At 56.0% G+C, this 69,477-nt stretch overlaps 4 protein-coding genes across 4 annotated transcripts; 2 read left to right on the top strand and 2 right to left on the bottom strand.

The window, feature by feature from the left end:
• Positions 1-10,291: 10,291 nt before the first annotated feature.
• Positions 10,292-11,290, bottom strand: LOC142003799 (free fatty acid receptor 2-like). The gene has a single exon (XM_074981078.1). It carries the CDS (start codon positions 11,285-11,287, stop codon positions 10,292-10,294), a length of 996 nt encoding a protein of 331 aa, XP_074837179.1. The 5' UTR covers positions 11,288-11,290.
• Positions 11,291-34,300: 23,010 nt separating this feature from the next.
• Positions 34,301-35,217, top strand: LOC142004044 (free fatty acid receptor 2-like). Its single transcript, XM_074981465.1, is given in 2 exon segments — positions 34,301-34,418; positions 34,421-35,217. Coding segments are annotated over 2 exon segments (915 nt in total).
• An 11,919-nt stretch (positions 35,218-47,136) lies between these two features.
• On the top strand, positions 47,137-48,132 carry LOC142003807 (free fatty acid receptor 2-like). Its single transcript, XM_074981097.1, has one exon. The coding sequence runs from the start codon at positions 47,137-47,139 to the stop codon at positions 48,130-48,132; it is 996 nt and encodes a 331-aa protein (XP_074837198.1).
• Positions 48,133-56,553: 8,421 nt separating this feature from the next.
• Positions 56,554-66,136, bottom strand: LOC142004043 (free fatty acid receptor 2-like). The gene is made up of 2 exons (XM_074981464.1): positions 66,091-66,136; positions 56,554-57,539 (listed from the first exon to the last, which is right to left on the bottom strand). The coding sequence occupies exons 1-2, from the start codon at positions 66,134-66,136 to the stop codon at positions 56,554-56,556; spliced, it is 1,032 nt and encodes a 343-aa protein (XP_074837565.1).
• Positions 66,137-69,477: the final 3,341 nt, after the last annotated feature.

The following is a 69,477-nucleotide window of genomic DNA, read 5'->3' as shown; positions in this document are numbered from 1 at the left end:
AATGTATGAGAGGCTGGATATGAGTCAGCCGTGTGCCCTTGTAGCCAAGAAGGCTAATGGCACATTAGGGTGCATTTGGAGGATTCTCTCCAGCAGATCTAAGGAAGGTGTTATTCCCCTCTATTCACACTGAACAGCCTCTCTCCATCCTCTTCAGAGCTCCCATTCAGGAAGTTGAAGGCTGCTATTAAATCACCCCTCCCTCTTCTCTTCTGCAAACTAAATAAGCCCAAATCCCTCAGCCTCTCCTCGCAGGTCATGTGCTCCAGCCCCCTGGTCATTTTGGACCCACTCCAATGCATCCACGTCTGTTCTATACTGGGGGCCCCAGAACTGGACGCAATACTGCAGATGTGGCCTCACCAGTGTGAATCTGGGCAGGTGGGAGGGAGGGGGCCGGAGGAGGTCTGTGTGAGGGTGCAGGATCAGGGCAGAAGCAGAGGGCAGGGCCCCAGTTCTGGCACCAATCCCCTGCCCAGCCCTGTCCTGCTGCACACAGCTGCTCTGGCTTCAGGGCCCGAGTCTTTAATCTGCTGTTCCATTCAGTGCCTGTGATGGATTCATGCCCTGGCCCAGGAACATAGCCCAGCTGCCCCACACTAGTCATCCTCGATTAAGTCACGTCTGTGTTATTGAAACCAGCCTCCTACACATCTCCCCCAAGGCTCCGTCTGGTGCTTTCACAATTGCTTCACACGTCTGAGCCTGCCCTTTGTTCCGCCTGCCGCCAGAGCCTGTAAAAGTCCCCGTCCATCACCGGTCCCTGTCTAGACCTCGCAGGTCAGGTCTTGCCCTCCTGCAGCCAGCTGCACGTCCGCCTGGCCGCCGCCGGAGGGGAGATTCCCTGGGGTCCAGGCAGCCAGATCCGGCCTGGAGAATGGCCACCTCTTGGGGCCAGGCCAGGCCAATGCTCCCAGCCACTCTTGGGGGATATTGCGGCTGTTTGTCACCAGGCGTTTGAATGCACCGAAGCCTTTGGCGGGTGTTTTCAGAAGGAGGAGAAACCGCCGCCACCCAGGAGTGTTTGTGAAAGGCAATCAGCAAGCTGGCTCCATGCACAGGGCAGTCTCAACAAGATCATTTCTTCTGGCTTCCTTGGAAGCGGGCAGCAAAGCAGCAGGACTCAAGGCTGCTACTCCCCCTCCCTGCCATCGTGTTCTGCTTACAAGAAGCACATGGGATCTTTGGCCAGGAAAAGGCAATGCAGCCCGTTTACTGAGAATAAGTACAATGCTTGCATTCGGCAGCCTTTCGTGTGACATCTGTAATCAGTTTAGTCCCTCACCAACGGCGTCGCAGAAGATGAGATCCATCAATCAATGGCTCAGTCCAAGAGGAGTTTGGAATGAAATGAAAATACAATAGAAAAGCAGTCAGCACCTGCTGCTCCCCACACAGAGTCTTGCCGGCTGATGGTCTAGTTCCCAGTCTGTTCCTCACTTTCAGTGAGTCGGCCAAGCTAATGAAATACGAAGCTGGATTGGGACCTCCTTCCTTTCGGCCCAGGGCTGAAATCCTGGCAGAAGTGGCGGATAAACCCAAAGTCTGCGGCAGAGCAGCCCTATTCTGAGAGCAGTTTTCTTGCTTTGAGAACAGTGGCTTTTGCAGCCGTTTGAGACAGCGCCTCTTCTCTCAAGTTTCTGAATGTTTCCTGAAGTTGTTCTTTTCATCTCTCCTCCCGTCCTGCTGATTCTCATTGATGGGGGAGGAAGCAGGAGTCAGAGTCCTCAATATGCCCCTGCCTCACATTTTAATAAGGATACGCAACCATCCCAGTGCCTGCCCTGGTCGCACCCTGGAACATCTGCAGAAGGTCTTGCATGCCTTCCTCACTCAGACAACAGGGTCTTTCCTTAGCAGAGTGACCATATCAGCAGTAAGACAGAACGTGAAGTTAGTTTTAACAAACACTCCTCCCAATCTTTTAGAATATTTATCTTAAGTCTGAGTTCAACATCAGATTCAGGCAAACTGTTGCAAAAGGATGAGTATAAGAAGTGGAAACTTGGACAGATGACTAAGGAGGAGCATAAATATATGGCTGGAGAATGCCGGGGGTAATCAGGAAAGCGAAAGCACAACTGGAACTGCAGCTAGCAAGGAGCGTGAAGAGCAGCAAGAAGGGTTTCTACTGGCATGTTAAGAATAAGAGGGTGATCAGGGAGGGTGGGGGCCTTTGCTGGATGAGGGAGGTAACCTAGTGACAGAAGATGTAGGTAAAGCTGAACTACTCAATGCTTTTTTTTGCATCAGGCTCCACAGACAAGATCAGTTCCCAAACTATGGCACTAGGCAGTGCAGTGTGGGAAGGAGGGGGGCAGCCCTTGGCGGGGGAAGAACATGTTAAGAGCTACTTAGAAAAGTTAGAGGTACACAAATCCATGGGTCTGGATTTAACGTACCCAAGAGTACTGAGGGAATTGGCAGGTGTCATTGCAGAGCCTTGGGCCATTATCTTTGAAAGCTCATGGTGAGCGGGAGAGATCCTGGATGATTGGAAAAAGGCAAATGTAGTGACCGTCTTTAAAAAAAGGAAAGAAGGACAATCCAGGGAACTATAGACCCGTCAGCCTTACCTCAGTCCCTGGGAAAACCATGGAGGGGTTCCTCAAGGAATCCACTCTGAAGCAGTCTGAAAAGGAGAAAGTGATCAAGAGCGGTCAGCCGGGATTCACCAAGAGCAAGTCGTGCCTGACCAATCTGATTAGCTTCTATAATGAGGTAACTGGCTCTGTGGACATGGGGAAGTCAGTGGGTGTGATATACTTTGACTTCAGCAAAGCTTTTGACACAGTCTCCTACAACATTCTTGACCATAAGTTAAGGAAATATGGATTGGGCACATGGACTGCAAGATGGATAGAAAGCTGGCTAGATGGTCAGGCCCAACAGGTAGCGGTCAGTGGCTCAATGTCTAGTTAGCAGTCAGTTTCGAGGAGAGCGCCCCAGGGATTGGTTCTGGGGCTGGTATTGTTCAACATCTTTATTAATGACCAGGGTGAGGGGATGGATTGCACCCTCAGCAAGTCTGCAGATGACACTTAGCGAGGGAGTCAGGTGGATACATTGGAGGGTGGGGGCAGGGTCCAGAGTGACCTAGACAAATTGGAGCATTGGACCAAAAGAAATCTGATGAGGTTCAGAAAGGACAAGTGCAGAGTCCTGCCCTTGGGACAGAAGAATCCCAAGCCCTGTTACTGGCTGGGGACCGACTGACTAAATAGCAGTGCAGCAGAAAAGGACCTGGGGATTATAGTGGATTAGAGGCTGGATATGAGTCAACAGTGTGCCCTTGTAACCAAGAAGGCTAACGGCGCGTTGGGGCGCATTAGGAGGAGCATTTCTCTCTACTCAGCACTGGTGACTCCACCTTGGCAGTACTGCGTCCGGTTCTAGGCCTCTCAGTATAGAAAGGATGTGGATGCATTGGAGGCGGTTCAATGGAGGGCAACAAAAATTATTAAGAGCCTGGAGCAAAGGACCTATGAGAAGAGGCTGAGGGATTTGGCTGGTGTCCTCAGCCATCCATCAGCCCAGGGCATGGTCACCGTTGGCCTTTCCTGAGACACAAGGGGGACAAGGCGGGGGATCGTCTCCTTTTCTGGCAATAGCTGACAAATCATAGAATCCTAGAATCCCAGGGCTGGAAGGGACCTCAGGAGGTCATTGACTACAGCCCCCTGCCCAAAGCAGGATCAACCCCAACTAAATCATCCCAGACAGGGCTTTGTCAAGCCAGGACTTAAAAACCTTTGGGGATGGAGAATCCACCACCTGTCTCAGTAACACGTTCCTGAGGTCCCTATGATTTGTCAGCTATTGCCAGAAGAGGAGACGATCCCCCGCCTTGTCCCCCTTGTGGCTCAGGAAAGGCCAATGGTGACCATGCCCTGGGATGATGGATGGCTGAAGACGCCAGCCAAGCCTGGCTGTCCCCTTTCTTTCTTTGCCAGCGCCAAGAGTCCTTTGAGCAGCTCCAGCCGAACTGAGAGCGACCCCTTTCCCTTCCACCCCCAACATCTGAGCGCCCCCAATAGAAATGTTTCTTGCCCTCACGTTGGCTCACTTCTCGCCACGTTTCGATCACCTTGGCACCTGGCGGCTGCCTGGGCTTGGAAGGGGCTGATGCGTACCAGTCGATGTCAGTAGCTGGTGCTGTGATGAGGTGGGGGATTTGTGGGGACTTAGCGGGGTTGCGCACCAAGGTGGTGGCATGCCGCATCCCTGGGAGTTACAGGTAGAAAGAGGGAAAAGGCATTTTGTGGCTGCAGAGACCAGCACAGAATCTGGGACTCCAGCTAGTGGCCTGGAGAATGGAGACCCCCAGTGAGTGGTGGCCTGGGAACTTGAGACCCAGCTTGGGTTCTGGCCAGTGGAAGGACAAGGGGCTGTGGAGAGAGGGCCCTGGTGACCTGATCAGTGGGCAGCGGGGAACCAAGGATGCTTGGAGGAGAGGTAGAGAAGAAGAGGGGCCCAGGTGACACCTGGCCAGAGGACAAAGGCAGAGGGAGGAGCTGTTGGAAAGAGGAAGCAAAGGCTCAGTTGGAAGGAGAAGGTCTTCTGGACTTGGCTGAGAGCTCAGGCAGAGCCCACCTGGTTGAGGGAGGCCAGACGTACAGGCTCTGAGAACTCCTTTGTCAGGGGTTCCCACCCTGGGGTCGGCAGAGGGCTTTGCAGGGGGTTTGTGGGGAAAAAAAGAAAAGTTAAAGAAAAGCGACCACAGAAAATAAGTTTTAAAGCAATTGCAAAGTCACAATCGACTGTTACTTTTAAACGAAATCTCTTCCAATCATGTTATCAATGGCAGGCCGAAAATCGTTGCGGTGGGTTCCTTTCTTGTTTACTGACGCATCCATAGCCGCTAGAATTAGCTTTGATGGGGGTCGTGAATGGTTAGGGGGTGACTGGGGCTCCGCACTTGTGAAAAAGTTGGGAGCCCCCGAGAAGGGGGTGTCTTTTCGAAGGGGTCCCCTCAGGGATGTACGGGCCAAACGTGGGCACAATCGTTGACAGTCACGATCACCATCCAGATGCACCACCTGATGGGACAGATGCCGGTCAGCCCCTTGCCAGCCAACGCAAGAGACAGCCCTGGTGCTGTCTGCCTTGACAGGGGACCCGGCCAGGGGTGGTTTCATGCTTATCGAGAGTTAATTTTTGAAATTTCGAAAGCAAAGTCATCAAAATTTACAGTCAGCCCCTCCCCCCACCCCGGTCCCTTGTCATCTCCCACGACTGCGGAGGCTGAAATGGACGAAAACACTGAAACCGAAACCTTGAGATTGGGAAACCTCAGGGAGACCCACTCTGGGCCGTCTGGCTCAGGGGCTGGGCATGGCTGGGCCATTACCTTGTGACCCCACCCAAGGCCAAGGATCTGGGAACACGGGGAACCCCTCGGTGGGTGTTTCCCTCTAACCCCTTCCAATGGCCGCCTTCCACCACTGCGGAATAGGCAGGGGTCCCACCTGTGCCCCCCACCCCCTGCCCTGCCCGTCCCCCTGGGGTCAGGTGTGAGGTGCAGGCACCCTCTGGTGGACAGAGCGAACCCTGCACATGGCTTTTTCCAGCGCCGGAGGAAATTTGGGGCAGGTTTATCAGGCTTAGAGGCCAGCTCTGGGACTACCAGGGAAAAGCAGAAGGTGCCAGAGCTGAGAGATCCCTTCCAAGTAGATCCAGATCCCCTTTCTCCTGCTGGCACTGCCGATCTTGACTCCCAGATCCCACCTCTGGTGTGACAACCGAGGCCAGGAACATGGCCCTACTCGTACCCATCAATACCAATCTGCAGCCCCTTCTAGCCCAACCCTGAGCTCCCCCCAGGCCTGCTGGGGCCCCTCACTCCCAACCTGCACCCCTGCTAGCCCAGCCCTGGGCTACCTTTCTTCCAGCTTTGTTGGTGCCCCTGACTTTCAACCCACAGCACCCTGCTAGTCAAGTCATGGTCTCCAAGGTCTGCCAGTGACACTCACTCCCAAGCTGCTGCCCCTGCTAACTCATCCCTAGGCTCCCCCAGCTCAGCTGCTGCTCAGATGTAAGTGAAAGCCGGGACGCTCAGTCTGGGCCAGTCCAGTGGCTTGCAGATGTAACAACCTTACAAGGAAGCCAGCATCTATCTGCCTTGTTATCAGCCTTGAGCCCACCAGATGGCCCTGGAGATTCAGGGCGACGAGCTGACACGCAGGCTAGAAATCCCCAGCTTCAGCCACAGCCAGATTGTCACTGACAAATTACAGGACAGCTGGTGTGGGCCCAGCCTGCTAGCTCACTGTGTTAGGGCATGGTGCTCATAATACTGAAGTCAGAGGTTCAAGCCCTATGCTGGCTCCTAGTGAAGAACAGGTATGTACCTACTGAGCCAGCCCTTACTTCCCCCCTGAGCCCTGCTAGGGGTATTAGTTTGTAGTTCCTTCATGGAGCCATGTCTGTGATACCAGCCCCTCCTGCAGGTGGAGGTAGAACTTGGTGCATGCCTACTTCAAAGCACTGGGTTGTTAACCTGGCCCCTTCCTGGGGTTTTGTCTGCTTCTCTTTGCACACCCCAGCTGTTGCCTGACCAAACTTCCTGCTGGCAGAGGGGTCCTTTACAATGCCAGGAGAAGGAGGCTGGACTAGGGGTGCTCTGCAGCTGTTTGGTCTATTTCTACTCCACCCTCATGTCATGCATTGGGGCAGAGTTCCTCTGGGCAGTGGCTGCAGGTTCCCCGGATGCCTTTGAGGTGCTGCTGGGGTTCTTGGCTCAGGGTCCTCTACCGGTTCCCTCCTTTTAAACCTCTGAGCTGCACGCCCATCCCTGTGGGTTCATTAGATGACCCTCGTGCTCATTTGAGCTCTGGGTCCAGTAGCTCCTGAGGCCTTAGCGGGGGTGAGCCTGGACCCACCTACTTCCCCAGGACTCAACTAGTGCTGGGGTGAGCCCCCCCCAAAACACAGCGCCCCCTAGTGCCACCCTGGGGCATCAGAACCAGCCCTGCCTGCTAGGGACAGCCCTGTCCTGTCCTGCAGCACAGCGCCCCCTAGTGCCACCCTGGCTCAGCTGTGAGTTCACCCAGCTGAGCGCACTGTGCTCGAGGCAGCTGCTGTGGTGTGTGAAGGGCTTGTTAGTGTGGTGAGAGTTTGTGCAGCTGTGTGTGTGTGTGTGTGTGTGAGAGCACGCACACGCATGCATGCACAGCTCTGTGTGTGTGTGCAGCTGTGTGTGCGCATAGCTCTGTGTGTGTGTGTGTGCAGCTGTGTGTGCGCATCTGTGTGTGTGTGTGTGTATGCACAGCTCTGTGTGTGCAGCTGTGTGTGTGTGTGTGTGCAGCTCTGTGTGTGTGTGCAGTTTTGTGTGTGCGCGTGTGCAAACAGCTCTGTGTGTGTGTGTGTGTGTGTATATGTGCACAGCTGTGTGTGCAGCTCTGTGTGTGAGCCTGTGTGTGTGTGTGTGCATGTGTGTGTGTGCAGCTGTGGGGGCAACCCTCCTTGTCTCTTCTGCCCCCGGCGCCCTGCTGAAGGGTTGCCTGTGTCTGTACAGAGAATCAAGCCCCTCCACCGCCCTGCCCCCCCCCCACTCCCCACACCACTGCTCATCTCAGTAAGGGGGTGGGAGCCCTTTGTGGGGGAGGGGGCTTTACGGTGCCGTTGGGGAAGGAGGGGGCTGTATATTTGCAGCTCGCTGTGCAATGAGGTTTGCTGGGGCTCAGCCTAGTTTGTAGCAGGCGCCAGAGCCAGCACTCCCGCCTGAGACAGGCCACAGTGCCTGAGCTCGGTGGGGCTGGTTATAAGTGTTAACAGAAGCTGTGTGGGTCGGCTCCTGCTCTGGAGAAGCCCTGGGCAGGGCAGGGGGGCATCACCCTGGCAGAGTCCCATAGTATTGGACTCAGCCAGCAGCCCAGGCCCTGCCCAGCCCAGCCCAGCTATCCATTAACCACCACCACCACACCCACACCCCACCCACTCCCCCCGCTGGCCGTGATATCAGCTCCTGGAGACATTTTGTTTACATGCCAGGCTGGGTTCACGCCCTGCACTTAATTAAACGGAACCAGCACCGACAGGCATGTGTCCTACATGGTCCCTTTCCAGGGAAGAAGCCAGGCTCCCGGCACCCCCCAGTCTACCCCAGAGACCTGAGGAAAAATTAAAAAAAAAAAATTGTGATTAGCTCATAAATCAATGGTTTTATTTCACACGCAGCTAAAGCCACTGCCACAGGGGCACCAGGACCACTTCTGATGGCAGGAGGGGCAGGCCCGTGCCTGTTGTACATGTGTCTGTTAAACGCCCATGCCCAGCCATCTGGAGGATAACAGCCCTACTACCGCTGCGAAAGGGACACTGCCTTGAGATCCTGCACGCCCTTCACTGTGGTGCTAGAATTTGGGCGTTAAAATTCCGCTCAGTCACTGCTAGCCCACCGCTGCCACCAATCAGTGCCAGCCTAGGCTGGTGACAGATTTTCCCGGCCCCTGGCCAGTCATTGCGGGGGGAAGCCTCAGCTCTACACGCCCCCAGGAAGGGCAGGGCCTCAGGCGGGGCGGTAGGGCTAGGGGTATCCTCCCCTAGCCAGCCCTCAGGGCTTCCTGGACCACATTGTCCGCAGCTCCAGCAACAGTTTAAAGGGCCCTGGGCTCCACCTGCAGCTGCTGGTGCATTAGTGGTAGAGGCAGCCTAGAGTCCTGGGCCCTTCTAAATCACCAGGAACTGAGGCAACTGCCCCTTCTCTGGCCCCTGGCCCCATCAGCAGCCCTGGCGCCAGCAATTCCACTTGGGATTTGCATTGACGGGGCAGGTCCAGAGTCCGCATCCTTGTGCATGGTGGATACACAGCCTGACAGCACCGTTCCTTTAGCGCAAGCTGCAGGCTCTGGCATTCCAACCCCACCGAGGAGTTAACTACATTTCCATAGAGGCCAACACGCGCCGATCCTGGGGGCTAAGGAGAAGCTCTCATAGACCACAAAGGTTAAACTCGGGGCCACGTGCCACCCACAGAACCTGACCCTACTTTATCTGTCGCTGAAAGGTTCCCTGAAATGCGACCAGCCCAGCCTGTTTGCCCTCCCTGAAGCGACCCCCATTTGGTTCTTTTGGTCACAGCCTGGGCCCAGCCATGGCGAAGGAATGACCATGAGGGGTTGGAGGGCGCCAGGGGGACCATCCACGTGAAATAAGGCCATGTTTGGCCAATCACTCGTGAGCCCGCAGCAGCCGGAGAAGCAGGGTGACCGTATCCCCCCCGGCCAAATACGGGACATGGGGAATGACCCCCGTCCTGGCCAAAAAGGATGGACGGTCACCCTCCCTGGGGAGCTGGGAACAGGGCTGCTGCCCCGCCAGCAAAGCTCCTGGCTTCCCCGAGCTGTGGGTGGCAGCCTGCGCCGCTGCACAGGTCCAGCTCCGAGCTGCTCCAGCTGGGGAAGTCAGGCGGCTCTGGCTCCAACCCCGCTGTGGGCATGGTTCACGCCCCCACTCCAGCTCAAACCCCCTGTGGCTCTGGCTCCAGAGACCCTGCCCCAAACCCCCGCAGGGCTCCTGCTCCAGCTTCAACCTCCACAGCCCCAGCTCAACCCTGCGCAGCTCCCGCTCCAGTCCCATCTCCCGTTGAACCCCCCCACCACCCAAGCCCCAGATCCAACCCCACTGAAGCCCTAGTTCACCCCCCCGTGGCTCTGGTCCCAACCGCTGTGGGCCCACTCAACCCCCCCCCGGGCTCCCACTCCAACCTCCATGGCCCCAGCTCAGCTCCAGGCCCCGCTGGGAGAAGCTGGGAGGCTGCTGAGAGGCCTAGCTCCCAGCTCCCCCAGCTGGGGGAAGCCGGTGAACCACTGTGAAATATGGGGCAATTAGCCCCCTGTGCCAAATAAATCAGGACGCCGCAATGGCGCCCGAAATACGGGGCTGCCCTGCCGAAAACAGGATGGGTGGTCACCCTACAGAGAGGGCCTCTGATGCCATGGCAACCCCGCCGCTGAAACAAGCCGGATCCTCGAGGAGGTCCAGCCGCCAACTCCAGAGCGGAACGTCGGTGAAGTCTAGCGAGTGCAGGTGGCCGGCCAGCACCGAAGGAAGGCCTTTGACACCACGGCGACGCCAACTTTCAGTCGGTCAACGGCCTCTGAAGCCAGCTGAGGCCAACGACTCCGAAGCCCAGGTAGGTTAGAGCCCTGCAACCTCCTGGTGCGTGAGGAAGGCCGATGGCCCTGCCAGGAGGTGTGGGGCCGGACAGAAGATGCCGTCCCTTTCTCAGATTTAGGATCTCTTGCTACTGCAAACCATGGGACAGGCAGGGGTGGTCTCAGCCTGGAAGTCACGTGGTCGATTCCTCAGGCTCATGTGCATTAGCCCCCTCAGCCTCTTTGCCATCTTCCCTGCAGCAAGTCAAGGAGGGGACATGGCACTGGGACATGAGGGAGCTGAGTCTGTGCCTCAGGCCGGTCAGGCAGCTGGCGAAGGCCCGTTGGACGGCGGTGGAGGAGAAGTAGAAGATGGCAGGGTCCAAGGAGGCGTTGAGGGTGGTGAGGAGAAGAGCGTACACCCTCCAGTGGGGGCTCTCGTTCTGGATAAAGCCCACCACGTGGGACAGGTTGTAAGGGGCGAAGCAGATTATGAAGTTGGACAAGGTGGCCACGGCCAGGCCCACGGCCCGCTGCTTCTTCCGGGCCGGGATGTTGGGCAAGGCCACCAGGATGCGGACGAAGTTGATGTAGCAGAAGACGGTGATGGTGAAGGGGATGCAGAAGAGGACCAAGAAGAGCTCCAGCCGAAAAGGCATCAGGATCTGGAGCTGGGGAGTAGAGAAAGTCTCATAGCAGTGGGATTTGTTGGAGGGCGTGGTCCCATTGGGGATGTGGTCAAAGATCTGGATAATGTAGACGATGCTGCAGTGGCAGGAAGACACCACCCAGAAGACCAGGGAGGCAGCGACGGCGTAGGCTGGCCGGCGCCAGAGTTTGTACTTGATAGGAAAAGCCACCCCCAAGTAGCGCTCAACGCTGACGGCCATGAGGAAGAGGGAGCTGATGTAGATGCTACTGTAGTAGATGAAGCTGGTGAGTGGGCAGAGAAAAGGGGGCAAGAGCCACACCATGGCTGAGGCGGCCTCCACCATCTTGAAGGGAAGGAAGATGAGGAGCAAGAGATCGGAGACGGTGAGGTTGAGGAGAAGGATGTCGACCGGGGTGGGTTTCTGACGAACCTTCACCAGGAAGGTGTAGAAGGCCAGGAGGTTGGACGGGAGGCCAGTCAGGAAGGTGAAGATGTAGACACTGAGAACCAGCGGGATGGAAATAGTTGATTCCATCATCTCTTCTTCTACAAATGAGACCAGGCATGTCAGCTGGTGAAAGAACCCAGGAGTCCTGGCTCCAACCTCCCCCTCCCTAGAACCCGGGAGTCCTGGCTCCAACCTCCCCCTCCCTAGAACCCGGGAGTTCTGGCTCCAGCCTTCCCCACCCCTCAATGCCTCCTTGGACCCCACTATCTTGTACTTCTTCTCCCTGCGCCTTTGGTGACTGCCTGGCTGGCCTGAGGCACCCTCATGCCCTAGATCTCACCCTCTCCCAGACATGGGACTACTACCCAGGGAGGTCCAAGCACCCAGGTGTCCTTACCGCTAGCCATGCGAGCCAGCTCAGGGCTCCCGATGCTTGAGCTGACACCAGACGGTTAGCTGGAATTTATATAGCCGGCTCCTGTATTTATTTAACTCAGTTTCCTGTTTAGCCAGTGGCAGGTGTAGCCAGCTGGGGGGGGCCAGAGGCAGAGAGATAGGGCCTGCAGTGCACGAGCTTGCGTGAGCAAACAGAGGGATGGGCACAGCGGGGGGGGGGGGGTACGGAGTGGGCAGCTCACAGGACAGGGAAGTGGCTGGTTTCCAAAGCACCATCACGGAAGGTGGAGGGAAGTGGGGGCTAGTGGGCAGTGTGAGGGGGGAGGGGACTGGGAATCAGCATTCCTGGGCTCTCTCCTTGGTCCTGAGGGGCTCAATTTGTGCTTAAGAAAGGGATGAGGAGGAGCCAAAGCCCAGTAAAACGAGGACACGCAACCCAGGGTTCTTGAACATTCGGCTCCACTCAACCCCCTGGACTCCCCTTGCCGCCCAGTCCCGGGGAGACAACACAGAGATCCTGGCTCCTAGGCGCCCGCCCCAGCCACTAGACAACACTTCCCTCCCAGAGTCAGGGAGAGTCTGCAGGAGTCCTGCCCGTCTCCCGCCCCTGAGCCATGCCAGTGACTCTGAAAAGCAGCCCCCCAAGGGTCTGGGGATCCCCTATCCGCCCCGCGGCACAGACGGGCTGTGCGTACCCTCCCCCCAGCTGCGATGGGTCCCTCCTTCTGCAGGGCGCAGGCAGCTCTACACCTGGCTCCCAGCTCTGGCAATTGATTATTAAATAGATTCATTAAGGAGAAGTTAATAAACATCCCGTAAAGTAAACCACTGCTTGAGCTGAGACTGTCCTTCCACCCACTGTAATCATCAGCCTGCGCTTCCTTACCAATGGCTGTGGGAGGTGCTCAGTACTGCCGGGAACCAGGACTGCTGGGAGGGCAGTGGGGTCATGTGGTGACAGCAGGGAGCTGGGAGCCAGGACCCCTGGGCGGTCTAGCCCTACCTCTGGGAGGGCGGGGGGGGTCAAGCGGTTACAGCTGGGGGAGGCAGCTGGGAGCCCAGACTCCTGGGGTATCTAGGCCCAGCTTTGTTGGGGGGCGGGATTGGAGTAAAGTGCGTTGTGGCTGGGAGCCAGGGCAGTGAGCTGCTAATTATTTTTGATTTTCTTTGGGGGTTCACTTGCACATGGGCTCTGACTGGTTTTTCTGTGGATCAGTGACCCCCCGACTGCAAAACGGTTCCCCATCCCTACCAGCCTCCACTCACTCACCCCAGTTGTAAGCAAACAGCATCAGGCTCAGCTACTGGTTTGAATTCCAGGCCGGCTGGTCCCCAGCACTTTGTGGCAGTCAGGTCTCACTTGGGGCAGGGGGCAGGGGTCCCACTAATTAGTTTCCATCCATGGGCAGAATAAATTTTGTTCTGTGAATGTGCGGATGTGCACTGCTCATAGAAACACACAGGGCCGGAGGGGGCGCTCGGCTAATCAGCCAGGAGGATCCTGAATCTCTCCTGGGTGGCCACCCACGCACTTAGCTTACAGAGAACACTGGCTGGGGGCTCAACTGGGGAAACAGGGGCCTGCACCTCAAAGGGCAAGACTCCCCTGCCCCTTGTAATTTCAACCAGTTCCTCAAATCAGGCCCTGGGCTGGGGTAACGCCCTGCATGGACTGTACCCAACACCTTGGCTGGCTTGTTTTCACTCCCTGAGAGAATCAAACAGAGACAAACCTCTGGGGTTCTATTCTGGCCCTGGGAGGCGACTGGTGTCTAGCGGTTAGAGCTGGGGGGCGCCGTCCAGGACTCCTGAGTCCTAGGAATTGGGATGGGGTACGCTCCAGCCAGCACGTCTCAGCTTGTCGTGCTCTCCTGCCGTTAGACACCATCAGCTCTTCCGCTCTCTGCTATCAGAGGGAAACCCACTTCCCTGCCGGGCCTGTCTTGTTGTTCAGATGTGGTGGCAGGACATGGAACCGCAATGAGCTCAGACCTGCTCATCGGGGGTCTCAGAAGCCTCAGTAATGGAGCTGCTCTACGGAAGACAGTTCAGGCTCTTCCTCTGAGTGGGGGACCCATCCCGTGGGGGATGTGGTGATTGGCACCTCCCCATCCCAGCGCTGGGTGCCCCTGTATATGGATTGCTGCATTCTCTGGTCTCGACAAAAACACCGAGAAGTCCTGTGGCACCTTATAGACTAACAGATTTTTTGGAGCATAAGCTTTCGTGGGCAATGCTCCAAAATATCTGTTAGTCTATAAGGTGCCACAGGATTTCTCGGTGTTTTTGCCAAGGCACACGAACACAGCTACCCCTCTAATACTTGTTCGCCTGTCTCGGGGCTCCCCTCTCCCCACACAGCTGAGCGAGATAAATTCCCCTGCTGTGCTTTGCTCTGCTCCGATTGCTCAGTGCTGGCCAAGCGCATCTCCAACAGAGATCATAAACCTTCACCCCCACTTCACTGGGGGAAGAACAGAGAGTCTGAGCAGGGACCCAGAGATGGTCGTACCGCGGGGAGAACCCAGGAGAACCTGATGTCATCCAGCCCCTACTTTAGCCATTAAATCTCACTCCCCTTTCAAAGCCAGGGGCAGGATACCCACCGGCACCTGAGCCGCTACCTTTTCACCTTGTTCGCTTGTTTCTTTTTTTTAATTTTGCCAAAGCAAAACGTAACATCATACAGAGGCTTGCTCCCCGCAGGTAATCCATCGCCACCCATCAGGGCCGGGAGCAGAAGCCAGAAAACCTGCTCCCCTCCACCTGCTGACTATAACCGCTAGACTTCACTCCCTGGCCAGAGTGGGTTCTGAAATCCAACTTGCCCTGCTCTAACCACTGAACCGCACTCCCCTCCTTACAAGCAGGGCTCGAGAGCCTGTCCTCACCTCCTCTCCACAGCCAGCACGCTGAGAGCCTGTTGAAGGGTTGGAACCCAGGAGTCCAGGCTGCGAGCCCCTCAGGTGATGCACCAGGGCAGAGCAGGTGTCTGATCTCTGGCACCCCAGCAGGGCAGTGAGTTCTCTACAGCCCAGGAGGCTGGTTAAATTGTGTCTGTGGCCGAGATGCAGCAAACTTGTCAGCTCCTTTCCTCTGAAATCTGTGGTGAGAGATGTAATCATTACTTCCTTGTAATGGCTCAAATTCAAGGGAGTACACGCACCCACTCACCTTCCAGTCAGCTGCTACACGCGGCTGGGGACCAGGACTCCCGGGCTCTGTTCCCAGCTCGGAGAGAGGAGCGGGGGCTAGTGGTTACAGCGCTAAAGGGCTGGGCTCCAGAAGAGCGGTGGAGCCTAGTGCAATCCTAGGGTGCTGGGCGAGGTGCTGTGCTGGATTTATGGCTTTCTTTGATGTTCCCCCACTGCAGCATCTTTCTGAAGCGTGATATGAAATACACAAGCAAATCTGAGGCCATATGTCCTCCTTCCGGCTCTGGGGCCCATAAAAGCCCACCACTGAGACACCGACCCTCCTGTTAACCCTTGGTCCAGGAGTCCTGGCTCCCTGCTCTAACCACCAGCCTCACTCCCCTCCCAGAGCTGGGGTGAGACCCCAGGAGTCCCCAGTCCCAGCCCTTCCCCTGCTCTGACCTCTGGAGCAGACGCGTTCAAAGTGTGGCCCCAAAACAAGCCTAGAGTTCATTTTCAGGAGGTTGTGGGGACTGGTGCTAGCTTCACTGGGGGTGGATGGTGGGGGTCTGAATCCCGCCCAAGCCTCAGCTGGACGTAAAGCTTGTCTGCTGTGGCCAACCCCCTTTCGATGCCCCAAATAGTGCCATGGCCTCGGTGCCCTTGGTTGGCCATTGAGCAACCCAGGGCGTTGGGGTGACGTGGAGTTTTTTGCTGTCAGAAGCGGACGTGATGCAATGAAGGCTAAGAACTGCTGAGCTGCAGCGTCATCCCTTCCCACGGAGAAGAAGAGAACCCAGAAGTCCTGGCTCCCTCCCCTTGCAGCTCTAAGCCCCTGGCCCTGAGCAGAGGAGCAGGGACGTTGGGCCAGGCTGGTTCTGCCCTCGGTGAGACAGGAGGAAATGGCTGAGCACAGTGGGCGATATGAGGCCTTTGCAAAACCTTCAGCCTCCAGGCTGCTGGGAAATCCAGCTGGGGGCCCACAAGAGGGCCCAATCCAGCCCAAGGGTGGGTATAGCTCAGAGGGTGGGGGAAGTGGCACAGAACTTTTCCCCTCTAGGAGGTGCTGGTTCTGATCCAACCCGGGGCAGGGGACGAGGCCACCCTAAAGGATGGCAAGCGGCGCATTTAGCTGACTGGGTCCAGAAGGAAGGGCCGGCCATGAGAGCCTCCTCCTCTTCCAGCCTAACTCCCTGCTCTAACCACTAGGCCCCACTCCTCTCCCAGAGCCAGGGCTGGAACCCAGGAGTCCTGGCACCCAACCCCCTCCTCCTCTAACCACTAGGCCCTACTCCTGTCCCACAGCTGGGGCTAGAAGCCAGGAGTCCTGGCCCCCTGGCTGCTGTGTTAGCGCACTCCCTGTGGGAGCCGGGAGCATCAACTACCAGGCTCCTACATCTGACCCAGCCTGTGCCATGGCCCTGGGGAGCAGGCTAGTGGCTGTTACATGGAGATAAGGCAGCCCTGCTGGGGAACATGGCAGGGGCTACACGCAAAGACCCCCATCCAGTCACCGTGGTCCTTACGCAGGGCTGAGTAACAAACCCCTCCCCACCCAAACACACAGGACAGTGCCCTCATCTGCCTGCCATGGGTGCCCCGGCATTTCACGTTGGACGCCCGCCTGGCTGGGGCTATGTTCTGTCCATGGATTTTTTTGTCATTGGAACCAGAGTTGGTTATTTCCCCATGAGCCAGCTGGGAAAAATCTCCTCTGAATGTTGCACAAAGGGTGATAAACTTTCTCGGCAGCAAAGGGCCCCGTTCGGTGAGGCCGAAGGCCAGCTGGGAGTCTGTAGAAGTGAAAGTCAGAAGGCGCCCCCCGTCCCCGGGGCAGTTTCACTAGATACCTTGTATTAAGCTCTGTGACAGGGTGGCTCCCTCCAGGACACTTCCTCCTGGCATGGGGTGGCACGGCCCCATTTCTGCCTCAGTTTCTCTCTTTTCAGGGTTAGTCAATAAATCTCACCCAGGTTTTTCTCCCGGCCATAAATGCCCACCACCACCACCCTGTTGTCTGCCTCTACTGGGGCCCCCTCCTGTCCCAGCATCCCCAGCTCCCCTCCGGCATAAGCGAAGAATGGGCAGCTGGCTCTGGACCAGCCCTGGGGCTGCGTTGTTTTTGCTATCGGCCCTGAGCCAGCCTGATGGGCCTGGAGATTCGGGGCTAGGAGCACGTGGACATTCCTTACACACACACACAGGCCTACAGACACAACCACACCACCAGCTGCCCCACCCCACATGCATTCCCCCAGGGCCAGGAGAGAAGGCTGTGGCGAGGTGGGGCTCTGGTGACTTTTCCAAAGGCTTGCATGCCGAGGGGGGTGAGACTCCTTGCGCTCTCTCTGCAACCGAGTCCTCTTCCCCCAAGCTCCCTGCCTCCCCCATCCTCCATCCCAGACCCAAATCTCCTCCTAGCGAAGTCCAGCCCTTGACCACTTACCAAAATCTTGGCGTGGCCCCCATCAAAAATTACTGCCCACCGCCGAGCTCGACCATCCCTGACAGCTCTTTGGCTAACCTGCTCTTAACAATCTTGAACGCTGGAGATTCCACAGCTTCCCCAGACAAGGGTTTAACCGACATGTCGGCTAGGAAGTTTTTCTTAATGTCCAACCTAGCTGCTATTTATGCCTATTGCTTCTTACCCTATGCTCAGAGGGTACGGTGAGTAATTTTCCTCCCTCCTCCTTGTAAAACTTCTTAGGTACTTGAAAGCTGTTTATCACATCCCCTCTCGACTTCCCTTTTCCAAACTAAACATACCCGATTCACTCAGTCTTCCCTAATAGGTCATGTTCTCTAGAGCAGTGGTTCCCCTGGGGGTCCTGTAGGGTATTGTAGGGGGTCTGGGGGAAAAAAAGGTAAATAAAAATGATGGTAGAAAATAAGTTTCAAATAAATTGAAAAGTTACAAACAATTATTATTTTGATATTAAAGAAGAGGCCGGTAGCAGCTCTGTTTGCAAGCAGAAATTGGGCTGGAAGAAAGTGCTAGGCAGAAATTTCTTGTAATACGCATCCAAAGTGTATCCAAAGCTGAACGAGGGAGGGGCTGGAGGAGGCGTGGTGCTGGGGGTCTCCGCTGGGGGCCTGGGTCAGGCCCTGCGCTGGATGGGGGAGGGGCTGGGACTTTGTCCGACCCCCAAGCTGGCTGGGGGAGGCGCTGGGGAACATGGTAGAACCTTGCCTGGACAGACATATGGACAGACACAACACATATAATATATACATCTCCCAACAGTGTTATTAATTGTTGTCCAAAAATCAGTGTGGTTTCCTTTCTCATGTAAGGAAGTGTACGTAGCAGCTGGAACTGGCTTTGATGGGGGTCTGTGAATGGGCTGGAAGGTGATTGGAGGTCAGCACGAGTGAAAAGCTGGGAACCCCTGTGCTACATCTTCTGTCATAGTTTGTTGCTCTTCTCTGGCCCTTCTCAAATTTCTCCACATCTTTCTTGAAATGTGGTGCCCAGAACTGGTCCAGTTGATGCTTCGTTAGCTCTCAGAAGAGCGGAAGAATGACTCCTCATGTCTTGCTTACGACACTCCTGATACTGCAGCCCGCAAGGATGTTTGCTATTTTTGTCACATCATCACAACGATGACTCATTTTTAGGTTGTAGCTCACTCTGGCCCGAGATCCCTTTCTGCACTGCTCCTTCCTACACAGTCACTTCCTACAGAGACAACAAGAAGTTCTGTGGCACCTTAGAAACTAACAGATAGTTTAGAGCGTAAGCTTTCGTGGGCAAAGACCCACTTTGCCACATCTGAAAAAGCGGGTCTTTGCCCATGAAAGCTCATGCTCCAAAATATCTGTTAGTCTCTAAGGTGCCACAGGACTTCTTGTTGTTTCTGAAGATACAGACTAACTTGGCTACCCCTCTGATTCCTACAGAGCAGTCGCTGTGTTAGTCTGTACCTTCACAACACAAAAAAGCAGTCCTGTAGCACCTTACAGACTAACAAAATAGGGGAGACCCACTTCTTCAGATCTGAAGACAGGGCTGTACTGGAAACGCACTCTCTCCAGATCTGAAGAAGTGGGTCTGCCCCACGAAAGCCCATCACCTAACACATTATTTTGTTAGTCTTTAAGGTGCTACAGGACTGCTTTTTAGTTTTGTGAAGTCACTTCCCCTTTGTACGTGTGCAACTGACTGTCCCCCGCCTCCACCGTTGTGCTTTGCATTTGTCCTTATTGAACTTCATCCTATTTACCTCTGGCAGTCTGCTACACTTGGGTTCGGGGATTTGGCTAGAATGGGTGAACAGAGAGAAGAGGGATATGGTGGGGATGGGAGGGGGCCTTGGTGGGTCAGGGTTGGACTATGTGTGGGGTCACGGGCTAGGGAATTTGCCTCCCAAAGCAGCATTTTTACCCAACACTTGTGTGATGGGGTTCAGGGGTCCCCGTGCGCTGCACCCCGGCCGCAGGCAGGAGTGACTCTCACTCAGCAGGTAGAACAGGAGGTTTATTAGGTGACAGAGGCCCAGTTTCTCACAGAAGAGTCAGTGCAGCAGTCACAGACAGTCATTCCAACCCGTCCTGGGGAGAGCAGCCCGAGGGGGGCCCCTCTGCGGTGTAGCTTCCCCCTCGCCCGGCTGGCTGCCTTCCAGCTCCCTCTCCCCTCCAGCTTCTAACTGCCGCCTCCAATTCAAAACCAGCTCGGCTCCTCCCTCCTCTTTGTTCAGGGCAGAGGTGTTACCTGCCAGCTTAGGTCATAGCCCCAGGGTCACCCTTAGCCGCTGGGAGCTGCTCTGCTTGTCTCACACATCCAGCCTGAGTCTCACACATGCAACCCCCCCACTCCACCACAACTTGTGGCAGAGTGAGCTTGGGACAGGCCTTGAGTGACAATTGCCACATCGTCCCTATTGAGATGTGAATGCACTGGACAGAGTTCAGCAAAAGACAACAAAAATGAGTAGGGGGCTGGAGCACAAGTTATGAGGAGAGGTTGAGGGATTTGGGCTTATTTAGGTTGCAGAAGAGACGAGTGAGGGGGGATTTGATAGCAGCCTTCAGCTTCCTGCAGGGGGCTCTAAGAAGGATGGAGAGAGGCTGTTCTCAGTAGTGACGGACGGCGGAACAAGGAGCAACGGTCTCAAGTTGCGGTGGGGGAGGTCTAGGCTGGATATGAGGAAAAACTATTTCCCCAGAAGGGTGGTGAAGCACTGGAATGTGTTGCCGAGAGAGGTGGTGGAATCTCCATCCCTAGAGGTTTCTAAGTCCCGGCTCGACCAAGCCCTGGCTGGGATGACTTAGTTGGGATTCAGAGAATCATAGAATCACAGGGCTGGAAGGGACCTCAGGAGGTCATCTCGTCCAGCCCCCTGCCCCAAGCAGGATTAAACCCAACTTGATTGACAAGATGATCTCCTGAGGCCCCTGTGAGGATTCTGTGATTCTAAGGAGCATCCAGGAGTTCTGGGACACGGGCACAGAGGTGACACTGGTGTGGCCCGAGGTGGAGGGCCTAGAAGAGAGAGTTCCCAATGCAGATCTGACCCTGAGGGGAGTGTTCAGTCACCCCATCAAAGTGCCTTTAGCAAGAATACGTCTGAAATGTGGGGCTAAGGAGGGGCCCAAGGAGGTTGGGGTGCATGATCAGCTACCCACAGAGGTGCTACTGGGGAGCGAGCTGGAGGACCTTCTGGGTGGCAGTCGGAGCATCCTGGTCCTCTCCGGGAACCAGGGCCAGCGAGGGAGGCAGGAGCTTCCAAAGTGGGGGAATGAAACACTGGGGGTAAGGCTAGACGGGGGTAGGCCACAGACTCTGTTCCAAAGTGGGGAAACTCAGGCACAACCCCCGCCCCGGACTGCACCTTCAAACCCAGCAGCTGAATTCCAGGCGGGAGAATACCTCCGTGGAGAAGCTGAAGGTCTTTGCTTGCCACAGCGGCGGAAGATCCCAGGGGACAGACCACAGGCAGAGATTCCTGTGGAAGAAGGGATTCCTGTACCCAGAATGGGCTGCTCCGGGGGGACCCTGAACCTTAGAAGGAGGCAGTTGGAAGTTCCCCAGAGGTACTGCCGCTGGCTGTTGTACTTGGCCCAAGATGGGGCATCAGGGAGTCCAGTGAACCAGAACTTCTGCTGGCTCAGGTCTTTGACGTGGCCCACCAATACTGCAGATCCTGTGCCCCTGCCAGAAGGCGGGGAAGGCCCAGGCTGTGCATAAAGCATCCCTGAGACCTCTGCCCACCAGACAGGAGCTTTTCCAGAAGGTGGCTAGGGACACAGCAGGGTGTGGGCAGTGGTTGGAGTGCAGGAGGGGGCTCACAACTGGGGCAGGGCATTGGGGTGCAGGAAGGGGCTCGGGGGGTGGTGCTTACCATGGTTCCTGGGAAGTGGCCACCAGGTCCATTCACTTGGAGTTACCATGGACAGTTCTCTGAAAACTTCCCCGCAGCGGCAGTCAAAAAAGAAAACGGGATGTTACAAATCATTAAAAAAGGGATCGAGAATAAAGACAGAGAACATCTTCCCGCCCTTATATAAAACCATGATGGTACGTCCACACCTTGAATACTGCATACAGATGTGGTCCCCTGCTTGCAAAAGAGGTACCCTGGCATTGGAAAAGGTTCAGAAAAGGGCAACTAAAATGATGAGGGGTATGGAACGGGTCCCATGTGAACACAGGTGAAAGAGACTGGGACTTTTTAGAAAAGAGGAGACTAAGGGGGATATGACAGAGGTCTACAAAACTATGAGAGATGTGGAAAAAGTGAACAAGGAAAAATTATTTACTTGTCCCCGTAAGACCAGAACTAGAGGTCACCGCATGAAATTAATGGGCAGCAAGTCTAACACATATAGAAGGAAATTCTTCACACAGCGCACAGGCAACCTGTGGAACTCCTTGCCAGAGGAGGCGGTGAAGTCTGGGACTGTAAAAGAGCTAGATAAATTCACGGAGATAGGGTCCCTGTTAGCCAGGATGGGTAGGAACGGTGTCCCTACCTGTTTGTCAGAGGCTGGAGACAGATGGCAGGAGAGAGATCATTACCGGTTCGGTTCACTCCTTCTGGGGCAGCCGGTATTGGCCGCTGCCAGTGGACAGGACACTGAGCTGGATGGACCTTTGGTCTGACCCAGTGTGGCTGTTCTTATGTTCCATCTATCTAGGGGCGCAGGAGCAGCCAGGGAGGTGCCATGCCCAGCCATTGCACCTGCAGGAGCCACCCCTTCAGCTCCCCTTGGTTGCAGTTCCCAGCCAATGGGAGCTATGGAGCCAGTGCTGAGGGTGGAGCCAGGGCATAGAGTTTCTCTCCATGTACGAAAGGCTGAGAGGTGTGAGCGTTACTTCCTTGTGCCTCGCAGCAGGTGAGGAACAGCATGTCCCCAAGAGGTTGGGGTGTCTCCCCAGACCCACCTCTTGCACCCTGCTGGGGGCCAGGACTCCTGGGTTCTATCTCCGGCCCAGGCAGGGGAGGGTGAGCTAATGGTTAAAGCAGAGGAGCAGGGGGCCCAAGCTAAAATCCCTCTAAGCTGTGCAGCCATGCAGCTGCCTATGGAGCCACACTCAGGGGTTCAAGCCTGTGGCTGTGGAAAGACCCTTCTGCCTGCCAGCCCCCACTCAGATCTGCCCCACAGCTGCTGCAGCCAGGGACAGGCACCCCCTCCATGACCCCACCCAGGCTAGCCCAGACTAGCCACGGCTGGGAGGCAGGTGCCACTTCCCTGACCCGGCCCACTGTACCTGCTCGAGAGTTGCCTCTCATCGGGCCCTGAGCAGCTGGGGTGGGAGAGGGGTGGAGGGTGCTGTCTCTCGCTGGAGCATCCTGTACCCCAAAATCCTTCGTCCTCAGCTTGAGCCCACACCCCCGGGCAGAGCCCTCCCGCTGCATCCCAGCCCTCAGCCCCCTCTTGCACCCCAAGCCCCTTCTCCTGGCCCTGGCCCTACCCCAGAGCCTGTACCTGCAGCAGACCCCTCACCCCCTGCACCCCAACCCTCTGCCTGCGCCCCCTCCTGCATCCCCACCCTCAGTCCCAGCCCTGCCACACACTCTCCATGGGTGGAATGACTTTTGTCCCGTCACACATTCCCCCAGCAGTACTGAGCATAACAGAAGTTGTCTCCCCTAATCTGGCTGGAGAGAGGTCTCTAGTGGTTAGAGCAGCGAAGGGCTGGGCAGGCGAGCACTGGAAGAGCAGTGCAGCCTAGTGGTTCAGTCCCAGGGCCTGGGGAGATGCCGCCGTTTGTTTCCTCTCTCCAGCTGCAGAGCCTCTCCAAAGCACAGCATGAAATAAACATCAAATCCGAGTCCATATTTCCTCCCTCGGGCTCCGGGCCCATAAAATCCCACCCAGGAGCACCCAGCCGGGCACGGCTGCTGCTGCTGAGTCGCTGGGAACCTGCCTGCTGGCTGATGATGGAAGCAAGGGGGCCAGATCCCAGCTGGGGTCGCTCGGCCGTGGCTCCGCTGGAGCCGTAGCCGGGATGCCAGAGGTGATGGGTCCCCAGGTCTGTTCTGGGGTGGCCTTTTAGGGGAGAGGACGCTGACATCGACTGGCCAGGCCTGGGAAAACAATGAGGTGTCCCAGGGTTTGGCCAGGCATCCTGAGGCTGGGTGAGAGGGGGCTCCCCAGCCTGGCCCTCGCTGTGCCGCCCTTGTTCTGGGAGGGACAAAGGAGCCTATTTGCAGGACTCTGGGTCTGGTGTCCCGTCCCTCCCCCCTGCCCTGCTGGCAGCTGCGGCAGTGACAATTTGCATAGTTCTGGTAGCATCAGAGCTGTGCAAGAAAGGTGGTGTCCCAGGCCATTCCCCGTGGCATGTGAAGAGATGGGCTTCGGGCGGGAGCGTTCATCACTGCAGAATAGGCTATGAAGCTGCCTAACGACTGGCTTTGGCTCAGTGGTCCTGGTGCCCAGCCCCTTGCTCTAACCACTAGACAGCACTTCCCTCCCATGGGAACTGGAGAGTCCTGGACCACACTCCCCTCCCATGGCTAGGGATAGAACCCAGGAGTCCTGGGCTCTCACATCTCACCCCATCTGTGCCGTCACCCTGGGGGGGCTGAGGAAGGCGCCCAGCGGCTGATGCATGGAGTCCAGGGCTGGCTCACTGTGGCCCCCCCCCACTTCTTCCCCAGGTCCAAAAAGCTGGCCCCCCTCCACTCCCCTGGATATGGGCCACCAGTCCAACCCCCGCAGGGCAGTGCCCTCATTTGCCTGCCACCAGCCCCCCGACACCGCACACGGCAGCTCCCCCCGGTGCCCTCGTCAGCGTGCCATGCCAGCAGCCCACAGGTGTTCCCTCACCCCAGCAGCAGTATGGAGCAGCGTGCGCTAGTGGGGGGCTCTCCCCAGCAAGCAGGGCTGCCCCTGATATCTCACCTGTCATCATGGGGCGCTGTGCTGCAGGGGCGGGGAGGCGACTGTCCCAGATGGCAGGGCTGGCCCCAGTGCCCTGTGGTTTATCAGCTACAATCTGCCTGCATCTGCAGCCGGGGATTTCTACCCCAGGCTTCGGCTGCTAGCCCCGAATCTCCAGAGCCAGCTGGCAGGTTCAGGGCGATAGCTGGTGCTGGGCCAGAGAGCGTTTTCCATCATTGGCTTATGTCAGAGCATCATCCACAGAGACACGGGGGAGGCAGGAGGCCAGGGCTGAGCTAGCAGGGGCTGCGGGTAGGGAGTGAGGGGCACCAGCAGAGGCAGGCTGGGAGAACAGGGTAAGCTGCAAGCTCTCTGCCAGCCCCTCCTCTGCTGACTCTCTCTGGCCAAAGCCCCAGCAGGCACCAGTCCAGGGCTGACCCCCTGGCCTGGCTGGGTTTCACCGCCTGCCCCCCAAACGCTGCCCTGGGCTGGCACTGCCCTGCCATCCCCAGCTCCTCGCAGGCCAGCAGAGCCCAGCAGCCCTGAGCGGCCGCAGATCCTGTCTCCCTCCACGGCACCCGGCCCTGCACAGGGGGGAAGCAAAGCTCAGAGCCTGGGGAGGACGGGCAGCCCAGCCAGACCCAGCCAGGCCAGCCCAGCTGGCTCCTCCAGGCTCACTCTGCCCCCAGTGCCCCTCAGTCCTGAACCACAGCCCCCTGCTAGCCCAGCCCTGGGCCTCCCCCGGCCCCACCAGCTCTGCGGATGCTCCAGCATAAGCGAAGGACAGGCAGCCGGCTCTGGACCAGCCCTGGGGCTGTATCGCTTTTGCTATCGGCCCTGAGCCTGCCAGGCAGCCGTAGAGATTCAGGGCTAGGAGCTGAAGCCCAGGTTAGAAATCCCCAGCTGCAGACGGAGGCAAACTGTAGGTGAGAAACTCCGGGGGCAGCCAGCGCTGGGCAAGCCCTGTCTGCTGGGGAGACCCCACCGGAGCCCCCCACAGCACAGTGCCCCCTAGGGCTGCCTGGGGCATCAGGGTCAGCTCTGTTCAGGGAGCCCCAACCCTGCCCCAGCAGCACAGTGCCCCCCGAGCGCCGCCCTGAGGAGTGCAGTGCATTCACCCCCCCAAGCACGCACACAGATCCAGAGTCTGCTAACGTGTGAATGGGGTCCTGGCCTTATCTCCATGTAACAGCCACTGGCACCCTCCCCGCCCCTGGGGCCATGGCTCAGACAGGGTCTACAGGCAGAGGGGTGCCCTGGGTTAGAGCACAGGCCTACGGGCCACAGGCTACTTCAGCCGCAAAGCGCCGGATGGCTCCAATAGCTGCTAGGCACATACTCTGCTGGGACACCCGTCCCCTGTTATTCCAGGGATCTGACTCTTCCATACCTGGACTCACTAGCCGTGTCTACACATGCACGCTACTTCAAAGTAGCGGCACTAACTTCGAAATAGCGCCCGTCGCGGCTACACGCGTCAGGCGCTATTTCAAAGTTAACTTCGACGTTAGGCGGTTAGACGTCGAAGTCGCTAACCCCATGAGGGGATAGGAATAGCGCCCTACTTCGACGTTCAACGTCAAAGTAGGGACCGTGTAGTCGTTGCGCGTCCCGCAACATCGAAATTGCCGGGTCCTCCATGGCGGCCAACAGCTGGGGGGTTGAGAGACGCTCTCTCCAGCCCCTCAGCTCAATGGTGGCCACGTAGAACGGCCCCTTAAAGGTCCCCTCCCCCTCCCTTCCTCTGCAGGAAGCTGAGGGAACGTGCAGGCGTCAGCCCAGACACGCGGCCAGCCTGCACCACCCTCAGCCACCCACCCTGCTGCGATGGCTGCCCGGCAGCCCCCCCAGCGCCCCCAGGGGACCCCCCCCAAGGGGAGCCAGGGCAGCCAGCCCAGCCAGAAGGGCAGCCAGGCTGGCAAGCGGCAGCGGGGCCCCTCCTGGACGGAGGCCGAGCTGCGGGACCTGCTGGGGCTCTGGGGCGAGGAGGAGGTGCTCCAGGTAATGGGGAGCAAGAGGCGGAACGCGGATGCGTTCGCTCGGCTGGCCGAGGGCCTGGCTGCCTGGGGTCACCCTGCCCGCACTCCTGACCATGTCAAGAGTAAGGTGAAGGAGCTGCGGCAGGGTTACGCCCGGGCCCGGGATGCGGCCAGCCGATCTGGGGCCGCCCCCGTCACTTGCCCCTTTTACAGGGAGCTCAGGGACATCCTGGGCCCCCGGCACACCTCCTCCCCTCCGGCCACCCTTGACACCTCAGCTGACGAGCCCCAGCAGGCCCTGCAGCCGGAGTCCGCCCCAGAGGCAAGCCCCGCACCCCGGGGGCCCCCCCCGGAGCGCACCCCCGGGACATCGCGGCAGGAGGAGGAAGAGGAGGAGGAGGGGTGCTCCTCCTCTGCGGAATCCAGCCTGCAGATCCTCCTCGTGCCATCCCGGAGCAGCAGCCGGGCCTCCGCCCCCCGGGGATCTCCGGACCGTGGGAGCGGACCGACAGGTAGGTACCCCCGTGTGGTGTACACCCCTGGGCTTGAGGGGCGGGGGTAAGAGATATGTGTCCAGGGCCCCCCACATGCTCACATGGCCATGGCCCCAAGGACAGCAGGGCCATGTCCCTCACAGCACTGCATCCATCAGCCCCTGCCCCCCCCCACCCCGCACGACAGTGCCATGCCCCATCCCCGAGGCAGGGGGGAGCGGAACCTCGAGGGGCCCCCGGGAGGAGGGGGTGGGACACCCCGCAGCAGCAGCAGCAGCAGCAGCAGCAGCAGCAGCAGCATGTGATGGAGTCGGGGGAGTGCAAAAGGGAGACTCAGGCTACATATGAGCAACAAGAGCCGAATAGCTCCCAGGAGCAAAGGAGGATCCTGGGGCTACAGCTGGCAGGTGACACCTCTGCCCTGAACAAAGAGGAGGGAGGAGCCGAGCTGGCTTGGAATTGGGGGGGGAGGGCGGGGGCCACAGGTAGAGGCTAGGGGAAGGGAGAGCTGGAAGGCAGCCGGCCTGAGGAGGGGGAAAGCTGCATCCCAGAGGGGCCCCCCTTGGGGTCTTCTCCCCACGACGGGTTGGAAGGACTGTCTCTTCTGACAGCTGGTGCTGTCACTCCTGGGAGAAACTGGGCATCTGTGGCCTAAGAAACCTCTCCTGCTGTCAGACCCTGCGGGGTGAAGTGAGAGTCGCTCCCACCAGGGGACGGGGTGCAGGGCAGGGGGACCCCTGAACCCCATCCATCACAGCAGCATCTCCCGGGGACGGGGATGGGGAACCTGCAGCACAGGGCTGGGGGGACAAAGGCCACGGCTCGGGGCCCACACTAACGCCTGTCTCCATTCTTCTTCCCCCCCTCCTCTCCTGTGTCCTGCACCTGCACCATCGGAAGGACCGGAAGAGAGCGCCAGCGAGGCATCAGTCGTCCCGGAGACCCCTCCGGGGCCATCGCTCCAGCCCAGCCCCTCGGCCGAGGACCGACCGGCCCCACGGTGGGCTAGACGGCGGACCCCGCACCACCACCACCCGATGGCGACGGACGCCCAGCTGCTGGCCATCCACCGACGGCAGCTGGAGGTCGTGGAGCAGCAGCTGCAGCAGCGGGCGCTGGCCTGGTGCCAGGAGGCATGGGGGGCCTACATGGAGACTTTTAACCGGCTGGTGGACTACCTGGCCCCCCATGCTGCACCAGCCGCTGCAGCGCCCGCCCTGCCTGCTCCACCAGCCCCACCACCAGCTGCTCCGCCCATCGCCGTCCCGTCCGCCGTCGCCCCGCCACCCGCCGCCGAGGGCCGGAGTGCCGAGGGACCCCTGGAGCCACCTGAGACTCGCCGGGCATCCTATCTTCCGGTCCGGCCTGCCCCCAGCCAGCCCCGGACAGGGCTGCGACCGCGGCGGGGCTCCCGGCCGGCCACGCCCAGTGCCGGGCTATAGGGGCGAGGGGCCCGGGATGTGGCCCCCCCCTTGTATATAGTTTACAGTTCTTCTTTGGTGCCCCCCGTTTGCCCCGTCCCCCCCATGTAAATAGTTCTCCCCTTTATCCTCCCTGGTTTTCTTTTTATTATTGAGGACACTTGTTTGTTAGTATTGTTTTATTTTTGTACATATTAGTTTGTTTCTACATGTTGTATATAGTTTGTTCTTGTTTTATATATTTACAGTTAAAAAAAAAAGTTCTCAAAGAAAAACCAGTTTACGTTCAGCCACAAGTGCGTGCTGTCATTTGTCCAGGAAAAGTGGGAGGGGGGTGTGGTGGGGTGCTCCATGGTGTGGGCGTTGGGGCAGGAGTGTGGTGGAGGAAGGGGTGGGCAGTGGGGGCCTGGGCAGAGTTCACCCCGCGGCCTCATCATTGAAGTGGGCCCGCAGGGCCTCCCGGACCCAGGTCCCTTCGGGGTCCACCTGCCGACTGGGGGCAGCAGGTGGCTGGACGTCTGCCCTGCCGGCCTCCGCAGCCCAGCCCTGGAAAAAGGTGTCCCCCTTGCTCTCCACCAAATTGTGCAGGGCGCAGCAGGCACCCACAATCTGGGGGATGTTGTTGGGGCCTGCATCCAGGCGGGTCAGGAGACATCTCCAGCGTCCCTTCAGGCGGCCAAATGAGCGCTCCACCATCTGGTGCGCGTGGTTCAGGCGCTCGTTGAAGTGCTTCTGGCTAGCGGAGAGATGGCCCGTGTACGGGTGCATGAGCCACGGCCGGAGGGGGTAGGCCGCATCTGCGATGATGCAGAAGGGCATGGTGGTGTCCCCCAGAGGGATCTCCCGCTGGGGGATGTAGGTCCCCGCCTCCAGCCGGCGGCACAGGCCTGAGTTCCGGAAAACCCGGGCGTCGTGGGTGCTGCCAGGCCAGCCCACGTAAATGTCCTGGAAACGGCCCCAGCTGTCCACCAAGGCCTGGAGGATGACAGAATGGGAGCCCTCGCGATTCCGGTATCGTCCTCCACTGTGATGCGGGGCGCGGATGGGGATGTGAGTCCCATCCAGAGCCCCGAATCAGTTGGGGAAGCCCAGGGTGGCAAAGGCCGCGATGGTGGCATCTGGGTCCCCCAGCCTCACGAGCCTGTGCAGGAGCAGGGCGTTGATGGCACGCACAACCTGCAGAGAAAGCACATGGGACAGCACCAATGAGGGGTGAGCAGGGTGTGCGTGGCCCTGCCCTGCCCTGCCCTGCCCTGCCCTCCCCTCCCCTCCCCTCCCCTCCCCTGCCCTCCTCTGCCCTGCCCCCCCCCCCGTGGGTTCTCTTACCTCCATGAGGACAGCCCCGACGGTGGCCTTGCCAACACCAAACTGCTGCCCCACGGATCGGTAGCTGTCGGGAGTGGCCAGCTTCCAGACAGCGATGCCGACCCGTTTCTGCACTGTGAGGGCACGCCGCGTGGCGGTGTCCTGGTGCCTGAGTGCGGGGGTGAGCCACTGGCACAGCTCCATAAATGTCTGCCGGCTCATCCTAAAGTTCCTGAGCCAGTGGTCGTCGTCCCACTCCCCAAGCACCAGCCGCTCCCACCAGCCGGTGCTCGTGGGGTAGCTCCACAGGCGGCGACGTGTGAGGCGGGGGGGTGGGTTCGGGGTGCTGCACGGTTGGGGGTTGAATCCTGCTCCCCTGCCTGCAGGCTGCTCCTCCTCCGGTGTGGCAAGGAGGTGCTCAGCTGCCTCCCGCATGGCATGGATCAGGGCAAGCCCTGCTGCTGCAGGGAGGGCTGGGTGGACCTCTGGCTGCTGCTGCTGCTGCTGCTGCTGGGGGTCCATGACTGCGGTGCCCGGGGTCTGTGTGCCTATGGCTCCTCAGACCGCGTGCTGTGCAGGCTGAGTGTGTCTGGGAGGGGCCCTTTAAGGGAGTGGCTAGCTGTTGCCCCGGAAGCGCTAGTCCGCCCGGTGACCCTGTCTGCAGCTGTGCCTGGCATCCCTATTTCGATGTGTGCTACTTGGGCGTGTAGACGTTCCCTCGCAGCGCCTATTTCGATGTTGGGCTGCGCAACGTTGAAGTTGAACATCGACGTTGCCGGCCCTGGAGGACGTGTAGATGCTATTCATCGAAATAGCCTATGTCGCTACATCGAAATTAGCTATTTCGATGTAGCGTGCACGTGTAGACGTAGCCACTGTGTCTCTTTCTCCGGTCACTACGCTTCTGCCTTGGGCTTTTAGCAAGCAGCTCCCTGCCTTTATCTGTTGCAGGCCTGCCTGTCTGGACCTGATCCTGCCTTTTGAGCTGAACTGTTCCTTTCCATGGACACAGGCTTTGCTCCACTACCAGTTTTGCAAGAGAAGTGGTTTTCGTAACTAGCCCCCACAGCTCCTGGCTCCTTTCCTTGTGTACATTTGAATTTTTATTTTTGCAGCCAGCTAATCCTTTCAAACACCTCACTCCAGGCTTCCAGAAGAACCCGACTGCAGCTGCATCTTTTTCATCAGGGTAGATGGTTTATATATCAGTAAATATTTGGCCAATTTATCTTTCAAATCTGAAATTGTGGGGACATCAGCCAATGCCTGATTAGACCAGGGCTATGTCTGAATTTTTGAAGTTGTAAAAAAGGGGTAATATTCCTTACAAAGGCCAATTTTTCAGTTTTTTCTTGGGAAGCCATTTTAAAAAACTGCTTTCTTTCAGACATTTTTTTTGTCCAGTCTCCTAACTAGCAATTCTTATCCTCCTACAGTACAATTATGTGTCTCATACCCTTAGGACCCCTACAAAGTAGGCGGTAGATTGAGAATACTAAACTTCAAATATGAGTCAACAGTGTGATGCTGTTGCAAAAACAGCAAACATGATTCTGGGAGGCATTAACAGGTGTGTTGTGAGCCAGACCCGAGAAGTCATTCTCCCGCTCTACTCTGCGGTGGTTAGGCCTCAGCTGGAGTATTGTGTCCAGTTCTGGGCACCGCCTTTCAAGAAAGATGTGGAGAAATTGGAAAGGGTCCAGAAAAGAGCAACAAGAATGATCAAAGGTCTAGAGAACATGACCTATGAAGAAAAACTGAAAGAATTGGGCTTGTTTAGTTTGGAAAAGAGAAGATTGAGGGGGGACATGATAGCGGTTTTCAGGTATCTAAAAGGGTGTCATAAGGAGGAGGGAGAAAACTTGTTCTTCTTGGCCTCTGAGGATAGAACAAGAGGCAATGGGCTTAAACTGCAGCAAGGGAGGTCTAGGTTGGACATTAGAAAAAAGTTCCTAACTGTCAGGGTGGTCAAACACTGGAATAAATTGCCAAAGAAGGTTGTGGAATCTCCATCTCTGGAGATATTTGATAACAGGTTAGATAAATGTCTATCAGGGATGGTCTAGACAGTACTTGGTCCTGCCATGAAGGCAGGGGGCTGGACTTGATGACCTCTCAGGGTCCCTTCCAGTCCTAGCATTCTATGATTCAGTCGTTCTCTGGGCTCAGCCGGCCTACAGCCGAGGGCACACCACCTTTTCATTTTTCCCACACTAGTAGGGCCCAGTGGAATGTGGCTCTGAGTAATCAGACTGTCACAGAGTGTGTGAAAACTCAGTATGCGTAACAGAAAGAGGTACTCCCTGTGTCAAAAATTATGGCTCACGTTATGGAAATTTAACTGTGAAAGGAATGTGCATTTTCCTATACCCTTGTCCTTCTAAAAAATCCCATGTGCTTCTTATAAGGATAACGCCCCACCTGAACCCCATCTCCCCGCCGGGAGGACGGGCTCACCTGCCCATGCCAGGCCCAGAGGAGTGCCTTTACCTGTCCGTGCTAGAACGGCGGGTGGCCGAGTGCCAGCTTCTTTCTGCCGCACTGATGCTATCAGAACTATACAAATAGGAGATGATGCAGCTAACCCAGGAGGTGGGAGGGAGGGAGAGTTGCCACAGGACCCAGAGTCCCACAAGAGACCGGGGTGTGGAGGCGGGTCCATGTTGGGGGGTTCATTCCTCCCTCCCCAAAGCAAGGCCCTGGGGACGCTGGCAGAGGCTGGGGACTCCGACCTCTCACCCCCCTGCCCTTGCCACGAAGAAACAGCTGTGAATCCAGCACAGCATCTCCTCAGAGCCCTGGGGTCGCCCCACTAGGCTCTACTCCTCTCCTGGCGCTCGCACGCTCAGCCCTTCGCTGCTCTAGCTAGATGACCCCACTGCTCCCTCCTTGCTGGGCACCAGGCACAGGAGTCCGGGCTCCCCACAGGACGCAGCAGTGAGTGCGGAGGTGGGGGAGCAAACCACGCCCGGCTCACGCCTCCCACGAGGTAGGAGGAAATGCTGATTGCATCTCGCAGCCTTTCTGCATGGATTTCCAAGAGGGGCGGATGGGTTTCCTGGGGGGCAGACACAGACCCAGCACAACCACTGCCTGGGCTGCAGACAACTAACTGCCCAGCTGGGGTGCCACAGATCAGCCGCCAGCTCTGCCCTGGCACATCACCTGCAGGGGCTCCCAACCCAGACACCTGGGTCCCAGCCCTTCTGCAGCCTCCCAGTGTATCGGGTGCTGGACAGAGGTGAGGGCGAGTGCTCTAGCTGCCTGGACCATGGCTTGCAGGGATGACAGTGGGGATTAATGGTTAGAGCAAAGGACAGGGAGCGTGCGCGCCTTGGTGCTAGCCCCAGGTGTGGAATGCAGAGGTCAGGACTCCTGGGTTCAGCCCAGGGCTGTGGGATGTTGTAATTACAGCAGGAGGCCTAGAACCAGGACTCTTGGGTTATGTCACCAGCCCTGGAGAAGGAGTGGATTACGCAGAGAGCTCTACTCTTTTCATTTCCCAGTCTTGGGGCTCCTGGGTTCCTCTCCAAACCTGACTGGCAGATGTTTGCCTTCACCAGCCGGGTGCAGGCCGCTGGGAAAAGCTTAAGTGTTTGCTTTTGCAGAATTAAATAATAAGCAATAAAGTGACAGGGCAATGACTGGCTCAGCTGACAGGGGATTCCAGCCCCAGCTGTGGCAGGGCAGTGGGGTCTAGTGGTTAGAGCAGGGAACCACACTTCCTGGGTTCTAGCCCAGGTTTAGGGGAGGCCATCTAATGGTTAGAGCAGGAGTGTTGGGGGAGACTGACACCTGAGTTCTTCCCCCAGCCTGGCCATCTCCAGTTCCCTGCTCTGACTTTCTGTTCTTCTGCTGGTGAAATAGGGGTGAAGGTTTGTGACCCATGGCTGAGAAGCACTGGCTCGTCACTGAGAGCTCAGGGCTCAGCAAAGCTGGCTGGGGCAGCGAGAGATGGACATTTCTTTAGCTCGGGTGCGTGAGCGACTGGTGGGGAGAGGGAGAGTGGCACCCTGAGACAGGAGAGTGCAGTGGTCTGTGTACAGGTGGTACCCAGCCCTGGGACGGAGGAGGTGGCAGTCGCAAAGTGGGGTGTGGTCATTCAATCCCCACAGAATGGGCCCCCCATTTGGAGAGAGACTGGAGGGGACATTTCCCCCGCCCCAGAGGCGACTCCATTGCCGAGGGCTCTGAGAACCCCACTCTCGGGTCTGATGCAGCCCCGGTTCCATATTGTCCCATCACCTCTGAGCTGTGAGACCGGCCAGGAGGGAGAGTGGGTTCCCTTTGGTAGACAGAGTGGAAGGATTAGCAGTTTACCAGGAGAGATGTGCTGGCTGAGACATACACCCAGCCCTGGTCTGAGAACCCAGGAGTCCTGGTTCAGACTGCAGTGCTCATGAGAGCACGCACCCCCTCTGTGACGAGTAACAAGGCTAGGGACCGGTTTGGTGGAGATCCCCGCAGCTGGGAGGTGGGTGTAGAGCTGTCTGCACCCCAGGGGAGGAGGCAGCATCACAGTTCGGGGTGAGGGCCCCCACAGCCTGTCTGGGGTGCGGGTGCCGGATGCCCTGCTCCAGGAAACCTGGCGAGCTGCTCTTCAGAGTCACTGGGGTGACTGGATGAATGGCCGGTGAACGCCCAGGTGGGCAGAGGTCACCATCCTTGTTGGAAGGAGTCTCAGATTTCTGTCATATTCCACTGACAAATGGACAGCAAAATCCTATCCCTTCGCACCCACCGACCACGCACGTATTTGGACGGAACGGCAGGTGTCATAGAAAATACGCCCTTCTGGAGGACGTGATCCTGTCACGTTGCGGAATGTCGGGTTCCTGGGTGTTGTTTTGGAGTACAATGGGCCATAGAGGGACATCTAGTGGGTTAGCACAGGGTAGGACTGGGAGACCAGACACCTGCATTCCATCCTATGTGATGGGAGGGGAGTGGGATCAAGAGATTCGGAGCAGGGAGACTGGGTACCAGGACCCCTGGGTTCCTTCTGTTGCTGACGAGCTCATTCTGCTTTGCAGGAGCCAACAAGATGAGTTCCAACATTTACACCCCCCTCGTTCTCACCGTCTACATCTTCACCTTCCTGACTGGCCTCCCGTCCAACCTCCTGGCCTTCTACACCTTCCTGGTGAAGGTTCGCCAGAAACCCACCCGGTCGACATCCTTCTCCTCAACCTCACCGTCTCCGACCTCTTGCTGCTTCTCTTCCTTCCCTTCAAGATGGTGGAGGCCGCCTCAGGCATGGTGTGGAACTTGCCCTACTTCCTCTGCCTGCTCACCAGCTTCACCTACTACAGTAGCGTCTACATCAGCTCCCTCTTCCTCATGGCCATCAGCGTTGAGCGCTATTTGGGGGTGGCCTTTCCTATCAAGTACAAGCTCTGCCGCCGACCAGCCTATGCCACTGCTGCCTCCCTGGTCTTCTGGGTGGTGGCTTTCTGCCACTGTAGCTTTGTCTACATTGTCCAGTACGAGGTCCTGAGCCCCAATGGGACTGCGCCCTCCAACAACGCGTCCCTCTGCTATGAGCATTTCTCCCCTGCACAGCTCCAGATCCTCCTCCCTGTCCATCTGGAGTTCTTCATTGTCCTCTTCTGCCTCTCCTTCACCATCACCCTTTTCTGCTACGTCAACTTTGTCCGCATCCTGGTGGCCTTGCCCAACATCCCGGCCCAGAGGAAGCAGCGGGCCGTGGGCCTGGCCGTGACCACCTTGTTGAACTTCATAATCTGCTTCTCCCCGTACAACCTGTCCCACGTGGTGGGCTTTGTCCAGAACGACAGCCCCCGCTGGAGGGTGTACGCTCTTCTCCTCACCACCCTCAATGCCTCCATGGACCCCGCCATCTTCTACTTCTCCTCCACCGCCGTCCAACAGGCCTTCACCGACTGCCTGGCCAGCCTGAGGCACAGACTCAGCTCTCTCATGGCGTGGTGCCATGTGTGATGGAGTGGGGGATACCTGTGTGTGTGTGTGTGTGGCTCACAGAGGGTGTGGGGCTCCTGCTGAGGGTAACCCTGATGACCAGGTAACACCTTTGTACTGGAGACAAAAGGAAGAGGTGGAGCCTGAGGGGTTTGAACTGGAACTGGGAGTTGGAAGCAGGGAGTCTGGGCTGAGGGAGAGAGAGACAAAGGAGGGGGCAAGGCCCCGGCTCTGGGGGCCCCTCGGGGCCTCCTCTCCTCAACATGGATGGGACTGGCTGTCTCTGCCTGCTGTACTGACTCCTCTGTACGATGCTGTGTCCTGTCGGCTAATAAACCCGCTGTTCTCCTGCTGAGTGAGAGACTCTCCTGCCTGCGGACAGGGTGCAGAGCTTGGGGGACCCCAGAACCCCGTCACACCATGTCTCCTGCTTGACTTGCTGTAAGGAAGGGGACAGGGAGGGGAAGGCATCCAATGGAGTTGAGGCTGAGGAATTGACAAGTTGACTCCTACGCTGAGACCTCCCCCATTTCCTCCGCAGAGCCCTGCTTGACCCAGGCTCCACAGGAGTAAATGATCCTGTACATGAGCCAGAGACAGCAACTTCTCTGCTTCCCTGCACCTCCCAAGAGGGCCATAACCCTTGTTTAGGGCTTGTCTGTTCTTACCGGAGGGTCGATGCTCCTGAGGTTGGTCTTCCTGGGTTCAATTTAAGAGGGCATGTGAGCAGAGTTACAGGTGCCACCCAGCTTATTAGCAGAGTGGCTACAGCTCTGTGTGTGTGTGTGTGTGTGTGTGTGTGTGTGTGTGTGTGTGTGTGCGCGCGCGCGCTCTGGTAATACACATCCACACACATCTTGTTCCACACAAGCCCGATACTCTGGGAGGAGTAAGGGAAGTCAATGGGGGAGTTTCCGCTGTCGACCTCCCCCTGGCGGGACGCTACTCTCGTAGCTGGAGTTGAGCAGCTTCTATTGATTTCCTCCCCAGGAGCAGACCTCAACCACACACCAGGGCTTTCCACTGGTGCCCGACTTCCACAGGACTTCAGCCTACGCAGGCTTCAGAGTCAAACTCACCCGTGGGTTTGGCCATCCTGAATTAGGGACCGCCGGGGCGTTAAGGGCTGTCGTCTCATGCTGCCGGGCTGGGAGCACCAGGTTTACTGTGGCATCAGGCTCACGCTCCGATGGGGTCTGTGTGCTGGGAACATGGCCCTGCCCCCTCCTGCCTCGTTGTGCCCCAAGGCCCCACTCCTGCTCAGCCTCTTCCTCCATAGCCCTGTCTCGCCATTCTCTCCTCTCCCCACTCCCAGGCTGCTCACTCCTCTGTGTGTCCTCCACCCTGTGTTAACAGCGGGCGGGATCTTGGGGGAAAGAGGCCACCAGGCGGTGTGGCTCCCTAGAGGAGCATGGGTGGGGCTTCAGGAGCAAGGGGTTGAGGGAGGGTAGGGCCTTCAGGCAGTGCAGGGCAGGGTCGACCTGTGGAACTTCCTGCCAGAGGATGTTGTGAAGGTCAGGACTTCAACGGGGTTTAAAAAGGAGCTAGATACATTCATGGAGGTTGGGTCCATCCATGGTTATTGGCCAGGATGGGTAGGAACGGTGTCCCTGGCCTCTTGTTTGTCAGAGGCTGGAAATGGATGACAGGAGAGGGATCTTTCCGTGAGTACATGTTCTGTTCACTTCCCCTGGGGCCTCAGGCATTGGCCACTGTCGGAAGACGGGCCACTGGGCGAAAGGAACTTTCAGTCTGACCCGGTGTGGCCGCTCTCATGGGGTCTCAGGCTGGGTGCCGGGACTCTCAAAAGATTAATCCAGCCCTGGCCACAGAGGTTTGCCGAAGCATCCACCGGATTCGGCTTTGTAGTGGGTGGCCCAGCTACCTCAAGGATCCAGCCTCCCCCAATGGCAGGGTCACCATGGCACCAAGGGCCTTCCTTTGCCACTGCTGGCTCTTGCGTGGTGGGACAAACATGGCCCTATTTCAGCGGGAGGGACACCCTGGTGCTTCCCACCCACTCCTGGTCTTTCCTTCTCCATGGCTGGGATTGGGGCAACCAGGCTTCTTTGGGCCATTGCATGCATGGGGGGAACCAAGCGGGAGGTCACTTAGGGGAGACCAACAGGCTGGGCTGAGCTGGTCCCATTTCAGGGGAACCATTTAGTGGCAGATAGACAAGAGTCAGGTTGCAAGAGGGCACATGGTCCTTGAGTTTGCTCTTTGTGAGCTCTGGAGAGATCCTCCTCCTTAGCTGCTCGTATTAGTGTGGGTTGGCCTCTGTGGACACAGAGCCACCACCTTAGAGGAACTGGATCCCAGGACGCCGCAGTCCAACATACCACCTCTTGAGCTAAAGCAGCAGTGCCTGGTGCTGCTGGTAAGGTTGTTATCCACCATGTGGGCTCTGGATCTTCGGTCTCAACACAGAGCATTCATCACAGGCAGAAAGGCCAGCGCCTCTTGGTGGCAGCGGTGGGATGGCTGTTGCCAAGCAGGGTTTGAAGGCAGGACTTCTAGCACCAGAGAGGAGAAAGGCTCCCATTACTCAACAGCTCGCTCCTCTCCAAGCAGCCTGCTATCCCCGCTGCGTGCTGTGGGTGGGAAATGGGCTTCTGTGCTGTGGACACTCACCCATGGGGATCTCACGCAACACCCTGCTCCTGCTGCCTTCCCGGGTGGATCTGCCCAGCCCTCGAGAGCAGAGGCTTTTGCTACCTATTAAATCACTGATTTATTATCCAAAAGAGATTATTTTCTTCCTATTTTTCCGGGCTGGAGTGGGGTCTAGTGAGCTACCCTTGGGAGTGGGAGGAGCAATCAAAGTTTGGAACGGGGCGGGCTGGGAGCCAGGACTCCTGGGTTCTATCCTGAACCTCCTCTCCCCATCTGCTGCCCTGCCATGTCCCCAGGATGCGACCCCCCAACTCACGTCAGGCCCTCTGCCATCGCTGCTCCCCCTCCATCACCAGGCCGAGGGGGGGCCTGGGGGTGGGGAAGAGCTGAGGCTGGGAGTTAGTATGTGGGTGAGGCAGGCTCCAGAACAGGGCCAGCAATGCAGGGGTTCAGGCTAGGGGATGGGTGTGGGTTGTACGAGGGGGCTCTCTCACCACCCCTGCGAGGAGAAGCCCCAGGGCCACGTTGCAGCTTCGTGGGAGGCACACAGGTGAGCACCGCCTGTAGCCCACCCCCCAAACCCCTTCCACGATCCCGCCGGCTAGTGGCCGACCAGACTTTTAGCAGCTTGGTCAGCGGCTCTGCCAGGGCCTCTTTTCAGCTGGCACACGGCAACCCTCAAGGGGACCCTGGCTGGGAGCCAGGACACACCCAGCTTGCTGCTGGTGACTTTCAGTTAGCTGCAGGGTGTGAATTTGGCCCTGGGCGAGCAAACAGCATCTCCGCGGGGCTGCTATTAACCAGGGGTTAAGGGATAACTGGGCTGTGGGACAACCGGGGATCTCACGTGGGCGGCTGGAGACACCACCTAGTCCCAGGCCATGGGATGCTGCCTCGGACCGACCCCCTGCCTTTGCCCTGGGGGACATCCCCAGAGCTGTAACCCCCCCCTCAGCCCCCTATAAACACTCACTGGCAGGGATGGGACAGCAGGGGGCTGTGGTGTGGGACTGATGGCCGGGGCAGGGAGTACAGGGGGCTGCAGATGTAACTGGGACTGGTTTTGGAGCTAGGTGCTTCCATGTTGGGAGCATTGGAAAGTTTGGGTGATGGGGAAGTTGCTGGTTTGGCCTGGAGGGGGAAGGCTGGGCTGGGCTGGGCCATTCTGGGCTGGGCTGTACTGGGCTGGGTTGGACTTTACTGGGCTGAGCCAGGCTGGGCTGGACTGGGCTGGGCCACACTGGGCCGGGCCGGGCTGGACTGGGCTGAACTGGGCTGGGCCGTGGCAGGCTGGGCTGGGCTGGACTGGGCTGGGCTGGGCTGGGCCGGGCTGGGCCGGGCTGGGCTGGGCTGGGCTGAGCCATGGCAGGCTGGGCTGGGCTGGGCGCCCTGGGCTGGGCTGGGCTGGGCTGGGCTGGGCTGGGCTGAGCCATGGCAGGCTGGGCTGGGCTGGCCCAGGAAAGCTGCTCCACCCTCAGCTATGCCCTGGAGTAGCAGCTGGCGAAATGATTTCCAGCCTGTTCACATCCTGCATCTTTCCACAACAACCCCCTTAGTGCCCCTTCGCCTCCCAGCCCCCTCCCTGCATCCTGCCCCTCAGAACAGACCTGGGGACCCATCCCCTCTGGCATCCTGGCTACAGCTCCAGGGGAGCCACAGCCCAGCCACCCCAGCTGGGACCAGCCCTCTTGCCTCTGTCGCTAGCCCTCAGCAGGTTCCCTCCCCCTCAGCGGGTGGCGGCCGTGCCTGGCTCTGTGCCCTGTGAAGGGTTTTATGGGCCTGGAGCCCGAGGGAGGAAATACGGGACTCGGATTTTCTTGTTTATTTAATATTATGCTTCAGACATCAAAGAAACACCATAAATTCAGCACAGCATCTCCCCTGGACCCTGGGCCTGCACCACTAGGCTTTACTCCTCTTCCGGAGCTCACGCTCCCAGCCCTTCACTGCTCGAAACCACTAGAGACCACTGCTGTCTCGCAGCTGGGCACAGACGCAAGCGTCCTGGCTTCCCGCAGGATGCAGCAGCGAGGGCAGGGGCAGGAGAGCAAACCACACCCAGCTAACACCTTGCCTGAGGCCCGAGGAAGTGCTGAGCACATCTCTTAACCTTGCTGTGTGGATTTCCAAGGGGAGGCTGGTGGAGTTTCCTGACAGGGAAGCCACAGACCCAACACAGCCACTGCCTGGGCTGCAGAGAACCCACTGCTCAGCTAGGCATCAAAGCCCAGCCACCAGCTCCTCCCTAGCACATCATCTGGGGAGGCTCCAGGCCCGGACTCCTGGGTTCCAGCCCTTCTGCAGGTCCCAGCACACTGGCTTCTGGAGAGGAGGTGAGGATGGGCTCTGTCCCTGGCTGGACCGCGGCTCATAGGGAGGAGAGTGGGAGTCAATGGCTAGAGGACAGGACTGGGCTTGTGGATGCCTTGATTCTATCCCCAGCCCTGGAAGGGGAGTGGGGTCTAGTGGTTAGAACACTGGGGATGGGGGATCTGGCAGTCAGGAATCCAGGGCTCTGCCCCTAGGCAGGGGAGAGCAGTGGACTAGCCTAGGGACAAGAGGGGTGCTGGGGGCCAGAACTCCTGGGTTCTGGCCCCAGGTCTGACCAGAGCATGTCTGCCTTTGCCAGTGGTACACAGGCCTCTACGGAAAGATGAATTGCATTTTTGCAAAATTAAAAGGTAAAACTAAAAGGCGACCGCTGGCTCAGCTGACACGGGAGTCTTGTGCCAGCTCTGGCAGGGCAGTGGGGCCCAGCAGTTACAGCTGGGAGTCATGCGTCCTGGGTTCTATCCTGGGTTGAGGGGAGCACAGTCTAATGGTTAGAGCAGGAGGCTTGATGGAAGAATCCTGAGTTCTTCCCCCAGCCTGGCCATCTCCAGTTCCCTGCTCTGACTCTGTTCTTCCGCCGGTGAAAGGGTGATGTAGGAAGGTTTGTGGCCTGTGTTGGAGAAGCTCAGGCCCACCACTGGCTGGGGCGGGAAATACGTCTAGCTCAGCTGCTTGAGCATGTGGTGGGGAGAGGGGAGCCCCGAGACAGGAGAGCGCAGTGGTCTGTATACAGGGGGCACCCAGCAACGGGATGGGGGAGGTCCCAGTCGCGAAGTGGGGTGTGGTCATTGAATCCCCCAAAGAAAGGATCTCCCACTCTGAGAATCCCATCCTTGGGTCTGGTCCAGTGGTGGTCCCACCCCAATGGGAGGGAGAGGCGGTTTCCCTTTGGTAGGCAGAGCAGAAGGAGATGGGAGAAAAGTTCCCTGCATCCCTGGGAAGGGAGGACCCACCTTAGGTTGGGGTGAGGTCACCCCCAGCCTGTCTGGGGCGTGGGCATGGGATGCCCGGGAAAGCTGGCAGGCTGCTTTTCAATCACTGGGGTGGCTCAGCGGCGAGAGGGGAGAGTCAGGACTCCTGGGTTCTCTCCCTGGCTTGGGGAGGGGAACGTGTCTAGTGGTTAGAGCAGGAGGCCAAGCAGCAGCCCCCCTGTGTTCATGCCTTAGCACTAGGGCAGAGTGGGAGTGAATGGAGCCAAAATGTTGAAATACCCTAGTTGTGTTGCCTTATTTTACTGCTCATTCAGTCCTTCTCCCTTATTTTTACCCCGGCGTCACCCCGTCAGGGCGAGATCCCAGGAATCCTGGCATCTGGGTCACCCCCTGCCACTGGCTCTGACCACTACACCCCACTCTCCCCCCGAACCATTATCCTGTTCTCCCAGCAGCCTGTTCGACCCCTTACCCACCTCAGCCGCACCCCATCCCCATGTGCTTCCCCACAAATCTTCTGCATCCCAGTCCCCCCAGGCCCTCTGTCACCGGTGCTCCTGTCACACCACCCCCCGACTGCACCAGCTGCTGGCTAAATAAATAAGCTAATTAAACAGGGGACCCAGCTACAAGAAATCCAGCCAGGTGCCTGCTCTGAGCTCAGGCACTGGGAGCCCCGAGCTTGTTTGCATGGCTACAAGCAAGAAGGGGTGTGAGTCAGGCTCCCTGGATTCTAGCCACAGAACCTGCATAGGGAGCTAAGCGTTAGAGCAGAGGGGCTGGAGCCAGGACTCCTGGGTTCTATGTGTGGCTCTGGGAAGGGAGTGGGGTTTAGTGGTTCGGGGCAGGTTGGCTGGCGCCAGGACGCCTGAGTTCTATCCCCAGGGTGTGATGGGATCCCTGGGGTGCAACAGGGAAGTGGGATACTGCTGAACCCCCCGTCCCACCCTTGTGGGCCCCCACTCACCCTGAGACAAACTGCAAACGTGTGGGGCTCCTGCACTCACACAGCCCTCCACTGACACCAGCTGTGTTATACAAATGCTGCCCACAGCCACTCAGGAACCAAAACCAGAGTAAGGTTCCAGCCACTTCCCCCAGCTCCACAGGCTAGGCCCCTCCAGCTGTACCATACTGCTCCGGTCGGAGGCTTCCCAGTGTACGGGTATTTCCCCCACTGCCAACAGGACACATCCCAGCCTTTCTTAACCGAGCTCACGTTTCCAGCCACTTCACACCAAACACGCTAGTCTGGGCAAAATTATAACAGATTCATTAACTTCAGAAAGGGAGAGCTTCAGCGATGGCCAGAGGTGAGCATGAAAGTCTGAGACAGTCACCAAGGAAAACAAAATACGTGCAGTGTAGATTTTCAGCCTCAGAGACGCTGGGGCTGTATTTAGATCTAGCAGTTTTTCTCTCCCCCACGTTGGATGTTACAGCTCATAACACACAGGTTCTTCCCTTGTCTCCTCTGTTGAGTAGTAACAGAGAGGTCGCCATTGTTAGTCTGTATTCTAACAAAACAAACCAGCAGTCATGGAGCATTTTAAAGACTAACAAAATAATTGATTCGGTGGTGAGCTTTCGTGGGACAGACCCACTTCTTCAGTTCTTTCTCTTTTCTGCGTCCGTGTTATTTGCAGCTGAGGGGAAGAGCTACATAGCAAAATTATTCCAGAATATTTTATTCCAGAGTTATTATTCCAAAATAAAGTATTCCAGAATAATGCGTCTACATTACAGGGAAGCCCTAGAATAAGCAAACCTTATTCCAAAATAGTGTGTCCACACACAATACAGCCTATATCGGATTAAAGCGCTTCCAGGGGATCTCATCCAAAATACTATGCCTACGCAGCAGAATTATTTTGGAATAAACTATTCTGGAATAGTTTATTTCAAAATAGCTCCTATACCTTATCTCCAGAGTCCCTATTCTGAAATAGCTCTTTCAGAACAGGTGCTATTTCTCAGAGAATGAGGGTTATCCATTTTGAAATATGCCATCCACTATTTTGAAATTATTTCGAAATAGCAGTTTTGCTATTTCTGTGTAGCAGTTTTGCTATTTGCTGTGTAGACGCTTGCAAAGTTATTTTGGAATAGCAGCCGTTATTCTGAATTAACTTTGCTGTGTAGACATACCTTAGGTGGGGAAGGAGAAAGGCCAAGTAAGGTCACTGCCCTTTACTTTATATCCTCAGTCCATATGCTTGGAAGATGCTTGCCCAGACATGTTCTGGTGGGCTTTGCTGAGGCAGGGAGACCCCATAAAAGCCCCAGTGTCTGTCAGGCTCCAGGCTGGGATGGGGGAGGCAGGGGGAAGTGTTATTGGACTGTGAATCCCTTGATTACAACTATCGGAGGGGTAGCCATGTTAGTCTGGATCTGTAACAGCAATGAAGGGTCCTGTGGCACCTTATAGACTAACAGAGAAGTTTTGAGCATGAGCTTTCGTGAGCACAGACTCACTTCATCAGATGCTGGTCTTGGAAATCTGCAGGGCCAGATATAAATAAGCCAGAGCAAGGCTGGGGATAACAAGGTTAGCTCAGTCAGCAAGGGTGAGGCTTACTACCAGCAGTTGATCTGGAGGTGTGAACACCAAGGGAGGGGAAGCTGCTTTTGTATTTAGCCAGCCATTCGCAGTCTTTGTTTAAGACAGAGCTGAGGGCATCTCTCCCCCACGTTGATGAATTGTAGCTCAGAAGTTTCTCTTTGGAGTCTGGTCCTGAAATTTCTTTGCCGTAGGATAGCTACTTTTAAGTCTGCTACTGTGTGGCCTGGGAGATTGAAGTGCTCTCCTACGGGTTTTTGTATATTGCCATTTCTGATGTCTGATTTGTGTGAGTTTATTCTTTTACGTAGAGACTGTCCAGTTTGGCCGATGTATATAGCAGAGGGGCATTGCTGGCACATGATGGCATAAATTATATTGGTAGATGTGCAACTGAATGAACCCACGATGGTGTGGCTGATCTGGTTAGGTCCTGTAATGGTGTTGCTGGTGTAGATATGTGGGCAGAGCTGGCACTGAGGTTTCTTGCATGGATGGGTCCCTGAGTTAGAGTGACTGTGGTCCAGTGTACAGTTGCTGGTTAGGATTTGCTTCAGGTTGGCAGGTTGTCTGTGGGCAAGGACTGGTCTGCCTCCCAAGGCCTGTGAAAGTGGGGGATCATTGTCCAGGATGGGTTGTAAATCCCTGATGATGCGCTGGAGAGGTTTTAGCTGAGGACTGTAGGTGATGGCTAGTGATGTTCTGTTGGTTTCTCTCTTGGGCTTGTCCTGTAGGAAGAGGCTTCGTGGCACACGTCTGGCTCTGTTGATCTGTTTTTTCACTTCCTCAGGTGGGTATTGCAGTTTCAAGAACGCTTGGTAGAGATCCTGTAGGTGTTTGTCTCTGTCGGAGGGGGTGGAACAAATGCGGTTATATCTTAGTGCTTGGCTGTAGACAATGGATCGTGTGGTGTGTCTGGGATGGAAGCTGGAGGCATGAAGGTAGGCGTAGTGGTCAACTATTACAACTGACTGCCCTGTGGATGACCGACTGCCCACACAGCTGGAGGTCACCTCCTTTACAGGAAGGACTCTCAAACTTACAACATATTCCACTGACGACTAACAACCACTCTAATCTTTTCCGTCCATGCACAATTTTTTTCCATCCATATCTGAGTAAGCCTCTGACGGAAGGAGCCAGCAGCAGCCAGGGCCAGGCTCATCATCTACGGTTTCGCTCCAGCATCTAAGACAGAACCAGCTCAACCTGGGAAACATCCCCCTGCTCCCCACCCCCCCCGAGCACCAGTGTCCTTTTCCTCTCAAGCTCTTAAGTCGAGATATCTGAATGTTCCCTTTACACACCCAATGCTCCTCTGCACCCCCACTCACAGTTGCTGCCCTCGGTCAGGACCGACCCAGAGCTCAGAGGGGCAGCCGCACAATTAAGATAAAGAGGCATCTTATTCTGCTGGCTGCTCTCTGCTGTGGCCTTCCTGCCTGCTTGTCATGCCTCGCCACTGCCACCCTGCTGTATAAAAAAAAGGGAAGAAGCATTTTTCGAAGATGGGGTTTGCTTTCGAAAAAGCAGCGTCTCCACTGGTTTTTCTTCTTGCGAAAGAAGTTAGTTTGAAATAGGGATATGCAAATGAGGTGTCTGATATGCAAATTTGTGCCTCATTTGCATTTTCAATCTCCTCATTTGCATACCTCTTTCGACAGAGGAATGCAAGTGTAGACACACGCCCCAGTGTTTTCAGCTCTCAGGGTACGTTTTCACTGCATGGATGCACGACCTGGACAGGGTGATCTTCCAGGGTTCGATTTTGGGAGCCTCGTGGGGACACACAAAATCAAACTATCAGAGGTCAACAGTCAGCCCTTCTACTCCTCAGTGTCACAAGGAGCTACACAGATGTCATAGCTAGAATTGTATACCTACAGTTGACTTTCGTGGCTAGCGTAGCCCAGACCTTACCTGGCTGTGTCTACACCAGCCCCCTCCCTTCAAAAGGGGGATGCTAAAGAGCCATTTGGGATCTGCTAACAAGGCACGGCAATGAATATGCAACACCTCATTAGCGTATCCCAAAGTGTCTCATTTGCGATGAATATCCACTGCCTCATTAGCATATCCCAAAGTGTCTCATTTGCAATGAATATGCACTGCCTCATTAGCATAGCCCAAAGTGTCTCGTTTGCAATGAATATGTACTGCCTCATTAGCGTATCCCAAAGTGACTCATTTGCATTCCCCTTTTCAAAGAGAGAGTACTAGTGTAGATATAGCCTATATCAGCTTGGGTGCATCTACATCTGCATTCCTCTTTTGAAAGAGGCATGCAAATAAAGTAAATCTAAAATGCAAATGAGATATACATTTGCATATTTGATGCCTCATTTGCATATTCTAATTTCAAAAGAGCTTCTTTCAAAAGAAGAAAGCCAGTTTAAATGCTGCTCTTTTGAAAGTAAACCCATCTTCGAAAGAATCCTTCTTCCCATTTATTTTTATTTAATCTTAATTTTTATTTAATTTTTATTTTAATTTAATTATTTATTTGATCTTTAGTTAATGGAAAGAAGGATTCTTTCCAAGATGGGATTTACTTCTCAAAGAGCAACATCTAAGCTTGCTTTCTTCTTTCGAAAAAAACCCTTCTGAAATTAGAACATGCAAAGGAGGTGCCACATATGCAAATTTACATCTCTTTTGCATACTTTTTTTCCAAAAAGAAATGCAACTGCAGACACATGCTTTCTTACCAAAATAACTTTCTTTTCTTTTTCAGTCTTCTGAAAGTCAAGCCCCTGCATTAGCAAGACTCTTTCCCCTAAAGGTGAGCTCTTTCCTCTGGACCACTTTTCTCCTTTTCTGTATTCCCACAAAACTGCAAACCTTGGTGAGCGTGTTTTTGCTAACCTTGTATTTCATGCAACCCTGGCTGGTGTTGGGTCACAAATTAAATTGATTGCAACGTGCAAAATACCACGCCATCTGCTGGGCAGCTAACAAACCTAAGCAACGCAGGCACAAACTAAATGTACGTAGACACACCCAGGGCCATGCCCCCACTTCCAGCATTCCTTCTGATCCTGCTTGTATGCAGAATAATTTTTTATGTGCACTGAGGTATGTGTGAATATGCAGCACAAGTAGAAACAGAACCCAGCCCTGGGTATTGCCCTTATCAGCTGGGCAGCATCTGAATCTCTCCTGAGCAGCTGCAAAAGTCTTATCACTTCATAGCTACGACCGAGGCATGGTTTTGGACCAGACAGCGGGGGTCACAGAAAACATGCCCATTAAAAGAGCATACTTATGTCCTGTTATTGAGTGTGGGGTCCCAGGAGCTGCTTTGGAGGGCAGTGTGCCATACAGGGAGAGAGATCTGGGGGTTAGAGCAGCAGAGGACTAGGGGACAGGACTCCTGAGTTCTAGACCAAATGATGGGAGGGGAGTGAGATCAAGAGATTCGGAGCAGGGAGACTGGGTACCAGGACCCCTGGGTTCCTTCCGTTGCTGACGAGCTCATTCTGCTTTGTAGGAGCCAAGAAGATGAGCTCCAACATTTACACCCCCCTCGTTCTCACCGTCTACATCTTCACCTTCCTGACTGGCCTCCCGTCCAACCTCCTGGCCTTCTACACCTTCCTGGTGAAGGTTCGTCAGAAACCCACCCCGGTCGACATCCTTCTCCTCAACCTCACCGTCTCCGACCTCTTGCTCCTTCTCTTCCTTCCCTTCAAGATGGTGGAGGCCGCCTCAGGCATGGTGTGGAACTTGCCCTACTTCCTCTGCCCATTCACCAGCTTCACCTACTACAGTAGCATCTACATCAGCTCCCTCTCCCTCATGGCCGTCAGCGTTGAGCGCTATTTGGGGGTGGCCTTTCCTATCAAGTACAAGCTCTGCCGCCGACCAGCCTATGCCACTGCTGCCTCCCTGGTCTTCTGGGTGGTGGCTTTCTGCCACTGTAGCTTTGTCTACATTGTCCAGTACGAGGTCCTGAGCTCCAATGGGACCGCGCCCTCCAACAACGCGTCCCTCTGCTATGAGCATTTCTCCCCTGCACAGCTCCAGATCCTCCTCCCTGTCCGTCTGGAGTTCTTCATTGTCCTCTTCTGCCTCCCCTTCACCATCACCCTTTTCTGCTACGTCAACTTCGTCCGCATCCTGGTGGCCTTGCCCAACATCCCGGCCCAGAGGAAGCAGCGGGCCGTGGGCCTGGCCGTGACCACCTTGTTGAACTTCATAATCTGCTTCGCCCCGTACAACCTGTCCCACGTGGTGGGCTTTGTCCAGAACGAGAGCCCCCGCTGGAGGGTGTACGCTCTTCTCCTCACCACCCTCAATGCCTCCATGGACCCCGCCATCTTCTACTTCTCCTCCACTGCCGTCCAACAGGCCTTCACCGACTGCCTGGCCGGCCTGAGGCACAGACTCAGCTCCCTCATGGCCCAGTGCTACCTCTCCCATTTGACTTGCTGTGCAGACAGGGGCTACAAGGTGGCGAGAGCAAGTGGGGGTGAAGCTGAGGAATCCACAACTTGACAAGATTGTCCCTTTGCTTCCTCCAGAGATACTTGCTTGTCTCACGTCCTGCAGGAGCAAGGGATGCCTTGCCCCTAGGCTGGCATCGTCTCTCCTTCCCCGCACCTCCCCTGAGCAAGTGGCGGAGCTTGGAGTTGGTGTCCCACTTCCACAGGGCTTTGGCCTTCGTGAGCTTCTGAGTCATCAGTCAAACTTACACAGGGCCTTGGCTGACCTGATGTTGGGGTCACCAGCCGTCTTTCCTTTGCCACTGACGGGCCAGGAGCAGCACCAGCTTTGCAATTTAGTCAACCATATGAGGTCCACATTGAGAAGGGGCCAGGTGCTGGGGACCTGGCCATGCCCCTACCACCTCTTTGTGCCCCAGGGGCCCCTCCCCACTCCCCTTCTTCCTGCAGAGCCTCCACTGACTGTTTGCTCCTCTCTGCTCTGGAATGCGTTGCCTAGGGAGGTGGTGAAATCTCCATCCCTAGAGCTTTTTAAGTCCCAGGTTGACAAGGTCCTGGCTGGGATGATTTAGTTGGGGTTGGTCCTGCTTTGAGCAGGGTCCTGGACTTAATGACCTCCTGAGGTCCCTTCCATTCCTAGGACTCTACAATTTTATTCATATTCTTCAGGGTTGGAGTTGGGTCTGGTGGGCTACAGTCAGGGCGTAGAGGGAGCTGAGACTCCTGGGTTCTGTACTTGGGAGGGTTGCTGAGCTCGGCCAGGGGGGTTAGTGTGTGGGAGAGGCTATGGGCTCTAGGCAGGGGGTGCAGGCCCCAGAGTGGGCCCAGGAATGGGGGTTCAGGGTGTGGGAGAGGGCCCCAGGCTGGGGAATGGGGTTAAAGTGCAGCAGCGGGTGAGGGCACGCAATCTCCCTCCCCACCCTTAGGCCCAGAAGCCACAGGGACATGTTGCAGCTTCATGGGATGTAACCAGGTGAGCACTGCCTGTAGTCCACACCCCAAAGTGCTTCTGTGCCCCAGCCTGCCTGGGGCTGACGGGTCTTTTAACAGCCAGCTCTGCAGTGCCACTCGGGTGTTTACAAGTTATGCAGCCCTATACGTGTTACCCAAGCCCCCACGTCCCTCGTGGCTTCTACTGGGGCCCATGTATACATCGTCTGTCCCCTCCCCACGTGTGGCTTCTGCCACAGCTCGGTGCTTCCCTGGGGCTGGCATGGAGCCACAGAAGCTGAGGGCTCCTCTGGACCCCCAGTGTGGCCGGAGGGACTCAGAGCAGGGGGTGGATAGAAGCACGTAGGGGTGCTCAGAAGGGGGCAGGCAGAGGGCAACCCTCCATCCCCTTTTGGCTGGGAGAGACCTGTATTTCAGGCACCAGGAGGGCGTCCCGATTTATTTTAACAGAGGGGTTAATTGTTCTGTGTTTCGAACATAAGAACATAAGAACGGCCACACTGGGTCAGACCATAGGCTCATCAAGCCCAGTGTCCTGTCTTCTGACAGTGGCCAGAGCCAGGTGCCCCAGAGAGAATGAACAGAACAGCGAATCATCAAGTGATCAATTCCCTGTCTCCCATTTCCAGCCTCTTGCAAACAGAGGCTAAGGACACCCTCCCTGCCCAGCCTGGCTAACAGCCATTGATGGACCCATCCATCACCTGGTTCCTGACTCCCCACAGCTTGGGGAAGCCAGGAGCTGGACTGGCACAGCTGCCTCCTGGCTTCTCATGGCTCATGGGAGCTGGGAACCAGACTGATGCAGCTGCTTCCTGGCTCCTGACTCCCTGCAGCTTGGGGGAGCCAGTAGGAGCACCGGTATGGGGAGGTCCCCAGCAAGGCTGCAGCTCCATTCCCAGCCCTTCAAGAGCCACAGCTGCCCCCCACAGCTGGGGACACCCCCCCAGGAGGGTGGCAGCCCCCACAGGGCAGCCCCTGCCTGAGTAGGGTGACCATCCAGCCTGTTTTGGCTGGGACAGTCCCCTATTTCAGGCATCAGGAAGGTGTCATCCCCTCCCCTCAGGGTGCCCTGAATTTCTGCTGGGGAAATATGGGCTTCTGAGGCAGGGAGAATGAAGCCCTGCTACCACCCAGAGAGCAGCCAGAGAGGGAACCCTGGAGAGCGGTCAGTGCATATGCAGCCGTGTATGTTTCATATGCCAAAGTGCAGCCCTGGGGGTCCCTTTACAACCGGGAGTTGCGGTGGAACACTCAACACCTGGCAACTCTCAAGTGGACCCCGGCTAGGAGGTAGGACACGCCCATATTGCGGCTGGCGACTTTTAATTAACTGCAGCGTGTGAATTTGGCCCTGTGGGTGAGCAAACAGCATCCCTGCCAGGCTGATATTAACCAGGGGTTAATGGATAACTGAGCCGGACAGGCCGGGGGCAGCCATGGGATCTCACGTGGACAGCTGGAGGAACCACCTGGGCTTAAGCCACAGGGATGTGGCCGTGGAGATGACCTCCCACCCCAGAGGCTTCCCCAGAGCTGGAGTCCAGCACCATCCTTCTCCGTATGCCAAAAATATGTTCCTTAGAGCAAGTATCAGAGAGGGAGCTGTGTTAGTCTGTGTCTTCGAGAACAACAAGAAGTCCTGTGGCACCTTACAGACTAACAGTTATTTTGGAGCATGAGGTTTCGTGGGCCAAGACCTGCTTCATCAGACGCATGACTCATGCATCTGATGAAGGAGGTCTTGGCCCACGAAAGCTTATGCTGCAAAACACCTGTTAGTCTATAAGGTGCCACAGGACTTCTTGTTGTTCCTCACAGCGATGTTTCTTAAACAATGTGCCACGGATCAGGGGTGTTCCATGAACAACTCGCGGGTGTGCCAGGAGCCGCTGACCCTGTTTTGCTATTGTACGCCGACCGTCTAGATTTTCTGTTATTAAAACCAGATGCAATATTACTTCTTCTTTGCTATGATACCCGATTAAATCACTTCCTTTTGGTCTTGTTGTGTGCGTCACGTGTCCACTGACTGCTGTCCAGGGTTCCCTCTCTGGCTGTTGTCTTGGTGGTAGCAGGGCTTCATATGAGCTGACAACAAATTTTTTAAGAAAATTTCCATCGGTGATCCTCATAAAAACATTATTGTTTGGTGTTCTGTGGTCTCCAAAAGTTTAAGAAACACTAGGGACAAAGCAGGTGGTAAACTCCATCTAAGGCTAAATGGGGACACCTGAAAATTCGAGGCAGCACCGGGTGTTATTGCCCACCCACCTGCCTCTTTCTATCCCTCTTATGTGGCTCTGCTTCCTTGGAGGAGGATCTAGTTAACTTCGAAGTGAAAAAAACCTGGCCAGAGCTGCTAGCCAAAATCTGCCCCTGTGAAAGAGCCAGTTGGGTGGTAATGAAACATTTAACAGACATTTGCCAAGCCCAGGGGCAGACAGTCAGTTTCTGAATATACCGTGTTAGTCGACAGGGCCTTAGTTTAAAATTTGTTTTAAAACTAGTTCATTAGTGTGGTGCTGGAGATTGTAAAATCACATTTCTAGAAAAGTATCAGCGAGGTCGCCGAGTTAGTCTGTATCTTCAAAAACAACAAGACGTCCTGTGGCTCCTTACAGACTAACAGATGTTTCAGAGCATGAGCTTTCGTGGGCAGAGACCCGCTTCGTGCATCTGAGGAAGGCTTCTGCTCCAAAATATCTGCTCGCCTATAAGGTGCCACAGGACTTCTTGTGGTTTTATCTAAAAAAATGATCTCCCCACCCTATTCCCAGCTGCCATAGGGCATCGGATCACCAGTTTAATAGTACCGAGCAGGGCCCTGTAAGTGCTAAGGATGGCCTTGTAGCCCTCCCGGCCACCCCGTAAATACACACTGCACCTGTGGCCACACTTGGCCAAAACTTCGAGAGGGCCACGCCAATGGCCAAATCGGAGGATACTAATGAGGCACTGCCATGAATATTCAGCACCTCATTAGCATGCTGCCGGAGGTGGGACTTCGAAAGTGCTGTGTTTCGCTCGCACACGGCTCGGCTACATGGGGTTCCTTTTCGAACGCACCTTGCAAACACTGAAATCCCCTTATTCCTATCAGCTGATAGGAATAAGGGGATTTCTAAATGTGCCGGATTCCTTTCGAAAAGGACCCCTGTGTAGCCGAGCCGTGCGCGAGCGAAACGCGGCACTTTCGAAGTGTTGTGGCCAGCAGCATGCTAATGAGGTGCTGAATATTCATTTCAGAGCCTCATTAGCGTCCTCTGATTTGGCCATTGGCGTGGCCCTTTCGACGTCTTGGCCAAGTGTGGCCACAGCCGTCAGCAGAGATGGGCAGGGCTGGGGGAGCCCAGGGCTGGGCTGGGCTGGGCTGGGTGGTATGGGCCAGTTTAGGCTGGGCTGGGTCAGGCTGGGCTGCCCGTCCTCCCCAGCCTCCAAGCTTTGCTTCCCCCCTTTGCAGGGCCGGGTGCCGTGGAGGGAGACAGGCTCTGCGGCCGCTTGGTGCCCTCTGTGCCACGCTCACACAAGAGCAGGGGCTGCTGGGCTCTGCCGGCCTGCGAGGACCTGGGGATGGCAGGGCAGTGCCAGCCCAGGGCAGTGTTTGGGGGGCAGGCAGTGAAACCCAGCCAGGACATGGGTGCGGGTGGGGGGACAGCCCTGCCCTGCCCCGGCACCTGCTGGGGCTTTGCCCAGAGAGGGGTCAGCAGAGGAAGGGGGCTGACTGTGAACCCTCGTGTCTCCGGCCCAGCCAGGGGAACCGCAGCAGACACCACCCCTGCCATGAGCCTGCTAGATTCACCCCCTGCAAATCACCACAATTCACCAGCCACAAGAGGTGTGTGTCCTACCTCCCTCGCCCATGGAGGCCCGGCTCCCAGCCAGCACCCCACCGCCCCCAAGCCCTCGACCTCACATCAGCCCTGCAGACGAAGAAGACAATCTTCTCACCTGGGTAATAAATTGTTTTATTTCACGTGGATCTACACCCACTGCCCACAGGAGGGCACCAGAGCTGCCAGCAAAGGGAAGAGGTGCCGGATGTCACACAAGGCAGATCTCAGCTTTACCACCTGGGTCAGACCCAGCCAGGGCATTGCTGGTTGTACATGTGCCTTGGAAATGCCCATTCCACACCCACCTGGAGGATAACTGCCCCACTACTGCTGCAGAAGGCACATCACCTGCCCATCACAGGAACTCTTCCCTGCAGTGCTAGAACGACAGAGCCCAGCTTTCTGACTGAGCGAACCCAGACAACCTCACCTTGGCCCTTCTCCGAGGCCCCACACCACTCACTCCTTCCTTCCACCTTTCACTCTCACCCTCCATCACTCGCTCATTTTCCCCATACTCATGAGAGGGCCCCTCTTTGAGTGGGTGTGGAGGGGATGGACCCCTCCCACCGGCTGCCTTGCTTGATGGGAAATGGGTTATAGATTCCTAGAACACTAGAACTGGGAGACATCTCGAGAGGCAACTGAGTCCAGTTCTCTGCCCTCATGGCAGGACCAAGCACCATCCCTGATAGATGTCTGGCTAACCAGCTTTTAAATCTCTCCAGTGATGGAGATCCCACCACCTCCCTAAGCAATTTATTCCAATTTATAACGTGTCTCAGAGAGGACCGGGACAAAATGCCTCTTGTAAACTACTGTTTTTCACAGAATCACAGAACAATAGAGCTGGAAGAGACCCAAAAAAGCCATTGAGTCCAGCCCCCTGCTCTAAGCAGGACCAAACCCATCAGATCAGCAGAGCCAGGGCTTTGTCGAGGTGAGACTTAAACACCTCCAGGGATGGAGACTCCACTACTCCCCTGGGTAGACCATTCCAATGCTTCACCACCCTCCCGGTGAAAAAGTTTTTCCTAATGTTCAACCTGGGCCTTCCAACTGCAACTTGAGACTATTGTTCTGTGTTCTGCCATCTGTGACCACTGTGAACAGCCTCTCTCCAGCCCTTTGCAGCCTCCCTTCAGTAAGTTGAAGGCTGTTATCAAGCCCCCCTCAGTCTTCTTTTCTGCAGACTAAACAGTCCCAATTCCCTCAACCTTTCTTCATAGGTCACATGCTCCAGCCCCCTAATTACTTTGGTCACCCTCCGCTGGACCCTCTCCAGTGCATCCACATCCTTCCTATAACTGGGGACACAGAACTGGACACAGTACTCCAGATGCAGCCTCACCAAAGCCAAATAAAGAGGAACAATCACTTCTTTGGAACTACTGGTGTAATCTGAGGAATATTTTAGCCTACCTTTGCGCATGTCATTTTTGTAGTTGAAGTTATAAGTCTTGTCTATATAGTTGTGCTCCACGTTTGGTTCTGGAAGACCTCAAGGGAAGGCATGGCTGCCTTATTGTAAAAGCATGGCTTGGGAGGGGCCAACAGAAACTAGCTGACAAAAGGCCTTTAATGGGGCCAATCCATGATGAAGAACTTTGCTGTCTATGTTCCGACCAGCAAACTCATGTGACAGGCTCCATCTAGAACCTGCCTTCATGCAGCAGGAGCAATGGAATTCCCTCCATAGTGGGTAGGGTACAAAGAGGGCCCTGAGGTTCCTCCATCTTTGTCTTCAGCCTGACTTGGAAGTTGCCTGTTGCCCACTAAGGCCGTTTCTACACATGCCACTTTCTTCAAAAGTGGCATGCTAATAAATGGCCTGAAATATACTAACGAGGCATGGATGCAAATTCCTCAGGCCTCATTAGCATTAGGGCACATGATTTGAAGTCTGGAAGACGTTCTTCCAGACTCCAAAATGCCATTTAGAAGCGCAGCCCCTGCGGGGGTCTTCTGCAAGGAAGTCCTTCTTCCGAAGGCCCCTTCTTCCCAAAAATTGTCAGGAAGAAGGGGCCTCCAGAAGAAGGACTTTCTTCTGGAAGACCCCCTGGAGGCGACGCTTCTAAATGGTGTTTTGGAGTCCAGAAGAACGTCTTCCGGACTCCAGATCACATTACCTTATGCTAATGAGGCACTGGGAATTTGCATCCATGCCTCATTAGCATATTTCAGGCCGTTTATTAGCATGCCACTAAAGTGGCATGTGTAGAAATGGCCCAAGAGAAACAGAAAACTTCACAGTGGACCGGAGACCCAAGACAGGGTAGGATCATTCCTGATCTGAAGCTTTCACTTGATAAAAGAACAGCTGGTTAGGGTAAGAACTCACATGCAACTATATTCTTAGTGGAACAGGACTAGCTATGCATTTTCTTTCCTTTTTCGTTTGCTAACTCGCTTTGATCTACCTGTTTTACTTATAGTCACTTAAATGCTACTGTTTTGTTTAATAAAATCTCTTTTGTTTCTAACCAAGCCTGGTGTCGTGTTATTACTTTGGGAGAGCTACTACTGTGCACGTGTCCCTTTCATTAATAAAACGAGCTTAGCTAATGAGCCCTCCCTATGCAAATCTTTTGCACAGAGAAAGATGGATTTATTGGGGGTCAGGGTTAACCCTTTTGAGGGGTTGATTTCCCAGGTGCTGGGCTCTAGAATAGCATTCTCCCAGGGCTGAAGTAAATCAGAGCCTGGATTTATCAGCAGGGGGGTGGTAACCCCAACTTGGGCCTAGGCTGGGGGAGACCAGAGGATCTGGCTCAGCAGGATAGAGTTGTGGGGAGGCCCAGAGAGCACACAAGGAACCTCCCAAGGGATCATCTGTGATCACTCCCTTCACATTTTGGTCAAAAACTGGCCGTGTAGCCACCCTAGTTTGAAGTTTTATTCCGTAACACCCTTCCTACTCCTGCCAGAACATGCATAGATTGCCTTTAGCTTGATCATGCAGGTGCAGAGTCCAAATCCTTCATATCTATATGGTGGATCACAGCCTTACTGCTGCTGCCAGCACATGGCACTGCTGCTTTAGCTCCAGAAGTAGCATGCTTGACTGAACTCAATAACCTCTCAAGATCCCTTCCAGGTCTAGTGCTGTATGATTCTATGCTGGGCTGCAGCCTCTTGTGTTCCAGTCCCACCAAGAAGGTAATTACCTTTCCACAGAAACGAGCACACACACATACTAGTCGCCAAGGCGAAGGAGCTCTCCATAGCTCACAAAGGGCAAACTCAGAGCTCACACACCCCTCACAGGGCTTGGCCCTTGTTTATCTGACACTGAATTGTCCTCCTGGAAGGGGACCCGCTCAGCCCAGCCTGTGTGCCTCCCTCCAGCGGTCCTTTCTTGGCTCTCCACTTCCACTCAGAACCCGCAGTAGCCTGCTTATCAGCAGGCCCAACCATGGAAAGGGAAAAAAGGAGTGGATGGGGAGACCATGAGACAGAAGAGCTTCAGCTGTGAAGGCCCAGCGGGAAGTAGCTTCAAATACGTCAACTTCAGCTAGGTTAGTTATGTGAACTTAGATTGATGGCCACAGTGATGAAGACTGTGTCTAGAGAAGACGCGTGGCCTTCTCAAGGGGTGCAGAAGATGCCATCCTCAGCTCAAGGGCAAGATCTTCCACTTGCAGGCTTGGGACACTGATGAATCTGCTAAGAAAACACGGGCAGTTTCATCTAGGGAGTGAATTCATGGCTTCCTCATTCTTGCTCCCATGGGCTGCCTCCAGCTTGTTGTCCCCTTCCACACAGGGGACATAGCACCGGGCCATGAGGGTACTGAGTTTGTGCCTTATGCCAGCCCTGCACTTGGCGAAGGCCTGTTGGATGGCAGTGGAGGAGAAATAGAAGACGACTGGGTCCAAGGAGGCGTTGAGGGTGGTGAGGAGAAGAGCGCACACCCTCCAGTCGGGGCTCTCGTTCTGGACAAAGCCCACCGCATGGGACAGGTTGTAAGGTGCGAAGCAAATTATGAAGTTGAACAACGTGACCAGAACCAGGCCCACGGCCCACCACTTTCTGCAGGCCGTGATGTTGGGCAAGGCCACCAGGATTCGGATGAAGTTGACGTAGCAGAAGACAGTAATGGTGAAAGGGAGGCAGAAGAGAACAATGAAGAATTCCAGCTGGACACGGAGAAGCATAGGGGAGAAACAGTCATAGCAATAAGACTCGTTATTTGCTGGCACAGTCACACTGGGGCTCTGGTACTGAACAACGTAGAAGATGCTGCAGTGGCAGAAGGCCACAAGCCAAAAAAACATGGAGGCAGTGGCATAGGCTGGCCGGCGCCAGACCTTGTACTTGATAGGAAAAGCCACCCCCAGGTAGCGCTCAACGCTGACGGCCATGAGGAAGAGGGAGCTGATGTAGATGCTACTGTAGTAGATGAAGCTGGTGAATGGGCAGAGGAAACGGGGCAAGTTCCACTCCATGGCTGAGGCGGCCTCCACCATCTTGAAGGGAAAGAAGATGAGGAACAAGAGGTCGGAGACGGTGAGGTTGAGGAGAAGGATGTCGACCGGGGCAGGTTTCTGGCGAACCTTCACCAGGAAGGTGTAGAAGGCCAAGAGGTTGGACAGGAAGCCAGTCACAAAGGTGAAGACATAGACGGTGAGAAGCAGTGGGGTGAAAATGTTGAAGTGCATCTTCTTGGCTCCTACAAAAAAGAATGAGCTTGTCAGCAGCCGAAGGAACCCAGGAGTGCTGGTTTCAATTCCCTCTGCTCCAAACCACTTCATCCCTCTACCCTCCATCTCCCTCTGTACCCCAAAGCCACACCCAGGAACTCCATATTCACTAATGTTGTGTCACTAGGTTCTGAGCCATAGAAAACATTCTGGGTAAAATAACCTCTGGAAGGCGACGGTCTGCTGAAACCCATTGTTCTGTCCAAATACGTGGCTCCCGAGTAGGTTTGAAGGGTAAGATTTTGCTCTGTGGTTGTCAGTGGAATATGTTGCACAAGGGTAGTGACCTCCAGCCACGCAGGTGTTGCTGGACACTCATTAACGGGGGACTTAGTTGTAACCAAGGGATTCGCGATTCAACAACAGGAACCCAAGCACCACACAATGGGTGTTTTTCTAGTTCCCCCCACTCAGCGAAGCTCATCCGGACATGTCCAGGCAAGTGGCTTCGTAGCACATGGGATAAGGACAAAATGAAGGACAGAGGCGTCATGGCTTGGCCTTTTCTCATCCCTCATCTGCCCGGCAAGTGACAAGGATACTGAGGGGAGAGAACTTCAATGGAGAAGACAAGGGAGAAACTGATGTGTTATGAGCTGTAACACCCAGTCCGGGGAGAAACAGCTAGATCCAAATATGGCCTAGTGTCTCTGAGGTGGAAGATTCAACAGGAGCGTTTGTTTCGTTTTCTGTTGTAACCCTGTCTGACTTTTATGTCCACCCCCAACAAGGGCTGAATCTCCGTCTTTCCGTAGTTAATACATCTGTGCTATACTTTACCTAGAAAACATGTTTGGCTTGAAGCGCCTGGAAATCTGAGCTCTGCTGACAAAAGGCTGGTGCCGTCTTCCCCGCCTTGAGGGAGGGCAGATGTAACGGTTCACTGATGCTGGCCAGGAGGGTAGAGCTCGGTGGTCCGAGGTGGGGGAGGTGGGGAAATCGGCTGGAGCCTTTGTTGGTGATGCGTAAGTGGCTGTGGGCAGCATTCATATAATGCTGTTGGAGTGTCCTGCTGGTGGACGGCTGTGTGAGTGCAGGACCTGCCCAAGGCGTGATGCAGAACCACACTGTGAGTGGGAGCCCAAGCGGGCGGGACAGAGGGCTCAGGGGTATCTGAGGTCCAGGTTGTCCCCTGAGGACCTTGCCACACCCTGCTAGGTCTGGGTAGAGAACCCAGGAGTCCTGGCTTCAGCCTCTCTACCCTGACCCACTAGATCCCACCTCTCTCCTACAGCCGGCAGAGTACCAGGAGCCTTTGCTCCCAGCTCTCCCAACTGAATGGCCAGTTGTCCTGTTGTTAAAGGGACAGTCGTGTTCTTCAGCCCTCCTGCAAGTGCCCCGACTTGTTCTTAACAACAGGCAACTTGTCCTGTACTTCCCACCTCCTTCCTGCCTGCACTGGTGGGTCCTGCTGCGGGCCAGATGCCCTCCCACCCGCAGGGAGTGGGGCGTGCCGTGGTTGACGATGGGGGGTGGGTTTGCAAGGCTGGTAATGGGGGGGAGATGCAGTGGAAGGGGCCAGCTGCTCCCCCTGCTGGTCCATCAGAGCAGCCCCCACTGTGTGAGGGCCCTTGGGCCCTGACCCCCATCCTGTCTCCAGCCGGCATTGGCCATGAGCTCTGTGCTGTGGTGGCTGTGAGTGCAGGAAGGTGCCAGGTGTTTCGCCTCCGTTGCCCAGCCATCAGCTCTTCACTGCTTGGGGAACCAGCCCCTGCTCAGAGCCCTCAGCTCCCCAGAAGCCTGGCCAGCATCTCCTTCCTCCCGCCTCTGCCCCAGGCTGAGCCGGCACCTGGGAAGGCCCAAGACCCTCTGCCCTCAGCGGCACCCAGGAGGGGCAGGGATTGGGGGTCAGTGGTTCCCTGTGAGCTGGGAACCTCTGCAGCTTCCAGGGAGACAGTCCAATGCTGCCCAGATGATTAGCAGAGTTTCCCCAGCTAGGGGTGTGAGTCTCCTGGGGGTGCACGTCTGCTCCTGCCGGGTGCAGGAAAGAAAATTTATTCCACACATGAATGGAAATCATTAGCGGGAACATGGGGACAGGGGAGGAATTCAGAGTCTGTTCCCATCCCAGGCGCCACAACAGCCCCTGGGTCAGGGTCTTAGTACCCTCTTCACTGCCAAGTCCTTTGCTCAGCCGCCCTCCCCAGCTGAACCACCTCCTGGGAGCCCCTGAAATCAGGTTCCCTGGCTCCTAGCTCCTGGCGCCCACAGCAGCTTTAGGCCTTAACCCCCTCCTGCCCATGCAGTAGCCAAGGTTCCAGGAGGCAGCTGGGTTACGTTGGAGGCCAGCAGCAGCCTGGAGGTGTTCACTGTGCAGGCAGGAAGGAACAAGCTGCTTCCAGCCGTGGGAAGGGGCGATGGTACTAGAGAAGAAGAGAGAAGCACTGAAAAGACACAGGCCAGGTCCTCCCTTTCCAGCCCACCCACTTCTCCCATGGAACTCCCGTCCCTTCCCTTCGGCAGGGGGCCAAAAGGCTGCTGCTGGTGTGAACCCCGGCAGAGATGGGGGTCAGGGGCTGCACGCCCACCCACTTACTGTCTCAGGAAAACACAGCGCCGGGTGCCAGGAGCAGCGAGCCTATCCCAGAGGCCCAGCCAGGAATGCAGGACAGAGCTGTGTGTGTGTGTGTGTGTGTGTGTGTGTGAGAGTGTGTGTGAGAGAGACCACCTCCCTGTGCAAACCTGAGTGTGTGAGTGTGAGACCCCCTCCCTGTGTGAACCTGTGTGTGTGTGTGTGTGTGTGTGTGTGTGTGTGTGTGTGTGTGTGTGTGTGTGTGAGAGAGAGAGAGAGAGAGAGAGAGAGAGAGAGAGCCCCTCCCTGTGCGAACCTGAGAGATAAGAAGGGAAACAGAAGCCCTCCAGCTGGGCAGCGTTTCTTTTCAGCTGCGGTTCACTCAATTTGATGCTCATTTGCAGATTTCTACTGCATCCTTCTGACTGCTGGCTGTTGAACTCGCTTGCTTCTGAGCAGCAGCTACCCTTGCGGGGCAGAACTGGGGGGCCACTGGTCTCATGACCACCCCCCTCCACACAGGACAGCATCCCTCCCCACCCACAGGCCCCATCTCTCTGCCCCTGCTCCTTCCTCTTCCCTCCCCAGTCCACCCCCTCCCTGCTAGACACCCCATCTTGCACTCCCCAGCAGCGCTCTGCTTGTCCCACCTCAGCCAGTGAGTGAGGGGGGTCCTGGGGGCCAGGACCCCAGCCCCCCACCAGCTGCTTGCCACCCCCTTACCCCTCTGTCCCACAGTACTGGGGGGCTATGTGGCCCCTTGTGCCCCCCCTGCGTCACCTATGAATGCAGGTAATTTTACCCGGCATCCCATGTTCAGCAGAGGGAAATACGGTCCCTGTCCACTTAGACCCCCCCCTCCGCTCATACCCCTGCGGGTAGAACCCAGGAGTCCTGGCTCCCAGCCCGCACTCCCTGTGAGCTGAGCCTTCAGTGAGCTGCAGCTGATGGGCAGCGCGGCCCCAGCCGTGCACAGGCGGCAGTGTGCACATCTGTCGGTGGTGCACATCAGCATGTGCCACGGCGCGCGTAACAAAATTTACTTCGCACATGGATGGGGGGGAAAAAAAAAACCAGGCAGAACCCTGCTCCCAGCTCTCCTTACCCACAGCCATAAGCTTAGGCTCAGGGCTGCTGGTGCGGCAGCTGTCCCTACCCATGGGGTGGGGGGCTGGGTAGCTGGCTCCATTGTTTAGCTAGCTCAGAGCCCTGTCTGACCAGCAGCACCTGTGGCCAGGTGAGGGCAGGGCACAGCAGGGCCATGGGAGCCCCAGGATCCAGGAGATCGTGTGAGCACAACCCCAGGGCTGGGCTGGGCTGGGCTGCGGCTGGGAGGTTGAGCTGGCAGCTGAAACAACAGGGAAGTGGTTGCCGTTCAAAAGGGAATTTTTACAGAAGTCATCAAAGGTGGAAGGAAGTGGTTAGAGGGTGGGGGGATGGGAGGCAGGACTCCTGGGTCCTCCCTGGCTTGGAGAGGGGGAGATTTACATGAAAATGGGGAATGAGCAGCCAAGACCCAGAATAACAGTGTTCCCCCACCCGCTGTAGTCACAGAATCCCAGGGCTGGAAGGGAGCTCAGGAGGTCATCAAGTCCAGCCCCCTGCCCAGAGCAGGACCGACCCCAACTAGCTCATCCCAGCCAGGACTTTGTCAAACCAGTACTTAGAAACTTCTAAGGACGGAGATTCCACCCCCCACCCCAGGTAACACAATCCAGTGCTTCACCACCCTCCTGGGGAATAGTCACTACACTCCAGTCCCTTCCTGCAGCCAGGGAAAGAGCCCAGGAGCCCTGTTTCCCTCCTGTAACCACTGAGCCAGCCCAGTGATTCTGAAGAGTCAGGTGGCCACATTTCTAAATATGGGACACCCCGAGGATGGGGGATGATGCTTCCTGACACTTGAAATAGGGGACTGTCCTGGCCAAAACGGGACAGATGGTCAACTTACTCAGGCGGTGGCTGCCCTCGGGGGGCTGCCACCCTGCTGGAGGGGTGCTCCTTGGCTGTCGGAGGAGCTGCAGCGCCCGGCTGCCCCCATGCCTTGGGGAGCTGGGAAAAGGGCTGTGGGCCCGCTGCGGACCTCCCCACACTGGTGCTTCTCCCAGTTCCTGCAGGGAGCCAAGACCCAGGTGCAGCCGCATCAGTCCAGCTCCTGGCTTCCCCAAGCTGCGAGGAGCTGGGAATCGGGCGCAGCCGCCTCCCCCATGTGAATACGGGGCAATCAGCCCCTTTGTTCAAATAAATCAGGAGGCCTTCCCGGGGCCCTGGCCAAAACGGGATGTGTTTTCACCCTACCGAAGGGCATCCTGCACCCACGCCCCAGACAGGCTGTGGTGCCCTCATCCCATGCTGAGAAGGGTCCCTCCTCCCCTGGAGTGCAGCTCACTCCCAGCTTTGGGGATCAGTCCTTAAGTCGCCTCATTAAAGAAAAGGTTCTACACTTCTCTCAAGAAGTAACTAATCATCTCAGCCAGTCCCTGGGGGGAGTTATAATGACCCAGCCCCACATCCCCACTGGCAGCTCCCTGTCCCAGGGCCAGGTGGTCCCTGTGTACGGACCACTGAGCTCTCCTGTCTCAGAGCTCCCCTCTCCCCGTCCCCCACCAGGCACTCACTCAGCAGAGCTGGAGATATTTCCAGCCCCCACTGCCCCAGCCAGCTTCGCTCAGTCCTGAGCACTCAGTGACGGGTCAGCGCTTCTCCAGCGCAGGTCACACACCTTCACACCCATTTCCCCAGTGGACGAACAGAGTCAGAGCGGGGAACCGGAGATGCCCAGGCTGGGAGAAGAACTCAGGAGTCTGTCTCCCCGCAAGCCTCCTGCTCTGACCATTAGACAATGCTCCCCTCAACCTGGGATAAACCCCAGGAAGCGTGACGCCCTGCTCTAACCACTAGACCCCGCTGTCCTGCCACAGCTGGCGCTCCCATGTCAGCTGAGCCAGTGATCACCCGCTTACTTTGCTGCCTGGGTGTTAGATAATTCTGCAAAAGCAAACTTAAATGTTGCATGCAGTCCTGGGGACAGCTGGTAACTCAAACACAGAGGGGCTGGGGAACAGAACCTAAGCCCTGTGCAGAACTGGTAATCCATATTGTGACCCGACGGGAAAGGAATCCAGCAGTTCTACCTGCCTCCAGCCCCTTCCTGTGCCTGTGCTAGAAGTCAGGAATCCTGGCTCCCAGTCACCCTGCCTGCTCTAACCACTAGACAACACTGCTTGCCCAGACGTGCAGAGCCAAAGCCTCTGTATACCCAGTCCTGCACTCTAACCATTGGCCCCAACTGCCCTGCCTACGAGCCACATTCCAGGCAGCAGGGAGAGAACACATCCTCACCTCCTGGCCCCACAGTCAACCTGCCGGGAGCCTGCAGATGGGCTGGAGTCCAGATGTCCAGGCTGGCAACCTCCACCCAGCCAGCGTGTCAGGGCAGAGCTGGTGGTTGTTCTCCTGCGTTCCAGATGGGCACCTAGTACCCTGCAGCTCAGCCGGCTGGCTAGGCAGGAAACCGGCCAGCCCCTTGCCTCGGAAGTCCACGCAGCAAGGCCGAGTGAGGCCAGTGTTACTGCCTTGTCCCTTCCAGGAGGGCTGTGTCAGCATGTTCTCGAGAGGGTCTGGCGTCTGTTCCCCACCTCCTGGCTGCTGCAGCCGCTGGCAGTGAGGGCTGCTGGCTTCTGTCCCCAGCGCTGGCAGGGGGTGGGGTCTAGCAAGGGTGGGTGCTACTTTTTGATGGGGGCCATGCCGAGATTTCGGTCAGTGGTCAAGGGCTGGACCTTTCTATGCAGCAGGTGTGAGGTCTGGGGCACAGGGTGGGCGCAGGTAGGGGCTGGGGAGCAGAAAGGCCCTATGACAGAGAGGGCAAAGGGGGCAGTTATGCCAGGCCCTGGCATTTCATAGGGGCCCATGCAGCTCTGAGGGAGGGGGAGGACACGACTCAGCACCCTGCTCTGGTTGCTGCTAAGGGCTGAATATCCTCAGTCCCGCCCCTTCTACCAGAGGCTCCACCCCTTCTGGGGCACAGCACCCGCCCCACACACACACACGCACTTTGCTTCCATGCCCACAGTGGCTGTTGGCCCCACTGGGCTTAGGCTAGGGTCTGAGAAGGAGTCTGGGTGAAGGAGGGGTTGTGACCTGGGGCACAGGATTGGGGTGCAGGATCTGGGAAGGGATGTCAGAGATGAATGCCTGTAAAGGGTTAAACCCAGAGAGAAGGGGGTCTCTGCTGGCCAGCAGACAGGTGAGCCAATAGGGAGGGAGAGGGATTTTTTGAACTGAAGCAGTTACCTGCCGAGGGGTCTTTCTTCTGTATGGCCGGTGGAGGGAGACACAGCTGTTTAATTCTGAGCAGGCTTAAGGAATCCCGAAAATGTCCAGGCCACCACATGACCTGGGCATACAAACATGTGAGTAGAATGGAAATGTTTAGTCAGACGCAATCAGCTTGTTTTTTATTTTGGGTTTGGTGTGGGATTACACAGGCTGGTTGATGGACCCCTCTGTACACAGTATCTTTTAAGATAAATCCCAGGGACATAATTCTCTGGGCTTTAATCTACTGTTTCTTGTTTTTTTTTTAAATTGATCTTTAACACCTAGCAACCAAGTATGCTTTAATCACAGATATCTGTTTATTTGTTACTGAATCACCTTTTCTAAGGCAACAGCTGCAGCCCATCCCTGGGGGTGTGCTCACACAACCTCCTACATCCCAGGTCCCCCAGATCTCTGCTACGCCCCCTCGCCCCACCTGGGCCAGGCTTGGGAGATCAATGTCCCCTCTCAGAGTTCTCTTTTCTAAACTAAACAAACCCAACAAGAAGTCTTGGGGCATCTTATAGACTAACAGATATTTTGGAGCATGAGCTTTCCTGGGCAAAGACCCGCTTCATCAGATGCATGAGTGGGGGGTTTCAGGGGAGGATTTAAAGAGGGAGTCTCAGTAAAGGGGAAGGCCAGAGCTGAGGAGGTCTATTCAGTCATGGTGGAAGTGGCTCATTGTCGGCAGTTAAGGTGGAGTTGTGAACATCGAGAGAGGAGAAATCAAGTCAATTCTGTCGGGAGGCTGCAGCCCATTGTCGGTTGCTAATGCAGAGGTGTGAACATCAAGAGCGGAGAAACTGCTTTTGTAATGGGCCGACCACTCCCAGTCTCTGGCCAACAAACCCAGTTATTTTCATCTTCTCTCAGAGGCCATATTTTCCAGGCCTCGCATCATCTTAGCTGCTCTTCTCTGGACCCTTTCCCAGTTCTCCACCTCTTTCCTAAAATGTGGGGCCCAAAACCGGAGCCAGTTCTCCAGCTGAGGCCTAATCAGAGCAGCGTAGAGTGGAAGAATGACTTTACGTGTCTTGCTCACAACACTCCTGTTAATGCAGCCCAGGATCAGGTTGGCTTGTTTTGCAACCGTGTCACACTGTTGACTCATGCTCAGCTTGCGGTCCACCCCCTAGATCCCTTTCTGTGGTACCCCTTCCCAGTCTGTCTGTGTGAAACTGACTGTTCCTCCCTCACTGCTGCCCTTTGCATTTGGCCTCATTAAATGTCATCCTGTTGGCCTCAGACCATTTCGCCCATTTGGCCAGATTGGTTTGACTCCTGACCCTGTCCTCCAAAGCACTTGCAGCCCTGGTGCCCAACCTGAGGGGCTGGGGAGCCAGGTCTGTCTGAAAGACGCCACTGCCCTGTGCGAGGTGGAACCAGTTCTCAACATCTTGGGGTGCAGGGGGGTCTTTTTCTTCAAACTGTGCAAGAGAAAGCGGGGGGCCCATGGCAGGCCAGTGCTGGGTCCTTGCATGTCGCTCCTGCTGCGTCCCTGCTGCAGGGCTGCCTTATCTCCATGGAACAGCTGCGGGGCTTGTGGCCATGGCAGAGGGTTCTACTGACAGATGGGTGCAGGGGCTAAGACCCGGGGCCCCTGGGCCAAAGACTATCCCAGCTACAGAGCACACGGTGGCTCTACAGGTGCCAGGTGGGTGCCCTGCAGTGATACCCACCCCTACCTGAAACCGGGGAGCCAGCCTCCAGCAGGCCTAGATTCACGCCCATCGGTCCGTCCCTGCCCACGTCTGTCTGGTGGGCACACCAGACATCAGCTCTGTCCCAATGCCCTGATGCTATTAGAACTATGCAAATAGGAGCTGATGCAGCTAACCCAGGGGTTGGGGAGTGCCCCAAGGACCCAGATTCCTGCAAGAGACGTGGGGGGGGGATCTGCACTGGGGGTTCATTCCTCCCTCCCCAGTGCAAGGCCCTGGAGATGGTGGCTGAGGCTGGGGACTCCAACCTCTCACCCCCTGCCCTGGCCATGAGGCCTGGGGGTACCTGGGCAAGCCCTGGGACAGTTCATTGTTCTCCCTCCCCCACAGTACCAGCCCAGAATGGACCTGGGGACCCCTCGCTGTGGGAGCCACGGCTGAGCGACCCCAGCTGGGATCCGATCCCCATCGCCTCTGTCCTTGACTGTCAGGCAGGTTCCCGTCCACTCAGCCGTTCTGCGGGGATTTCCGAGGAGCGATGCCAACAGGGTTTCCTGGGACTCCACCACAGACACAACTTAACCAGCCACCTTGGTTGCAGAGAACTCACTGGCCAGCCGGGGCACCAGAAACCAGCCACCAGCTCCTCCCTGACACATCGCCCAGAGCAGCCCCCAGCCTGGACGCCTGGGTTCCAGCCTTTCTGCAGGCTCCCCCCATGAGGGTTGCTGGGGAGCAAGTGAGGATAGGCCCTCGAGCCACCTAGACCACGGCTCATAGGGAGGGGAGTGGGGTGCAATGGTTAGAGTTATGGAGTGGGCCTGGGCTCTGTCCCCAGCTGTTGGTGGGGGGCAGGGGCTAGTGGTTAGAACAGGAGAGCTGTGAGTCACGACTCCTGGGAGCTATCACTGGTACTGGAGAAGACCTGGACCAGAGCAGGACGACATGAAGCATACTGGATTCTATTGCAGCATCAGGAGGTAGTGACTGGGCTGTACTGGCTAAAGCCAGGGGGTTGAGCTCTAGGACTCCTGGTCTCTTCCCAACCCTAACGGGTGTGTATTTGCTTTTGCCAGTCATGCCCAAGACTATTTGTAAAGCTTAACTTTGCTTTTGCAAAGTTAAAAGCCAAAAGAGCAAGAAAATCAAAGGGTGAGTGCGGGGTCAGCTAACAAGGCATTCCAACCCCAGCTGTGGGAGGGCAATGGGGTCTAGCGGTTAGTGCAGGAGTCAGGCCTCTAGGAGTCAGGTTCTAACCACAGCTTTGGTATGGGAGTGGGATCTAGTGGTTAGAGTGGGGAGTGATGATTCCTGGGGTTCCCCTGTGACTTGGGGAATGCCATCTATTGATTAGAAAGGTAGCTGGAAGGAGCCAGATGTGACACTACCCCCCCCCGCCCAATATTTTAATGGAAAGTGGTTTTGAATATGAATGCAAAATGGGACCTGCGACCTACAACTGGACGGCTTGTAACCCTCTGAATGAGGATATTCTATTTGTGTGCCTGCATCATTCCTGAATTTGAATTAGAAATATGTATTCTGAACCACTTCATTAATCTAGCTGTGCTCGTGAAAGCCATTAGTCGGACTTAGGGAACTTAAGGGTCTGGTGTTCAAAACAATGATCTGCGGATAGTTTTGATTTTCCTGTGAGCCCCTGGACCGGTTGGTCCTGCAAATCCATGTGCCCGTGCCACCTGGTGCTGGAATCCATCTTGCATTTCATACTTTTCCATGGGGGGAGCAGAGACTTGAACTAAGACTTCACTCTCCTTGGAATAGGCTTTATAAGGACTTTTGAACAATGATCTTCAGGTGGCTTCACAAACTGCTCCCCATGTGGAAAGGGTACCTAAAGTGACCTGCAAACAACAGAACTCTAACGACAGGGGCAGAGAATTGCTGTTGGACCCAGGTGTAATATTGGAGGTGTTTCCAGGCACAGCTGAGAGGGTCAAACCAGGGAAAATTGCTTAGAACAGGGCTACGTGCAGCCCAAGACTAGTGGCCCTCCACTAGAAGGCACCAAACCAGTCACAAAGAGCCCCTCCACTGAGCAAGAAGTCACACAAGCAAATCCCTCAGATGTGCCAGCTTCCCCTGTGCCACAACCAGTATCTCTCCTGACACAGGTGGGAGGTTATGTAAACCAATCTCACCACATTCGAAGAGGGCCTTCCAGTCCCAAAGGACCAGCCGCATTCCCAGATCAATCTATACTTAGAGCTTACCCAAAACACCCGCTGGGCCAATCCTTTAGACCAAATCTAAAAGGTTATTAAACAGAAGAATGAAAGAAGAGGTTGACAGGTATCAGAGAGACACCCGAGTTAGTCTGTATGTTCAAAAACAGCAAGAAGTCCTGTGGCACCTTGTAGACTAGCAGATATTTTGGAGCATAAGCTTTCGTGGGCAAAGACCCGCGTTGTCAGAGAAGAAGAGGGTGAGAATTAAATTGTTACAGCGATCATTTACATGCATCAGTCACAAAGCTCTTCATGCAGGCTTGCAGCAGATGGAGTGGGCTGCTATCTTATCTCTGGAGTCCATCCTTTGTTAGGATGGGTCAACCATCCCTCCAGGCTCCGTTCCTAGCAGAGATGTTCCTGAAAGTGATGAGCTGGACTGAAGTCTGCAGACCAAATGGAGGAGTCTCAGTGTCTCCTTCATCCTCTTGCCCATGTGGAGGGAAATTCATTGTTCCTCCCTGTGTAGGTCACGTCCAAATGGAGACTCACATGAACAGTCACCTGCCCATGTCCTTTTGGGGCATTCCGCCACTGGCAGCCTCCCAGACAACACAGCCACAGCTAAATTCCTCAGATGTGGATTGGAATCAAGCAGAGCTTTACCTGGCCTACAATAGCTCACCATGTCTGCTGTTGTGGTCTCCCAGATACCAACATTTCAACTACAAGCCCAGAGCCAGTACTTATAACTCCACGCATAAAACTGATGCAAACACACAAGCAGCTTAAACAGATTTAGTGAATCACCAGCTTTCATTAGTGAGTCTGTGCTCACGAAAGCTCACGCTCCAAACTTTTCTGTTAGTCTATAAGGTGCCACAGGACCCTTCGTTGCTGTTACAGATCCAGACTAACACGGCTACCCCTCCGATACTTGACAGCTTTCATTAGACACCCTGCTTGGCACAAGAGGTGATGGAAACCACATCTGTAATCACTGTATTAGGTTTCCACCATTTGGCACAAGATGTGGTGGAAACAATACAGTGGTTACAGAAATGGTTCCCATGTACATTTTAATATCCAATAGTCTCACGCCAGGTCAGAAAGCTCAGCTCTGGCCTGAAAAGGATTTCCCCTGAAATGAAAAGGAAGGTGAGAAATTATGATTCATAGAGACTTAGGCTTAGCTGATGTGTTTTGTTTTATTTTTGCTTAA

Source organism: Carettochelys insculpta, chromosome 30 (genome assembly GCF_033958435.1).
Source record: "Carettochelys insculpta isolate YL-2023 chromosome 30, ASM3395843v1, whole genome shotgun sequence".
Taxonomy (NCBI): Eukaryota; Metazoa; Chordata; order Testudines; family Carettochelyidae; genus Carettochelys; species Carettochelys insculpta.
Note: the sequence above shows the minus strand (reverse complement) of the source record. Positions and strands in the feature narration are given on the sequence as shown.

Bases quoted from the DNA above. Each gene is read 5' to 3' on its own strand.
- LOC142003799 (XM_074981078.1), bottom strand. From the start codon at position 11,287: ATGATGGAATCAACTATTTCCATCCCGCTGGTTCTCAGTGTCTACATC.
- LOC142003807 (XM_074981097.1), top strand. From the start codon at position 47,137: ATGAGCTCCAACATTTACACCCCCCTCGTTCTCACCGTCTACATCTTC.
- LOC142004043 (XM_074981464.1), bottom strand. From the start codon at position 66,136: ATGGGCGTGAATCTAGGCCTGCTGGAGGCTGGCTCCCCGGTTTCAG. The intron at 57,540-66,090 runs GTAGGGGTGGGT...TCTTTTTTGTAG, and splicing joins GGCTGGCTCCCCGGTTTCAG to GAGCCAAGAAGATGCACTTC.